The sequence below is a fragment of the Lolium perenne genome, chromosome 2, assembly GCF_019359855.2.
Source record: "Lolium perenne isolate Kyuss_39 chromosome 2, Kyuss_2.0, whole genome shotgun sequence".
Lineage (NCBI taxonomy): Eukaryota > Viridiplantae > Streptophyta > Magnoliopsida > Poales > Poaceae > Lolium > Lolium perenne.
The window spans coordinates 313337216-313407498 of NC_067245.2; the positions used below are offsets into that span (position 1 = coordinate 313337216).

Genomic DNA, 70283 nt, shown 5'->3' on the forward strand with positions numbered 1-70283 from the left:
GCGCCACGGCCTGTTCAGGCGCCACAACTCGCGCCACTCCGGCAGGAGCTGGAACCAGGCCTACAGCTTCGGGTACCATCACGGGACGGGGCAGTACAAGGTGGTGCACGTCCCCTGCTTCTACAAGACCAAGGACACGCTCCAGGTGTTCACCCTCGGGGAGGCCTCCTGGAGGGAGGTCCCGGCCCCTGCTTACGCCAGATGCAATCTGGATGCCGGTGTCGTCAGCGCCAACGGTGCGACATACTGGGTTACGGAGGGATCGGAGGACAGGATCATGTCTTTCGACCTCGACAACGAGCAGGTTTCGTGCACGCAGCCATTGCCGGTGTCGGCCAGACCCATCAGCCACCTGACTCAGGTGAACCGTAGGCTTAGCACTACAACGACTACCCACCGCCCACCGCATTATGGGTACGGGTGCATCCAGGTAACACTCTGCAAATTTCCCTACATGTCGCAGATTCAATGATAGCACTAATTTGGCTAAATGTGCGACAAGTAATTAACATTGGAGGGAGTAGTAAATTGATTACTATTTGATCAGCAAATGTGTTTGCTTTAAAAATAAATTGTCATGCCTGTAGGTGTGGGTTCTAGAGGGTAGGAGGAATGAGCAGGCCTGGATCCATCTGTATCGCTTAGGTTGGTATCAGTCCGGGCCGGAGAGACAGATGGCGCGACCATGCTTCATTCACGGCGACCATGTCCTCCTAACGAATGGGAGCGAGAAAATGGTCGTGTACAAGCATAAGCCGGCCAACTACTATTATTGCAGAAGCTCCGAGTGCACTGTGGTCCATGACAACAGTTGTTACCAAAAGGCAGTTGTTTCCAATATGAGAGGTCATATTAGCCGGACATTCGCATACATCAAGACTGAGGAGGCATTGAGTGTTCACAGGCGTTGGTGACTGGACCGACTATGGATTGTTACAGGTCATAAGAAAGACCTACTAGTTGCATGTTCAAAGAAATTCTCTATGGGATTTACAATTGGTGAATGCTAGACTAGGCCAAAAATCTCGAATCAGAACTCGTTTTACTATGCAAGGTTGAGTGGCCCTTTTCGACAATCATAATTTTTTGCTTGTGTAGTGATCAACCACTGTTGATATTATTATGTGTTTATGAATGGTCCGTATCATTCTGTGCTTGTCATTTTTCTTGCATAGATTTTAAAAATTAGGTTCATGGAATTACTATTGCCATTGATAGGAACTCTCTCTTTCTCTAGATCTATTTTTTTGCTTTATTTTTATTTGAAACGGGTAGGAGCTGTACCTGTTCGCTGATTAAGGAGGAGCGAAAAGATAGTTAGAGAGACAAGCCAAAAAGCAAAAAATGCCACAAAACAAGGAAATGACATGAAATTTGCTAAAGTCTAAACTCTTTGCACCTGCCAAGATCCAAGAATGACCTTTGTTTTAAATCTTTGCGATTACTGAGGGAATGTAAGAGAGGTTGTTGAAAATCCTGGTGTTTCTCTCATTCGAAAACTTCCAACAAACATACCCCGCAAAAAAAAGAAAACTTCCAGCAAACAAGCATGGCTACTGAGACCTTTAGGGTTAAGCGAGACGGTCTGCTGTCTACATACGGTTTTGGAGCGATAACCATGTGAAAATTCTGCACTTGGGAGGAGCACAGATATTCCAGATAACCTACCCGGGATCTAGAAAATGGAACCACAGCAGCAAACTGGTCGATGTAGGCAGAATTTGTAGTGTATAGTCCATCAGACTGAAGCATCGAAAGCGTGATGAATTCAACAAATTGGTGCTCCGTGAAGAGTTGTAGCTTCAGGCCAAGCATTGAAACACGATTTGAGCTTAGATGCAGCGTGTAACACAACTCAGTCAGTGGGGAAGTGACATGAGTAGTTTTACTTGTACCCTATGGATCTTGCATTTGTGTTATCAGTTTCGTGGCAATGAAATTGGGAGCACGGAGCTCCTCAATTCGAAAAAGAAGCAGTAGTCTGGCACAGCCACGCCCCGTTCGTCACCGACCACACTAGACACGGCAAACATATTGGCATTGAGAAGTTTTTTCTTTCAAAAAGGGGAAAGCCACATCAAAGCGATGCACAGGGCCTACTTTATTGCATAGTTTCATAGTGCCCCAATAAAATGGTCCCACAACACTTACACTATTTGTTTCAATCAGCAAAAACATTCACCGTGTAAAGTTACAGGTTTATTTCTAAGTAACATGTACATGAAGCAGTACAAGGCAACAAGCAATTCCACAGTTTCACTCCCCGGGCAGGTACATGGCTCGCTGCTTTATGTAGACTTAGTTACCTTTAGTTCCACACAAAGTTCCAAAATTAAGGGAATAAAGAAATTCCATGTGAATTTCCTTAGAATTTGTTGTGCCAATAAGTCAGCGTACATAGCAAATAGACAATCCGGACAGATGATAAAAATCGACAACTAGAACTCCACATTTCAATCTGAATTCTGGAAGTACACACTTCTCATACTTATGGCAACTTGTCTAAAATGTCCATTATAATCCATGGACAACTTGTTGCGAGGTGCTTGAATCCGTCAGTCTCCTTGACAGCTCGAAGCACATCCTGTGAAGATAGGTACCCAAGACAAGCGTTTTTGAGGTGCATGGTGTGGTGCTGGTCAGCTAAAGCTAGGGTGGTTGCAACTGTTTGCATATCAATTCTCTGGCACAACATCCCTTCACAAATAGCCTTTAGCCTGTCCAGCCCATACCGATCTGCAGCAACCAACAAGTGTTGCAATGCCGCATCTTGATCAACACCGCAATTGCTTGGCAGTGAATCCGTGTAAATGAAGTGAAGAAGTGCCTCAAAGATGGCGGGCTCCATGTCATGGATCTCGATGCATTTCATGGTGGTCTCCTTCATTTGGCCAAAGAGCTCAGCCTTCAAGACTGAGGATCGTGCAGCTAACACATATCTATGTGCACCGAAGAGCTGGCCATCGACACTAAATGTCGTCCACGCCTTCCCCATCCTCCAACATGTTTGCAAAGTGTGTGAACAGATTCGACTCTGGGACTGGGACTTTGATACTGCTTGCACCTTCTATACGAGTCTTCTTTATGACGGTCAAAACACACCTGACTGTGAAGCTATCGTCGCTATGGGATAGCAGTTCTTGCAGCTTGGACTTTTCAATGAACTTGCTCCAGCCCCAAGAACTAGCTAAGGGCTCAAATGTCCTTGTTGCGATACGTAGAGTACTAAACCCCTCCATCTTTCTCCAGTAAACTGAAAGTGTACTTCGCCCTCACGCCAGTTGCCCCGCCACAGACAGCGAAGAAGACCGACACATAGCAGGCCTTGTCCTCCTCCTCCATGCCATCAGGATAGATCATGATATTCCAATCGTAGTCGCCTACGCTGAATGTGCTCGAGGTAACGAACTCGCCAGCACCCATACCCTCTAGCAGCGAGTACCCAATCACCTCGAAGTTGTGGGCGGTGGTGACGCCGTCTGTCACGCACCTCGACGAGGTCTCGGAGGTGGGCTTGTGAAGTGAAGAAGATGGATTGTTTGCCATGGCTGGGAAGGAATGGAATGGAATGCCTCTGTAACCCTGCTAGGTGCATATATATAAATATATACTTATATGCTTTTATTGGGATGCCCATGGATGGAAGGCGCAGTCGAAGTTCATAAACTCATTTCATATTGCCATATTGCCTTGCACGTAACGGTGTCGCGTCACAAAAAATAAGGACCATTGCTTGTGGAAAACGAAAAGGTTGCTACCTACAAGGGAAAATCTACTTAATTTTTTGTCGCCTAATGCCATGTATTTTCCGAACAACCTAAAGAACGGTGGTTGGAAATCACGTCATACACGTCACACACACGTAGGCATCTCAGCATCGGAAGCACCAAGGCTAGCAGCACGTTCTCCCTCCGTTTTCATTTAGTACGCGTTCTGGTTTAGTTGAAGTCAAACATTGTCAAATTTAACCGAGAATACAGACAAAATTATCAAGTATTATAATATCAAATGCTTATAATATGAAAATAGAGTTTATAGAGATTCTAATAATATAGATTATACATTGTAGATGTTAATATTTTTTTTCTAAATATGTAGTCAATTTTTACCAACTTTAACTTTAACTAATCCCATCACCACAACCCTCGCCCGCCGCTCTCGTCGCAGATCTGGCCGGCCCTCGCCTCCTCTTACTCCAGCCGCCTCATCGGAAGAGGAAGGCTTTTACGGACGAGAATCTCTCCGACGACGAGCGTTGGATGGACATGTTCGAGTCGACGGTGGAAGACACCAACAACAACAACGACCTCTCCGACTGGGAGTAGTTTAGTTTTAGTTCAGTGTGTTCTTCATGTTCTAGTTCGTGTGTGCGTTTGTTCTGGGTGGACGGACCCATGGTTGGGCTCGTGCATATGTGTGCACTTTGGTTGTAGCGAGCAAGTCCTAGGTGGTAGCAATGTACCGGTGCGACTACCTTGGCGGCATGGGTAGCAGTCTGCAGGGGATCCCATATTGCATCGTCTTGGAAGCACAAAGGCACCCGATGAATATTCGCTAACAACTACGGTGGATGCCCCTTCCGACTTGCAAGTGTTGTGGTGATGCTGGCGGTGCAACATTCAGGACGCCGATGGCGGTTCGAAGATTTGAGATGAGCCTTGCCATCTGTAGCGAGGCCATTGACTCTCCAAAGTGGGATTGCTCCGGTTTTACCCTTCTTTCGTAGAAATCGGATTCTCTCTTTTCCTCTTGGCGCACGCTTTGGAGGTTGTGGTGCCCTGCGTGTATGTTTGGTTGGCACCTAGGACGATGATGGTTGAGCGGTGTTGGCGTGTCACCCGTTGCTCTTGGTGTTCTCGTCTCGAGTGATTCGGTGATATAATCTTAGGGTTGCAATCAACTTTCTTTTCTTTCGATTCATCCAGACTGAATACTTTTTAAGTTGAAAGAATTGCATTCCGAGTGACTTTGACGTGTGATTCTGTGAATATTCAAGCACAGTGGGAGTGGGGAAGCCGGCTTGGCCCATCCCATCCACCACCAAATCGGCCGTAAACGCGTCACGCCCCCACGTGGCTCTCTCTGGTTGAACTCGCCCGGTACAGACGGACCCCGGCCCAAGAGCCTGCCCAGCCGCCGCCCCAGATAAGCAGAAATGCTGCCGGTGGAGGATGCGCTGGCGGCCGTGCTGTCCGCCGCCGCCCGCGCCCGCGCCGCCGTGTCGGCCGTGCCGCTGCTCGACGCCCTCGGCCTCGTCCTCGCCCAGGACGCCCGCGCGCCCGACCCCCTCCCCCCCTTCCGCGCCTCCGTCAAGGTCTCCCTCTCTCTCTCTCTCTCCCTCAGTCAACCCCCTCCACGCTGCTGTCCCTGGCTAGCTCCGACGCGAATTAACCACCGTCTCTTATTCAGGATGGGTACGCCGTGGTGGCCTCCGACGGGCCCGGCGACTATCCGGTCATCGCGGAGGCGCGGGCCGGCGACGACGCGCTCGGCGTGCTCCTGACCCCCGGCACCGTCGCCTACGTCACCACCGGAGGTTTCTCCCCTCTCCCCGCCTCTGCCCAGTGTTGCGCTCGTGCGGTTCCCGGTGAGCTGACGCCGGCTGTTGTATTATTGGGCACAGGGCCGATCCCGGACGGCGCGGACGCCGTCGTGCAGGTGGAGGACACCCAGCAGCTCGCCGCCGCCCCCGATGGGGCCAAGAGGGTCAGGATCTCCGCCAGGGTAGCTCAGGGGCACGATGTGCGCAGCGTGGTATGCAAACTTTTCGATGCTCTTGCTAGTGTGCTTGTCTTGCTGGTTTTATGTGCTCCCAATGTCGCGCTGGTTGTGAGACTATGGGTTCGATGTGATTGCTAGAATAGACGCTTCCAGGTTCTGCTGCTATGTCAGCTGCATCTAGGTAGACTAGATGGTTCCTTTATTTATTCTTCTGTCTCAGTTTTTGGGGGATCTTGTTCTTGCTTATAATCTGTAATGCATTTAGTGCTGCTTATAATCTGTAGTGTACGCAGCGTGCTATGCAAACTTTTCGATACCGTCTTGCTTGTCTTACTAGTCAACAACGCTGGCTGTGAGACTATGTATTGATAGCTACAGTAGATGGTTCCAGGCTATGTCAGCCGCATCTAGGTAGAGTTTACGGTTCCTTTATTGTTCTGTCTCATTTTTTGGGGATCTTGTTCTTGCTGATAGTTTGTAATGCATTTACTGTTGCACAAAATTATGGTGATTGCCACTATTGTTTCTGCACAATACCCGTCCCACAGAAATACGAAGTGCAATTGGGCATTGTCTATTTAGTTGACTAATGCTTTCTTTTATAAAAAAAATGATCGCACTCATTTGTGGTGAAGTAGTTTTTAGTAAGTGGTTTATCTAGTTTTCTAAATATGTAATTTACAGGGATGTGACATAGAGAAAGATTCACTAGTGCTCAAGTCCGGTGAGATTATAGGTCCTGCTGAAGTTGGCCTGCTTGCAACCGTGGGAATAACTACTGTCAAGGTGAATATCTGCTGATTACTGTTACCAAGTATGCTAGAGAAATGTATAATGCAGCATTCTGCGGTTGCACGTGCGTGCAGGCGTATCGTCGACCAACCATCGCTGTATTTTCTACGGGGGACGAGTTGGTTCAGCCAGCCACTGCCACTCTCAATCGTGGTCAGGTTATTTCTGCTATTCCACAACAGTTGCATCCCTCGCCTTCCTTTGCATTCAGTATTCACCAGAATGCATGACTCTCTGCTTGAAACTAAAATTTCAGATTCGTGACTCCAACCGGGCCATGCTACTTGCTGCTGCTATCCAGCAGAAGTGTAAAGTGGTTGACTTGGGTATTGCAAAAGATACCGAGGAGAGTCTTATGGAGCTTATGGATGCAGCTCTACGTTCTGATGCTGATATAATCATTACTTCTGGCGGTGTGTCCATGGGTGATAGAGATCTTGTCAAACCGTGCTTGGCAAGGATGGGCAAAATTCACTTTGAAAAGGTAACATAGAAATGCTTCCATGGGTATTGTGTTGCAAAGTGCTGTTTTTTTTTTCCCGAAATGGGAGCAACGCCCAGCCTCTGCATCGACTGATGCATAGGGCCTTTTATTAACCTTATTAAGATTCAAATATTCATTACAACTCACGGGTCACATAAGGTTGAGACATGGATCAACCATCTAAACAAGAATGAAAACATGCGTCGCCTATGCATCAACATGTCAACACGTGATCAAAATGCCAGTTGAACTGGCTGTATAAACCCCCCGCAAACCTGTTCCAGCCGGTTGCACCCAATATCCATATCCTGCCGCTTCTCCATTGGTTGTAGGTAAGACCACATACGGATCCAATGAGTAGCCAGTGGGATAACCTGCATAAAAGTAGTAGCCTTTGCATTGTTAAAAATAACGTTATTGCGCACATTCCATATAGCCCATAATAAAGCGCACGTTCCAACTCGAATGTTAGCTTTATCAGTTTTAGAGACACCCGTCAACCAATTCCCGAAAAAAATAGTGGTGCTCGTAGGGGGTGAAATATTAAAAGAGATACGCATAATACGCCAAATGATCTTCGCAAGAGGACATGAAATAAAAAGATGCTGAATTTGATTCATCTTGGTCACAGAAACAACACTTCTTACTCCTGCTCCAATCCTTTTTAGCCAAATTACCCATGGTAGAAGAACCTTTCTATGTAAGAACCACATGAAAATCTTGATTTTAAGTGGTACTTTCATCTTCCGAATATGTTTCCGCAAAAAAGGTGTATGTCCATTTAGAAGATCAAGATAGATGGACTTCACCGAAGAAGAACCTAACTAGTTAGACCCCACTGAAACTGATCTTGACCTTTGGTAAGACTAACTGAAATTAATAGCTGCAAGCGATGAATCCATCTTTCCGATTTGTTATGATTCAAGGCCCTCCGAAAACTTATATTCAAGATGCTGTTAAGCAGCATCAACCTTATGATTAGATTTTTTCCCTCTTTGCTGTTGGATAACGATTGCGAGCGGTTATTTTTGCAAAAGAATCCTTCTAAACTTGACACCAGTTCCTCAAGTAAATTTTAGTTATTTTCTGTATGCGAATGTACAGATTAGAATGAAACCAGGGAAGCCCTTGACATTTGCTGAGATCACATCCAATGACACGTCAAAGCCATCCAAAACAGCTCTTGCTTTTGGCTTGCCTGGAAACCCTGTGAGCTGCATGGTTTGCTTCAATCTCTTTGTTGTTCCTGCAATACGTCTTGTCTCCGGTTGGTCGAATCCTCATCTGCAAAGGTACTTATTCTTATGCTTGTTTTTAGTTTTTCTATCATCATTTTGTTCTTTCTGTTTTCCACTGATAAGACTTGTTTATAGAGTGCATGCACGTATATCACATCCTCTAAGAGCAGACCCACATCGTCCGGAGTTTCATCGTGCAGTGATCAGATGGGTTCTTGATGATGGATCTGGTAGGCCAGGGTAAGAGCTATATTTTAACATGGCAGCCTGATGCTTCATAATACCTTACTTGACACAAGCTAAGTAAATATCCGTTTCCTTATTTCTTGCAGTTATGTTGCTGAGAGCACTGGCCAACAAGCTAGTAGCCGCCTCCTAAGTATGAAATCTGCAAATGCTTTGCTGGAAGTGCAATCATCTGGGCAGATATTGGCAGCTGGAACATCTGTCCAAGCTATACTTATTTCTGATATAACTAGCCCTCCTCTGGATAAGCTACCTGCTGCTTCCGCACCCCTATCACATTTTGGTTCTTCCACCAAAAGTGCTTTGGCAGATGTGCCGCAGGTTGGAGCCTTTCACAATGCTGAAGTCAAAGTAGCAATTCTGACTGTTAGTGACACCGTTTCTTCTGGAGCAGGCCCCGATAGGAGGTATTTCCAAAAGTGCAATACCTTTTTCTTCATTGCTTGTGATTTGTTTCTTACTCTCAAAGGAAATTAGAGAGAATAAATCTGTATGGTACTACTTGCAAAGTACACACATTCTGATACACCTCTTTGCCTCGAGCTGCAAATGGGTCACTCTTCATGCAAAATGAATGAGTCAAATTACTATTTATTCTTCACCTAAGATGATGACACGTTTCAGTAAGCACTCCACATTTCACAAATTTATTATTGTTTCCAGACCTCAAAATTTGTACTCTTTGCAAAGTATGTGCATCCTGATACACCTCTTTACCTCAAGTTAGAAATGGGTCACTCTTGATGCAAAATGAACTGAGTCAAATTACTGTTTATTCTTCACATAAGATGATGATGCGTTTCAGTAAGGACTCCACATTTCACAAATTTATTATTGTTTTTAGGCCTCAAAATTTGTACTCTTTGTAAAGTATGCGCATCTTGATACACCTCTTTACCTTGAGTTGGAAATGGGTCACTCTTGATGCAAAATAAACGAGTCAATCACTGTTTATTCATCACATAAGATGGTGGTGCATTTCAGTAATGACTCAACATTTTAGAAAGTTATTTATTGTTTCCCGACCTCAAATTAGTGGATTATGCATATCTTGCAGTTGTTTTGGATGTGAACCATGGTTCCGTGAAAAGTGACTTATGCCATTGTTATTTCCTCTCTTGTCATCCCATCTGCAGTGGGCCAAGGGCTGTATCTGTAGTGAACTCATCATCAGAGAAACTAGGGGGAGCAACAGTTGTTGCTACCGCTGTAGTTCCAGATGAAGTGGACAAAATAAAGGAGATTCTCGTGAAGTGGAGTGACATAGACCGCGTCAACCTTATCTTGACCTTAGGTTACATTTTTGTTTCTGAATAGATCACTTACATGGCATGATCTCAAGTTTCAAGTTACTGGATTGCATAACCCTTTTTCCTATATCCTGGTAATAACGTATATGCAGGTGGCACTGGCTTCACACCTAGAGATGTTACACCAGAGGCAACTAAATGTGTAATAGAGAGAGAAGCGCCTGGCCTCTCCTTTGTCATGATTCAGGAGAGTTTGAAGGTAATGGCAACTTTTATTACAGCCACTGGGTTTTCTAGAGCTCACAGCCAACCGTACAGCTGACACAAAAGGAGGCATCATTCCTCGATAGCATTCAGTGTCTTAGACTTGACAGGATTCAGATTCTTTTTTTTTCCAACTGGGACTTCACTCCCCTTTCCATTACTTTTCATAACGGATTCAGATTCTTTTGATCTGTACTGATGGTGCTTGCACTGTTCTATTTGGTACAGGTGACACCATTCGCGATGCTGTCCCGAGCTGCATGTGGGATAAGAGGCTCGACACTTGTACAGACCGGAACCCAAAAATTGCTTCTTAGTTCCAGACGTGTAGATTCTGAGACACTCACAAGAGTTCTTCTTTTCAGATCATCAACATGCCAGGCAACCCGAATGCCGTCGCGGAGTGCATGGAGGCCCTTCTGCCGGCGCTGAAGCACGCCATGAAGCAGCTGAAAGGCGACAAGCGGGAGAAGAATCCCAACCACATCCCTCACGCAGAAGCGGCACCCATAGACCAGTGGGAGCGCAGTTTCAAGGCCGCATCGTCGGGTGGTGGCTGCTCATGTGACCCTTGATCGGCGCTCATCCACAGGGTAGTGCCATGCTCTCCTTTGGAACCTGCAAGATCAGATTTGTTCTGGTGGAGATCAAGAAGCTACTTTCTGTGGCCATGTCGCGTCCAGCTCTAGGCGCAAGCGATACCGGTTCTATGTTTTACTCTCTATGGCTGTTTCGTGACTCCTTTCAGCAGTGTATTAGAGTTTATACAATAAAGCAGGGGAGGGGTTTGGTTTGTGTCATCGAATCATTTCTTGTCATGAAGGACTGTGGTGACGTGTTTTTCTGATCTTGTTAAACACTGGCCTTGTCATTTTTTTTGTATTAATGAAACAACGGTACCAAAGATAAGTTCTTCATGATAGCAACTGATCAAAAGATACAGAAGCCAGTTGAGAAGAAGCAATGTTGCCCAGCAATTTTACTGCATGCGTTCTCGCCATGGAAGAAAGTACAAGGACCTTTGCCAAGAGGAAAACAGAAAATAGACGGAGAGATGAGTGGTACTACAGTCATAGCAGCACCGATCGGCTCAACTATTCCACTGCGAGTACATTCAGTTAAACAGAGGTGCGCCGACAGCCACAACGAGGGGGTAGCAAGACACCATCATTCATCAATGACATGGAGACACAAGCACAGCTTGCACCTTTGCTTTCATGTCAACCCGGCCTTGCTGGTATGCTGCTACCCCTGCCTAAATCAGTTTGCATGCCATCACTGCCATGTTGGAGAAGAGAACGCCCCATTCCCATTCACTCTGGTTAAGATGATGAGACCAAAGATCCCAATTCCATCTCAGTTCACATCATTCATTCTTACCAGCGATGCATTGTGTCCTACTGCTTGCTGTTTCATTGTTTGAGCATGCTGGGATCGGGTTACATGTCCAGTACCTTCAGTGGATCTATTTCTTCAGGCCAAAGTTTGGGGACCAGATCGATCAATGCATGCTGTTGCTACGGCATTTGTTGCTGCTCAACGTGGAGCATTCATTCAGCCCCGAACATACAGCTTGGAACCTGAAACCTCTCTCGGGATTATTCATTCCATCAGAGATCATATCCTCCGCCATACCAACTGTCCTCCCTCTTTTCGATTCCTCACCGGATTCATCTGTTAGAGCAGCATCGTGAGTCATGAGCAACAGGTATGTAACACCGGAGGAGCAGAGCATTCGGTTGGCCGGAAACGCAGTGAAGTACCGGTGCAAACACAAGGACAGATAACAGACCGGATATCGCCATCACAGGCTTCACAAGTATGTTAGAGTGGCATCATGATTCATAAGCATTCCGATGTTTGGAACATGCAAATGCACCGGAAATGCAGCGAAAAACGCTCCCATGTGGTACAAACACAAGGGCGGATTACAAACTGAACATTGCAATAGCCGATGGTTCCGACAAGAGAACGGAACATCAAAGGTGAAGCTGGTGCTCAATAGATTTATTTCTCACCGACCTGACAAAACGTTCGATAGTGTAGCATCATGGTTCATGCGATGAAGAACTACAGATATTCAGAGCATTCGGACGGCGCTGAGAACTGCGGCAAAGTACAAGCCCGAGCACACATATGGTAAACGGTTCAGAATTTGAGCATGCAAACACAACAGTAGACTTAACATCAGCACTCCTTGTTTCAGTTTCCACCGAGATGTCAGATAAACCATTCAGGAGTAGTATCTTGTTGTGGTACGATCCTAGTTTTTTTTCAGTTGACACCACCACCATCATCATCTGGCAATAAAGGCACAGACACACTTAGGGGGCCAATAGGACACCGGGCGACGAATCAATGAGCAACACTTCTCGCCTGCTGCTCCGGGGCGTTTTCTTGACAGCGGGAGGCAGGGGAGGTTGAGGAATGGCGAACTTTGGGGGAGGCTTCTTCCATATATGCAGTAACCATTATCAAAAAGGGCAAAGGAAAATAATGTAACCATATTGTCAAAAAAGCTTATCTTCATGTAGTAGCTTTAGCTTCTATGTTTTTCTTGGGGTGTTTTTTTTTTCTGTTGTCGGCGGCGTGCTAGCAGGAGGATCCCTTGCGGCACGACAGGACTCCCGCGCCAGAGGTAATGGTCCCGACCATGGATGAGGACTTGGCACCGAGGCTGGACGCACGCGAGTAGCTTGATGAGGCGCCTGCTCCTGACGGGATAAAGTAGGCGCCGTTGAGCAGGAGATCACCCTCCGACCTCCAGTTCCAGGCGTTCCAGGTGGTCTGATCGGCCTCGATTCTCTTTGTCACCTAAGGTTTGTACACATCAGAAGTTAGTTAGGAAATGAACTGAACAAATGAACTGTAATGAACTAATGATACATTGAGAAGAAGAATAGTATACCTCCTTGGCAAATGGGTTGGTTGGGGCAAGGAAGCGGTTCCCCTGGCTGTTGATTGTTGGCTCGGCGCTCCCTCCGATGGCGTACATCTCCCAGTGGGTGTAGTCGTTGTTCACCACATGGAAGTAGCCATGCCTGCACCTGAAACAATGGCAATTTAGACAGTGACAGGATATGTTATGCAATGCAATGCAATGCTGGTCGACAGGCACAAACATAGTTTTGCATAACTGTACACTGAGGAGATCCGGTGCTTTAAAACCGAAGATCCCAGTTGAGATACTGAATTTACCTTGGCATTCTCTGAATGAGTCCTTCCCCAAAATGGTTGAAAGCTATTGTGACCTGCATTGCCTTGTCCTTGAGATAGGAGTCACGGTGACCCAGGAGCATCACCTGCACAAAATCATTTACCATCTCTCAGTGGAAAAAATCCAAGCAAAACCATTTGCAATGCCAAAAGAATATCATCAGCACGTGAGATAGAAGATAAAAATCCATATTAGAGCCAACTGACACATGCTGGTTAGATTTTTTTTGTTTTGCGAAACTACATTTCTACTGACACATCCTGGTTAGATTTACAACAGCAATTCACATGGAACCAATGATGCTAAACTACATTTCTACTGCACATATTTAAATAGCATGAGGACAGAGAATTATTGCAGGCTAAGTGAGAAACACCTGAGTGGAGTGGAATAGGAGCTAGGATATGATGTCAGATGTGGGTACCTCATTGTGGTGGGTGAAGTAGTTGTTGGACACAGTGATGGCCGTGGATCCCTCGACAGCGTCGATGAGTCCGTCGGCGCAGTTGGAGAGGGAGCAGTGGTCGACCCAGACGTGGCTGGACGCGAAGATGGACACGGCGTCGCCGTCGGCCATGGTGCGCCACCCGTAGTGCCTTGGCGAGCTGCGCACCATGGCGTTGCCCGTGGGCCTGCAGTCGTGGATGTGCAGGCCGTGGATGATGACGTTGGTGATGAACTGGAGGGTGAGGCATGCGCCGTTGGCGATGTGCACGTTGGCGCCCCGGCCGTCGATGGTCTTGAAGCTGTTCATGATGAGCTCCTGCTTGAGCGTGATGACCATGTCGCGCTCGAAGATGATCCACAGCGGCTCGTTCCGGATGACGGCGTGGCGCAGGGTGCCTCTCCTGGGGGTGACGGGGTCGTCGTCGCCCGGGTCGGTGACCACGTAGATCTTGCCGTCGCGGCCGCCGATGGCGTTGCGGCCGAAGCCGATGCCGCAGTCGGCGAGCCGCTGCCGGTTGCTGTGCCACTCCGGGTCGCAGCGCCAGCAGTCGTCGATCGGGTTCCCCGTCCCGCACGACAGGTACCCGCCCAGGTTCCGGCGGGCGGTGCTGTTCCTGATCGACCTGTTGATTATCCAAACAAGAACATCACTTGATGCAGTGAGAGCTTGAGGCAAGCAGCTTATCATCAGTCATTTGATTTAGTCAGAGTCAGGCAAACAGCTCATCATCAGCCACTTGATTTAGCCAGAGTTTCAAACAAGCAACTCTTTGCAGTTAGAGCATGTCTAGCAGGCCCCTTATATTTCTGCCCCGTATCTCGCTGCTTTTTCGCCCCGTATCGAAAAGTTGCCAACGGAAGAGCCATTCCGTCTAGCAGAACCCGTATTTCGCCCCGTATTTTCAAAAATAAAAACCCCGGGAAGTTCGATTTCATTGATCATACTACGGATCATACATACGGATCAACGATTCTACATCCAGAATGCACGATCCTACTCGGGGAGGTCGACTAGGTACGAGTCCGCCTCCGCCTCCCGCAACTCCGCCTCCTTCGCGGCGGCGATGGCCGCCGCCACCTCTTCCTCCTCTGCCCTCTTCCTCTTGGCGTCGTCCTTGAGGAACTGCCGTAGCTCCTTCAACAAGTTGGGGGCCTCCTCGTCATCGCCGGCGAGCGGAGCTCCTCTAGCGCTGGTGCTCCCGCTGCTCCAAGCCTCCTTCGCCCAGCGGCGGCGCTCCCAGTCGGCGCGCCACTCGTCGAACTTGGGCCCGCTCATCGGCTTCATCGGCGGATCCTCGTTGTACCAGCGCCCGCCCCGCGCGAAGTCGATGAGCTTGTCCGGGACGTACGCGGCGCCGTCGTACTTGCAGGCCGCGCGACGACTGCCGGCGGCGGATCTCTTGCATTGCCGCCGCCACGCTTCCTCCACGGTGTCCGGCGAGCGGGATCGCTTCGATCTGCTCGCCAGCGAGGCGCTACTGCGGCGGCGGGAGTCCATGCAGGATCTGGGGTGGAATGCGGCGTGGGGGAGCGACTAATTGCTCGCCGGAGCAGGAGGAGGAGGCGGCGGCGCACGGCGGAGCTAGGGTTGCGAGTGAGGGGTTAACCCCTCACTCGCACCTGCGCCCACTATAAGTACGGGGCGACGGGGCCGATTTCCTGGGCCCCGTATTCCGCCGAAACGGGGCGGCCCGAATACGGGGCCTGCTAGACGGCCCAAACCGCGCCTGCCCCGTATCTCGCCGGAATTTTACGGGGTGGGCGGGTTATACGGGGCCTGTTAGACATGCTCTTACAAGATTGCAATTCAAAAGGTGCAAAAATCAGGTAAAATAAAATGCACCGTTTGATGATAAAATGCAGAGGTTCTAATCAGATAGCATGTTGGTGTAAAATTCAGGTGGTAACAAACAACGGTGCTCATGTTTTATGATCAATGCACGAAATTTACTCAGTCATGCACAGATTTACAGTTGGCAAAGTTTGCAATTCACTAGGTGTATATCATGTTGGTGAAAGGTTCAGGTAAAAATGTAAAATGCAGAGAATCTAATCATATGCTAGCATATTGGTGTAAAATTCAGGTAACAGCAGTGTTCTTGTTATATAATTCATTAATGCATACACAGATTTACAGTTGGCAAGGTGCATGCTACTGCTACACATCTCAGAGCTAATTCCTTCCTCGTCCAACCAATATCCTATTCACCAAATCTCACCAGTATGTCGTTGCATTCCTCCAGATTCTCCAATAAACAGAAGAGTTTTTTTTTGAGAAAAACAGAAGAGTTGTTTGTACCACTTGAAGAAGAACGTGACTGAAATGTTGAATCACCTGACACCTGCCGCTACTACCAGCAGATCGCGGCTGTTAAATGATCTTGTTAGGTTGGAGGGAAGGCTAAGGTTTTCTGGTGAGCGCCATGAATGTTGGGCCATGGTAGCAGGACAAGGCATGAGAACGTGGCCTGTCACCTCTGCCGCTCTATACTGCCCGTGCTGAGTGAGAGAGCTCCAAGATATCCGGGGATGGCTATCGAAGCTGAGGCAGAAGAAGCAATTAAAGTGGAAAGCGAGATGCGACATACATGTGCACTTGCGTGGCCACCGACTCCGGATCATCCACCGCGCCAGCCACGGCCCCCGTCGCGGACCCGTCAGCGTCGGCGTCGGCGACGTTGCTCCTGCAGTAATAAGCAGCGGCATGATTACAGGTGAGATGATGATGGATCAAACATGTAGGACGAAGAACAGAGCACACATTCAACTGACAGCAACAGGGAGCTGAAGAAAACTGTGCTATACTAACTATTCCAAGAAGAAAAAAAGTTCATTACTGCCATGGCCAGCTGAAGAAAAAGGGCTTTGAAATGAAAAAAAAAAACTGGGAAATTGTTCCGTTGAGACGCCGAAAGAAATGACGGTTCCTTTTGGGGCTAGGACGCGACGCGCTCACCTGGCAGTGGCCGCCGCGAGCCGTGAGGTGGAGTCCCGCAGCCACCGCCTCGCGCCGATCGCCGCCGCCGTCACCGTCGTCGCCGCGGCTGCGCTCCCGGCCCTGCGAAAAAGGAAGGAAGCGCCCAGAATTAGATACCGGAGCGGCGAGCGACGCCGCCAATCTGAAACAGTCAGTGCGAGAAAACACGGAGCGAGGCAAACGTTGGACCGCACTAACTCGAAAACCCTCCAATGAAACGAGCGCTCGGGAGAGCGCGGAAATTTCGAAACGCCGCCCGGCGGCGGCGGCCGAGCTCGCGGGGGGAGTTGGAGGCTTAGCGAATTACCGGAGCCGCCCGCCGTAGGACGCCACGCAGCCGCTGCCGACGGCCACGAGGAGGAGCAGGGAGACGGCCCCGAGCGCCGCCCACCACCTCCTCCTCCTTCTGCTCGCCGCCGCGGCCGAACACGATTCTCCCACCATTGCTCGCCGCCGCGGCCGAACACGAGCTCCTCTCCCTCTCGCCTCGCTCACGAAAATCGGCGGGGAGAGACCGACAAAGTGGGAGAGCGGAACGGAAAATTTTGGGGCGGGGAGGAGGGGCTCGCCGATTTATACCCCACCTCCGCACTGCTGCTCTATGCTCTCTTTACTTTATCAATTGATGATTTGCCCTTCTAAATTCTTTTCTTTCATTTTGAGGATTTGGAACATAACTCCAAGACAGAACTGCCCCTGCACTGCACGAGGAATAGAATCAGATCGGGGAAAAAACTCAATACGAGCTCGCTGTAGCATCTCTCCGCTGAGCTCAACTGCTGCAGGCGCCGCCGCACCTCTCGCACAGCGTTCGTCATTGATTGCCACCAGGTACTGGGGCACATGACCCCGCTCAACCTCGCTACCCACCTCGTCATCGCGCGAAGAGGTCGAGAACCCGCAGTGCCGACGCGCCGGCGCGCCGACGCAGAGCTCGGGCCGATCGAAGCCGACGAAAGAGTCTCCCAGGATGGTCCGTCACGCAGCCCGGCGTCGTCGCAGCCCACGCCCTCCCATCCGCAGTAGGAGTCCACGCCGGACCAGACGGCGCGTCCCCGCCGGCGGCGAAATTCCCCGCGAAGGCCCGCAGTGCGAGGAGGTTGTCGAGGTGGCACACCGCCGCCGCCCTTGGGGAAGAGAACCGCGGACTACATCGCCAAGAAGAGGAGTAGCGGCGGCCTGTGCCAGCAATTCCCCATGGAATTTGCTCGAGTGGATTGACCTCACCTAGGCCACACAGATACGGGGGCATTTTTGGTCTTTAGACGTGGGCCTGGCATGTCAGGGGCAAATCATAGATTGACAAAGTAAAAAGGGGCAAAAAAGAGAGGCTAATGTAAATGAGGGCAAATCATATACTTCCCAAATAAATAGGGGCAAAAAGTAAAATTCCCCTAGGAATTAGTGGTTTCGCAGATCGGTCCCCAGGATTGGCCGTGCAGGGGCGCGCACGTGAATATCGAAGATGGTGGAGGGTGCGCTTTTTGGTTGTTATCTCGGCCAACGTATCTACACGGCATTCTGCAGATTTTATTTTTTGAACAGGGGGAGCTCCATTCATTCAGCGGTGGCAACAAAGTTTTACAGAAAGGGCCCTAGAGAAACTAGAAGTTACAGTCAAACCCTTACATTTTACACAAAGGACCTCAGAAAGATGACTGAAAAAGCGATCAGGTCCAGCTCCTTCTCCACCGCGAGCAAGCACGACACAGCCAACCTCAGCGCCGCCGGGGACATAACCACTTGATGAGGGGAGGCGGGAGCCAACTGCGTCGTCGCTGGAGGGCCTCCGTAGCGGCAACTTGTCCTCGAGGTTGTTGGATTCCATCAGGCGTTGGCCGGAGATCACCGTCACCAACGCAAGAGGTGGGAGAGGTCGCCATTCGACTCTGAAGAACGATGGCGAGCTCGCCGCCGTGATGAATCTCCCAAGTGAACCAGAGGTTCTGCAGATTACTTACGGACTTACACTGTACTAGGTGGATTAAGTAAGGTGGATTAAGTAAGCTAGCTTAATAAGCTAATCCAGTGTCTCTGAAAAGTGACTACCTGCATTTGGGCAAAGCTGCGATACTTATTTTGAAACGGAGTGAGTATTTGCTATATCATTTGCTAAAGGTTAACAATTTTTTTATCCTAATTACACAATTTAGGAATTTTTTTGCCAAATTTTACCCTCTATAAAGAATTAGAGTGTTTTGACAAGTGGGTCCGCACCATCTGATCCATGTGGCGACATTTATGCGGTATTTGGCCAGATAAGGTTCAAACTCCTCTAACATCGTCGTCGCACATGAATCATCTATTAGCTAAACCATGGAGTTTTCATTGGCCCCTTTCTTCTGATAATACACGGTGTGCGAAAGGTTGTAACCCAATTCTTTCTTGGTTGAAAGAGATCTCAAGCCTTTGATATTTGTATTGGTTGAAACCCAAAGGTATTTGCGTCCTTGACATTATATTTCTTGGTTGTTATTTGCATCTTATTTATCGACGATTTGATATTGTGGTTATCATCATGAGAAGCTCTAGTTTATCAAAAACGGATTTTGCATGGAAAAATTGTTGTGTTTTTGTTGTTGGAGGTTTTACCAGTTTGTCTTTTATAGAGAGGTCAAATATTTCATCATTTGGTTTTATCTTCCTTTACTAGATTATGATAGTTCTCTACATGATCTTGTAGAGCTTGTTGCTAGCATCAAAACGAGCACAAGTTCACCAGAATCGGAGTGTGTATGAGAAAATGACATGTTTTCAGTTTGTGGTGTATGTGAGGCAAGAATGGTTCGACCAAACTAGCCAGTCCGACCCGTCAGACTGGCCCGACCTAGTCCAGGCTAGGTCTGGTTGCGCCGATTTATTCTCTAGTTTTTAAATAGCACTTTGCCAACCCAAGGGGGGCGGACTAGTCCGGCCTAGGCCAGTCGAGTTGGCTCGGCAAGTTTTCTCCCATAACTTGGGTTTCATGGGGGCTATTTAAGGGGGTCTTAGCTTTCTATCTCTCTAATCTCTCCATGATTCTTGCACCTATTTGAGAACAAGAGAGAGGAGATCTAGATCTACATCTTTGCCGATCAAATCCCTCTCTTTGTGAGGGGAACCCACTAGATATAGATCTTGGAGAAATTTAGTATTCTCCTTCGTTCTTTCTCTTTTAATCCCCCCCCTACTCCATAGATTTTGTATATTTGGTGGAATTTGTGAGTGAACGACTTGCCATTGCATTTGGTGCACCATGTCCGAGTTCTCCACGGTGATTCGTGGAAGTGACATTTCGTGATCTATTACTCTCATTCGTGGAAGTGACATTTCGTGATCTATTACTCTCTGGTGCGTGAACCTGGAGCTTGTTCCTCTTTGGTCCTTGGACCCTAGATGGCATGTGACTTCAATGGTGATTACTTGGGACCTCCAATTAAGTTGCGTAGATTCGTCAAGCTTGAAGCCTTTTGTGGCGGATTACGTTGGATCCTCCAATTAAGTTATGGAGATTGCCCCAAGGTTGTACGGGTTTGGTGACCACCCTCAAGGGTCCCTTAGTGGATCGTGGAATCTTGAATTGGGCAAGAGCGCGATGACATTATGTTGAGCCATTTTGGTGATTGGAAGAGCATTGTGCTTTCATACCGTTTCAACGGATACTAGCTTCATTTAGGAAGTGAACTTTGGGATACATCGCCGTCTCCGTGTCCCCTCGTTTTTTGCTATTCCCAAGCTCTTTACTTATGCACTTTACTTTGTGATAGCTTTCGTGCTTGATGTTACATATCTTGCTATCACATAGTTGATTATAAGTTGTTGGTGCACATAGGTGAACTATAGTCGATATGGGTTTTGTACTTAACAAATTAAGCGCTAGTTTTATTCTGCATTTGTTAAGCCCATCTCGTAAAAAATTAGACCGTCTATTCCCCCGCCTATAGACGACATATGGATTGCCGAACCTCGGGTGGAGTCAGTTGTTTGGATTGTCAAACCTCTGGATTTCATAGATCACAATGTCAGAGCTGATTGTAATCATGATGATATTTGAATGAGGTAGATTTCTAATAAAATGATATATTCATATCGGTTGGTGACTTGGTCCGGTGTTGGTTTCATATGCATGTTTTTTTTGTTATCCCAATAATTTTTGTCATGTGACATTTCAACTTTTTCTAATGTTTTCAGCATCCCGGTCGTTGCAGCGGATAGATAGCCGGATAGGTCTGACCAGGGTGGAAGGGTGTGCCCTAGCCTTCTAATCGACTATTACACCCTTCATCATCGAGACAGACTGTGTTGAAGCGGTGGTGATGATCAAGAGGACCGAGGAGGTTGGTGGCTGATAGGGTAGAGTCTAAGGTAGAGGTTATTAGGCGGGAGCAAAACTCGGTGAGCCATGCTCTCGCCAATACGGGTCTCTCAAATCATATTGCTGAATTTTGGGTGCGAGCGGCTCCACGTGATATACCTAGACTATGTAATGTGGATTGTAACCCATATGTTTGAGTACTACCTCCGATTCATATTACTTGACACTAATATAGATGTATTTAGACACATTTTAGTTGTAGATATATCTATTTTATCATTAAGTAATACAAATCGGAGGGAGTAATATAGACACTTTTTCGCAAGATAAAAAAAAGGACTGGCCGGGGACAGGTTTCTTCTTACCCTTCTCCAACCATGAGCCAAAATTGAGATAATATTTATGGTCATTCCCTGTCCGAGTGGATACCAAGATTAATCCGTAGACGGGAGAAAACATGATTTAAATGCCACAGGCTGACTAAGCAACAAATTTCACCTTTCAGTACGACATGATGCACCGGCAAAACGGACAGTCGACGTGTATATCGTTCATATCAAACGACCATCACCACAGCAAACGGGATGGTCGCCATCATGACACATGAATGACACGGTGCCCACACTGAAATTCACCTTGCCATGCATGTCGACTACTTCATCAAACCCTACTACGTAAAATAGAGGAATCAAACGCCGACCGTTAATTATCCAAGCACCTCCGTAACGTTCCGTACGTGGCTCATGATCCAGGATTGCGTAATGTGCACTACACACTTACGCCCCCCCCCCCCCCCCCCTTTTTTTTTGTCTTTGCCGAGTGTATTGCTTTATAACCCTAAGTGCTTTCTAACATCACTTTTTAGCCAATTCAGCGCATTATACTCAAACATGTCTCATTTAAACATCTTTGGTGTAGTTCGTACACGTTTTCTCTATTATGTCAGTTCAGACCCTCTACTATCAACTTGTTGAGCTAAGCCAATTGAACTTGTTGTTTGGGAACTAAGCCGAGCTGGCTGGTTCGAGATGAACGGGGCAGCCCGAAATAGTTAAGAGCAAGTATAATAAAATCGCTATAAGAGATAAAATACTATATATTTTTACTTAGTTGGAGGAGAGAGATTAGGAGAGAGATTAGGAGAGAGAAGTGAAGTGGCTCTCGTGCAAGACCTAGCTCTAGCACGTGCTCCTAAACACTTTGTGAGAATAAAATGTGGATCATATATTGTAAAATTACTATATTTTTATAGTTAATTATTGTATATACCCTAGCTATAGGTTAACTATAGATGAAGTAGCAAATTGCTATGTGCGGTTGCCGACTACACTATTATTCTTACTCTAAGCCCAACCAACAACATCAGTTTTACCTTGCCCAATCTCGTTGAAACGTACGCCACATAAATTGGACACGCGCACCATGCATGCAAAATGCATGTGGTGGGAGCATGTCATGTCAAGTCGAAATTAGTGGATGCATGTATGCTTTCGATTTCGAAATATGGCCATGTACATTCTTGTCACGCATCACCATACGTGATATTATGACAAGTGCAACTACCTTTCATGGCCAATTGGCCATTTGTGATATTTGACAAGTATAGATATATAGCAAATTTGGGTCATTCAGTAGAAATATAAAGAGTCAACTAACTGAACACACATCATTACTTGAGAAAAACCCAGATCGTTGGCTTGCCTGATCTGTGAAGTGAAAAGAAAGGTCAGGTAGCCGTGTTTATATCTCTCTGGGTCAGGTTCATCCTCGGGACTTCTCGATTTTGTTGTGGAGGATTCGAAAACAATGGATTCTTTTTTGCTATGTGTACACACACATCGTGCTGCTCCCAAGTGCCAATTGACATTCTTACTGAGCTTTATTTAGTTTTGAACATCCCAGGGAATATCGATGAGATAAAGCTAGTGTGCTTTCTCACACAGGATAGCCCAAATCCTATCTAAAATCTTAAATTTGAAACCCATCAGCCCGTCAAGATCACTCTCGCAAACGGGCCAGCCTGACAAGAAGAAATTTAACCGAGATAGAACACATGTCAGTTTCAACAAACAGAAATATCCAAACGAGACAGAGATCCATACCAGGTATAAAGTATAAACAGTTAGACCTTGACAAGTTACTCATATAATTACATCATATAATTACAGTTAGACCTTGACAAGTTACTCATATAATTACAACAAACCCACGGCACAATTGTGAGTAGGTAAGAGGAAAAAATGAATTGCACGTCAAAGGAGAACCCTTATATGACAGAAGAAAAAAAAAGTTATTACATCAGCAGAACATGTCCTTTCTGCAATGTTTACATGAGCACTGAGCACATCTTACTTAGCTCTACAGATTTCTTCAGGCATCTCAGTTCTACCACTACCGCTGCAAGGGAGCCTGCTTCGACGAACCGTTTGGAGGAGATTTCCCCAGAACATTCAAAGACTTCATCCGTTGCAGCTCCTTACCTGCGATATAGTGTTAAGAGTGTGCCACACAATGCACTTTCCTGAAATGGATACAGAGCAACTGATTTTGGTAACAACATGTCTCTGCCCTAAATACATGCCAAATGGGTACAAAGCAACTGATTTTTGTAACATGTTCCCTACCCTAAATACATGCCAAATTGTCGCTATCCTAATGCACTAGATGGTAAATGCATGTCACATATTCAGATGCTGGATATCACTCAGGACTTCTTGCATCGAGATTTAAGTAAACTATGAGGCGTTTATTAAAGCTGCAGCTTGTAGAAGGCTCTTAGTGATGATTCCCCTGACACACTAATACTGTAACTCAAGAGTTGTGGTTTTATATCTTGCTTAGCATAGGCCATGAGGAGGTGTTTCAGAGGAGGTTAGGCAATACAGTGGTGTGCACATTGCACTGCAATGGACAAAACATACATGAGATACAGTGCATCAGATACTACACCTAGCAACAAGGTTACCACCATATCAAACAATTTAAATTTTGCAGCATAAATATGCAACAAGATAAGAGTCATAAGACCGTCTAACTGAACTATAAGCTCGAGAGAATGATATTATAGATATGGCAAGTGGTGTATCACCTTCCCCCACTAGGAGGTGGATTGCCCTTTTCTCCAGCTCAATTGCATGCAAGCTCCGACCAGCTGCTGAGAGTGACCTAAGCACTATAATTAAGGGAAAGAAGTCAATACTCTGAGACTGAGAAAAAAATACAAAATACAAATTACTATGGTGCCAACCAAATGGCTTACTTTGCATATAACCCTCCTGGGGTGACCGGTCACAGTTCTCCAAATATGTCTGTAACCGAATATATCTCTCGCTCCAGTATGGATTTTGGTTGCCTGACATATGGATATCACCTTCAACAGTGGTACCAGGAGTAACCAGTGGCTCATTAGCAGGAATAACTGCAGGTTCATTTTCTTCGGGTGCAGTTTCTGCATTTGTTTTTTCAGGGGATTCAGATGGCACTGGCCCTAGAGGTTCAGCAATGGGAGATGCCATTTCAGATGGCACTAGCCCTACAGGTTCAGTAATAGGAGGTGGCAGTTCTGGCCTATTGATCTGGTCATGTTGCACCGTTTGACATTCCTCCTTCTCTTTTATTCCAGATTCAGCAATAGGAGGTGGCAGTTCTGGCTTATTGACCTGCTCATTTTGCACACCTTGCCGTTCTTCCTGCTGTTTTGTTCCAGATTCAGCAATATGAGGTGCCACTTCTGGCCTATTGAGCTGACCATGTTGCACCATTTGCCGCTCCTCCTCCTCTTTTATTCCAGATTCAGCAATAGGAGGTGGAACTTCAGGCTTATTGATATGATCATGTTGCACCCGCCGTTCATCCTGCTCTTTTGTTTTCCCGCTTCCATTATACTTCAACTCTTGACAAGAGTTCACTTGACTATGCTCAGTTTCCTTCTGCTCTTTTGTTTTGTCTCTCTCATTACCCTTCAACTCCTGAGAAGAGCTCACTTTACTATGTTCAGTTTCCACATTTTGCTGTTCTTCATGCTCTTTTGTTTTGTCTCTTCCATTACCCTTCAACTCCTGAGAGGAGTTCACTTTACTATGTTCAGTTTCCACCTTTTTTTGTTCTTCATGCTCTTTTGTTTTCTCGCTTCCATTATCCTTCAACTCTTGACAAGAGTTCACTTGACTATGTCCAGTTTCCTTCTGCTCTCTTCCATTAACCTTCAACTCCTGAGAAGAGCTCACTTTACTATGTTCAGTTTCCACATTTTGCTGTTCTTCATGCTCTTTTGTTTTGTCTCTTCCATTACCCTTCAATTCCTGAGAAGAGTTCACTTTACTATGTTCAGTTTCCACATTTCGCTGTTCTTCATGCTCTTTTGTTTTGCCTCTTCCATTACCCTTCAACTCCTGAGAAGAGTTCACTTTACTATGTTCAGTTTCTACTTTTCGTCTTACATAAACATTATGATAAACGGGGCTTGAAGAAGCATCAGTATGCAGCCGTTTTGTGCCCACGGCCTTTAAATTATCTTCAGAAGGTCCTTTGTCCTTTGGCACCAGAGAAGTGCCTTGAGACATATTTACGACTTTTATACCTTTATTTAGCAGCTCACGTGAAGATGCTATTTTCGCCGAGAATGCTAATTGCTTGTCACTAGATTATATGGCTCCTCCAAGAATTTTCTACATTATACTCATCAGTGTTGATAGAACCTGAAATACATGGAAGAGCTTTCAATCAGCAAGATGATTAGCAAAAAAACCCTTATTGTTCAAATAATGGCAAGAAAAGAAGAACACTTTAACATTATAGTTGACTGGTGAGTTCAGACTTTTGTCTCTCTTTTATTGCAGGTTCATAAGATTGAAACATGCATTTTGATTGGGACTTTAATTTTGAAAAGAAAGTGACAAATGCTTGATGGCTAAATAGAACAGTGTTCTAACATTTATTTGAAAAAAAAATCTACATTATAAAGTACACAGCAATGATTTAAGCATCAGCAAGTTATTGACTAACCATAGCATCTAATGCATCGATTGCATGGTTTAGTTTCACCAAATTCCAAACAATATCACTGTAGTGTTTAACCAAGCTCATGCTGCCAATTTTTCAAAGAACGTGCAAAAAGCATTTGCAAACCATTTTATTAGGAGAAGCAGGAGAGATACAAGAGAAACATGGCAACAAGTGATCACGGTATCAGCACGCATACAATACGTGCATGCAAAAAGAGCAACACACGATACAACTACTAGACATTACTCCTCACGGTAGCTCAACCCCTGTCTCCACCGCTCCACCTCTACTTTGATACCTCATGCTACAGCTAGAAGATCATGGCTCTCGTCTTCGAACAGCCTGCTGTTTCTTGCATTCCCATGATACATGTAGCACAACCATGGAGTCAAAGTCCTTCTGGCTTTTCTCTGGCATTTGCTTCTGGCTTTTTTTTTTCTTTTTTTTTTGGATTTGGCTGTTTCTTGCTATCCTCTAGCGACAGGTCCACTATGAAGTTGTACGTCAAGGCGATGATGTAAATGTGCCCATTCCACGTAATGCGGGCAGCCAGAGGGCAAGTCAAAGGAAGAACATGCACCCAAACGGAGCCCTAGCTCTAGCACACTCCTGATTTAGCAGTTTTCCTCGAGATTACTAAAAAGCTGTTTCTCCTGCTATCCTCTAGCGACCGGTCCACTATGAAGTACGTCAAGGCGATGCTGTAAACGTGCCCATTCCACTGTAAGGCGGGCAGCCAGAGGGCAAGCAAGTCAAAGGAAGAACATGCACCCCAACAGAGCCCTAGCTTTAGCACACTCCTGATTTAGCAGTTTTCCTCGAGATTACAAAAAAGGACAGACTCAGACTTAGTGCTAGAAGCTTCCACACTAGGTGGGGTCATAGAGGCAAGCCTTACCCCTGCAAAGTGCAATGCAAAGAGGCTGCGTCGAACCCAGGACCTCTTGGCACATGTGGGGAGTACTTCGGCACTGCGCCAGGCCTGCCCTTCGAGATTACAATGGAATGTTTTTTCTGTTTAGCACCCCAGCGGAGCCCTAGCTTCAGTACGCTCCTGATTTAGCACTTTTCCTCAAGATTACTATTGAATGTTTTTTCTGTTTAGAAAAGAACTAGATACTTTTCTAGCAATAATTTATATAAACCTTCTCTGAGTTCTCTACAATGAAAGAAGGAACATATCGACATGTTTAACCTAGGTAGTCAACTAAGGAAACAAATCATTAGATATAAAACTAACTGCCAAAAAACAGCCTGAATAATCCATGGTTTAAAACTAAACTCAGCTCCAATACTCCAATACTATCGTAACAATAAACATATACTATCTAATGCTAGATCTACCACTAATAATTTGCATACGAGAAAACAATGATTACATGAGAAGATTCATTTTCATGTGGGCCAAGCTTGTAAATGCTGAAATACATGTAGATGTGCAAGATTGATAATTTCCAGGATACTCCTAATGACAACAATGATAATAGACGAATAATTCCCAGACATGGAACATCAGACTTGGCCAGCAATAATGTAAGAAGGGGCTTTGGGTGACAGTGAAGTAAGGAAAATGTAGGAGCACGGCAAAAACAATGTAGGACGATGTCATATACAGTGAACAGGTAGTTTAGGTGCCAGGGGGGAAACTATTAAGAATCGAAGTATATCTCTGTATAACCATGAAAACTATAATCAGGATTGCACAAGAACTCTTGTTAAATCATGAAATCGCATCGACCTAAAAATGATCCAGACATTCATGTTTTAATACTTAGTGTAAATTCAATTATCAGCTCATTTATACATGAACAGCATGTCCAAAATGACAACAGAAAACATGTTAACTGAATGGTAATGCATGAACTTCCCCACCGGACTAGATTTTGAAATGATGGCTCATTAGTTGCTGCACATATAGTCATGAGTTACCTGTCATATTATGCAGTTTATTCAATAAGGTATTGCAAATTAAAGTCGAACTTTGACGGTTAACTTTTATCGGTACATCATTAGTAGCTACATAATATGACATGTAACTCACCTTATTGAATAAAAGAACTTCCAAATACAGTATAGTAGCATGATATGCCACCTTAGTGTCACTAAACAGCAAGTGTTTCACATACAGTATGGTAATACTAAGTATTAGATCTAATGAAACTGAGCAACCATGTATGTAGTGCAGACGGCAGTAAACTATGCAAAACTAATCATAGTATTTTTTGTTAACACTAGACAGTAAGCATTTTAGTCTAATTTTTTTTTATGTTGAAATGCCAAGCTGTATGATTTTCAAGTATAAAGCATGGAAGCTTATAAGCCAGAATTTGATCATCATAACTTCACCAGTTTTTTACCAAAAGCTGAGTTATCCTTTATTTTCCAATGATAGCAAAAGCACCAAAGAAGGACCACATGCGGTACTAATACAGAAGTACAATTTTGAAGTCTCCATTCTAATCATAACCTTTCTCTTGAATCGAAGGTCTTTTCATGATATTCAGAGACCAAGAAAAACATTAAATTACTTTTCTCGACACATGAAAGGTGTACGCGCAATGAATTACCTTCACTGTAAATCACATACCGAGTGGTGGTAGAAGTGCAAAAAAATCCCATTCCACTTAATTATTTATGCCAGTAACTACCAAAAATAGCGCACATTCACATCCATAGATGATTAGATCAACACACGGAAACAGACCACGTGCATCATAATGATTGAATAATAAAATGGAGATAGGCGGGAAAATCCCGGATTTTTTGTAACTAAGCTGATCATATCATATCCTGCCGACTCATCCCATATTTCTGGTGGCAGCTTCTTCCCATTCACAAACAATAAAATTGGATAATCAAAGTGGGGCAAACACCAAGGTACCGACTGAGTAGCTAATTTGTTGGTCACATGGATATGTTTCTTTAACAAACACTTACTGCTAGCTCGCAAGTGATGAAATCTAGAGTTAACCTAACTTTCCCTCATTTACTTATTTCCATTAGCAGCTACGCATTCAAGACTTCACTTCTAGGTAACCAACCAGAGGGGAAAATGATAAAGCTCGGTCACAATGTGAACTGGCACTTGGAGGAACAGCTAAACGTTTCATCATACACTAAAAACCTAACCAGATGATCAATTACTATCCGAATTATAAAGTCGACTAATAGAGCCGGGCGCGCGCTCGGATGCTGCGACCCCTGCTGATTCCCTCGAACGTAATTTTAACCCTTTTTAAACACCAACCCTGCTACTACCAGCACGCCCAAATCGATCGGGCGCGGGGCGAAAGGAAGACTCACCCAATGCCGGCGATGGCAGTGGCGGTGGTGGTGGGGTGCCGCCGGTCCGGCCGTTGGAAGAGCCCCCGCACTGGCGCGTGCTGTACTGGAGACGCTCGCGCGCGCGAGGGAGCGACACGGAGGAGTGGGGGGACTGAACGCCGGTGAGGAGGCGGAGCGCGGTTGGGCGATCGGCGATGGGAGTGGAGGGGACGAGGATTCGAGGGAGAGATTAAGCGAGATTATGGTGTTGATTTGATTTGGGGGGAATGGAAGGGAAGGAATCCAACGGAAAAATTGTGGCGCTGCCTCAGACGTCGGATCGGGGAGGGGGCAATGGACGGTCAGGGTGGTTTCCCCGGCCAGCGACATGGGAAAAGTGTGGCGCGGATGATGCATGTGGTATTTTTTTCTCTTGATGACAAATCCCACTTCCAATAGAACTAATGCCTTTTCTGATCTCTCGGTAAAACAATTTTCCAATTTGATCCCTAAGTTTGACGTTACAAAGACTGGTCGAAATTGTGCAAGTAGGCGCCAAGCTTTTTCGGCCTAGAGTGGCTTCAAGTAGTTCGGTGCCAAAGCCATTGCAACCGACCTAGCTTCGGCGCCAGTATGGCGAGTTTCAGCGATGAAAACAACGGAGATCCCTCTATGAAGCCGAATCTAGGTTAGATTTCAAAATAGTTTTGTCAAGGATTCATATGCAGTATTATTTTTATCAAAGCGTCATATTTTTGGCTATATGTTTACCGTAGACCCATTTGCAAGCCTTAAAACACTAACAAGTGATACGGAGTACATAGCTAATACAGTACTCCCTCCGTTCCTTTCTATAATGCCTATTGTTTTTTAGCATTTGTTTCAGAATATAAGAGTAAAGCTATGTTTTTTTTTGCAAAAAACCCCTTCCACCGATCAGGTCAAGTCTAGAAAATCTGGAAACCGATCTGGTCATGTATTTCTGAGATCTGTTTTCAGTTTCCTATTTTGTCTGTGATATCGTTAGGGGGTTTTGTGTGAAAAAATGGCTTGCGCTAATTTCCGTGCCAAAAAACAATAGGCACTATAGAAAGGAACAGAGGGAGTATTATCCTAGATTTATCTAGATTAACATGTATCTATACACTAAAATGCGTCTATATCCATACGATATCTTAACAAATCTGTTACATTTATTATAAACAGGGACAACAGGTGATGCATTACGTTGTTTCTACTCTGAAATTAGTGATGCTTTAGATTTTGATCCCTAGATTTTTCAGAATCTGCAACTGAATAATCTGAATACATTTCCGACACGAATTCACACCTAGGTCGTGGCTGGCTCATCGTGAGAAACAAGTTGTGCGCCGTACGCCGGTCTTGCTTCGAAACGGCAAGTTCGTCAGGTGCTCCGTTCGATCTTCAGGTTCAGAAGGAGAGCAACGCCTCCAAGCGGAAGAAGTGCGGAACGCCTCTCCGGCCACCCTCTGCTGGATCGCGACTCCTCCTCCTCCTCTCGGTAAGGAAGCCCCTCGCTCTGCCTAGATCGCTCGTCGCCACGACCTTCTGCCATGATAGATTTGATCCAATCCAGCCCGGTCTCATCTTCTTCGAGACCGGTCTCGCTTCCGGTACATAGGTAGGGCTGTCATGGCGAGGGGGGTTGTGTTGAAAGGCCTCAGGCCGATCTTTATTAAGAAGAAAGAAGTGTGTTACAGCAAGCTGCTGTCAGCTCCGAGGCAGAGCAATGCAGCGAATATTCAGCAACCAGATAGGCCTGGGCTGCAGAAAGAGTAGCAAACAGCTACTGAAACTACAGAGCTACAGCATAAGAGAGAAACACGACACAGCCATAGGCAACAAGGAAGAAGACTGCAGTACAACTACTCAATGGCAACGATCAGGCCAGCAGATCTCCAGATAGCGATGTCGTCCCTGATGCCATCAAAAACCTCCTCAGCTGAGTGTTGTGCACCCTCAAAAATTCTTGCGTTTCTTTCCTTCCAAATCTTCCAATGTACCAGGATGACAACGGTGTCAAAGTCACGTCGCAGCAGCTTGGGGACCTGCTTCCTCGCTTTAAGCCACCAGTCCTCTGTGGTGTGGAAGCTCGGACCGGGGGCACGGAAGGTTGCCGCCGACCAGGTTCTAAGTTTGCGCCAGACCGTAGAGGTGAACCTGCAATGGTCGAACAAATGAGCACAAGTTTCAGCACCCGACCAACACAACTGGCATGAGCCAGCGTTAGGCCACCCGCGGCGCTGGAGATTGTCCGCCGTCAGACACCTCTGGTGCACCACCAGCCACATAAAAAACTTGCAACGAGGCGGGGCCTTGGATTTCCAGATCGGTCTCGCGCAGGGGAAGCTTCTATTAGCCGCAAAGAACAGGCTGTAAGCGCTGCTCGTTGAAAAGCAGCCATCCTTGGAGTGGCACCAGATCAAAGTATCTGCAGCACCCTGGCGTAATTGAACTTGCTGCAGCTCATCCCAAAGGCTAAGGTACTGGTCTAGTGCAGCCGTGGATACGCCACCCTTAATATCTTTAATCCACCTGTTTCGAGCCATCGTCTGCGCCACCGTCAGGTCTGAGTTTTTAACGAAGGAGGCCAGCAAGGGATAAGCATCAACAATAGCGCGCTTGCCCGGTAGCCACTTGTCTGTCCAAAACTTGGCTCGTTTGCCGTCACCAAGGTGCACAAAAGAGGCAGCTCTGACCATTGCCGTTGCATCTTTGTCGTCGGGCAAAGGAATGAAGCACCAGGGTTTGGGCGAGCGATCCCATCTCAGCCAAGGCCATCGGCAACGGAGGGCACAGCCAAAGTAACGAAGATTAAGCACTCCCAGACCCCCATATTGCACTGGCATGCATACCTTGGACCATGAAAGCAGACAGTGACCGCCATTGACTTCTTGTTGACCTTTCCAAATGAAGCCGCGGCATCGCTTGTACAGAATCTTCAGTGCCCAGTCCGGAAGCTCCAACACAGCTAGAAAGTGAAGGGGGATGGCCATGAGCACCGATTTGGTAAGCACCAGCCTCCCTCCCGGATTCAGCAACTTAGGAATCCATCCTGGGAGCTTAGCGGAGGGGGGTTGTGATGTTCCATTCAGCGGCGCATCCATCCACCCCTGCATTTTTGCCCGTTTCGGGAATCGATTTCAGATGGGATTTTTTGGGGGAACGGATTGGGCAACTAGTCTAAGTTAACTGTAGTGTCTGATTCTTGCGAAATCGGATAATAGATAGTAGTAGAAGTGATCTCCCTGAAAGCGCCTGGATTAGAGACATATCTGGCGCCCTCACTGCTGAAGGCATTGGCCAGTTCCTGAACTTGGTCGAAACCCTCTCAGAACAGCATACACTTCCTGATTCTGAAGACTAGGTAACATGGTGCTTGTCTGCTTCAGGAGATTACAGCGCCAAATCTGCCTACATGGCACTCTTTGAAGGCACCACAGAATCTCCTCATCACGATTCCATATGAGATTACAGCGTCAAATTTGCTTTGTAGCCTGGCTTACTACCTGTCTTCTGATCTTGTTTGATCATGAACATCCAACAACTTCGTTTTCAGATATAGTTTCTGCGAGCCTACACAAAAACAAATTTTATAATCCCCTAATGATAGAATTGTCTTTGAGTATGTAACCACGGAACTGTTCCGGTAATCAGCGCTATGATCAATTGCATCAGCTGTCCTTCAAAAACTTCAGGAGAGCACTGCACACAGTTTTTTTTTCTTTTTCAACAGACATGTCATCTAATGAAACTCTGTTCTCATACAAACTACAAAGCTCTTATTTGGCAGGAAATACTAAGCTGGGTTGCTGCATCTTTTTATCAAAAGTTTACCCCTGAGATCTTATGTCACACATGGCTGCATGATAGCTTTGCAACAGCATTTGTCTCATTTCCACTTTATTAGCTTTAATGGATCTATTTGGACTCCAATGTTGCTGACACGTCCAAGCACTTGGGTTAGCATACTAACATTTTTCCTATGTGTATCTTCTACAGTACCCCAAGTCCCCAAAAATGCCGCGATTTGGCGCCCTGGCGCCCAAGACTAACCTGGTGGTGGCCGGCGGCCTGACCGGGTTCGTCTTCGGCGTCTACTACTACACCATGCGGGCGGTGGGTGGCACGGACGAGCTCCAAGTCGCCATCGACAAGTTTGAGGACCTGAAGATGAAGGATGACGTTGCTGCCGTGAACCCGTCTGCCCCAGGATCATCATAGGAAAAACATGCTACAATTTCCCGCCCTGTCCCGGGCTTTCTATCTAGTAGTAGTTACTGCCCCCATAAGCTGCACAGGAACCAATAACCCATTGTGTGTACATATAATAACTTGAAGCTTTGTGCGCCGCCTCACCGTTCCTTTGCATACCAATCTCAGCGCCATCATGGCACCCGCAGAGTGGTCCTACAGTGTTCTTTCTTTTTAGTGTCATCAAGTTGACTGTACAGGAACATTGATCTAATATGGACAACATGGCTGAAATTGCACAATTTCAGGTGAATTTTAGAAGCTATTTGTTTGTGTGAAAGCCAGTTTTTCATACAAGCTAATTTCAGAAAAGAGGACTTACCACAGAATAGAGGTCAGACAACATTGCAGGCTACTCCTCGATTTAACACGATGCGTTCGTAAGAATGCAAATCTGCCAGTGATCTCAGTAGCCTGGCATGGGTTTAAATATTTGGACAATGCGGATTTAGCCGTTATCCTTTTCTGAAGTTGGGATGTTACTGTATACTGTCTATAATGAGTGCTGTGTACCTGAATATATTGTGAATGCAGGTCATGTTCTTACGTACTGAATTCACATGTCATGCAGTTTTTTCATACTGGGTTCATTGGTCGTGCTGCCTGTGCTGAATATGATGACTATTTCAAAATTTGCAGAACTTGAGCAATCGAAGTGCACAGCTTGTTTCTTCATATGATATGACCCAGTTAACGGGCGTTAGATCTTCGGTTCACTTTTGTTTATGGATAATCCATGGCCGGACAGCTGCTTACGGTGGAGATGCTTGAGTGGATCTTTACAAACTGCTAATTTATCTATGGATAATCCATTTTATCCATGGGAAAATAGGAAAAACCACATCTGTACTAATTATATCCAGACAATAAGTTATATAAAAACGACAGGAGAAAGAGGTGTACATCACTAACAAGTAAAACATTATTATTTATCAATAAGTGATGCATTATATCCTCTCTATTCTTAAATATAAGTGATGCTTTTAGATTCTCCGGTATTTCTGCAACTGAATATACATTTCCAGCAGGGAATAGACCATATGCATAATAACAAATTAACAATACAAATTACACTGCAGCATGTCGTTACGAAATTGGGCCTAGATAGCTTACTTTACGAGTATCCTTGCATAAGTACATGCCCTCAAAAAGCAATACAGGTTAATGGGACGCTAGTGCTACAAATAATGTCCATCGCTTGTCTCTACAAAATAGTACATATCCTAGATTTGGATGACATTCCATTTTGTGTGGTACTTTAGTTGATTCTCCGTACACAAACTGCTGGATACCATGCATCATCCTTCAAACATCTATCAGAGCAAACCTCGTCTTCTTTGTTGAAAGCTACATCACCAGTACCTTCTTCCGTGGGTCTCAGTCTCGTAGCCGTGTGAACGATGTTCTTCAACAGAAGGACAAGGGGCAACAAACCAGGCATCTCTAGTTCGGACCAAAACCAAATCACCTAATGTCTTCTATCTCCTTTTGACTGGAGTTCTGGATCTGGAGCGCTTCTTCCTGCAATGATTAGAAACAGTTCAATAAATGGAATTGTCTTACTGTACAGGTGCTGTAGCACACACATGGCTCCAGATTAACTGAGTATGCATTCCCAACAATGTCCAAGACGAAGCAAGGATGGAATGGAGACCCTGCCATTGGGGACTCCCGAACAAAATACAATTCAAAAGGTTTTGGACTAGTAAATCTTAGTACGTAGTTTTATGCTTAAGTGCTTGTTCTATGATATTGGCTAGATTCTTCAAATTTCTCAAGTTGACGCAACACACGGGCATTACAAAAAAACCATGCAAAATGTACATTCTAATAAAAAGGTATCTTACAGCATCCAAAACCCAATTTTTCATGAGAAAGCTATATCTTCACCTTTAGTATCCTAAAAATCCCTAGTATATCCGGAAACTCCAAATGTAGCCAAGCTACATGGTCTTTTTTTTCCCCAAAATTCGAATTCGATATTTTAAAGTTTCAAAAAAAAATCTGAAAAAATTCTAGATGTAGTCAATGATGTACTCTACCACTGTGCAAAATACTTTGTATTCTAGGCTACAAAAGAATGACAAATTCTGACAAATGTTGGAGGTTTCAAAATCTGTACTGTTCACTACTTCAGATCCACAAATTTGTGAGTTTCGCACAGCCCAAAATAATAAGTCTTTCGTATTGCTTCTTTGCAAAGTGGTAGAGTACTTCATTACCTACCTCTAGAATTTTTGCTCATAATTTTTTGAAACTTTGAAATGTCATTTTCGATTTTTGAAAAAGGGCCCCATGTAGCCTGAGCTCCAAAACGCCACACTCCTAGCATATCCTCTATTTTTTGTACTGTTTGAACTAACCCATTTCCCAGATAGCAGCTAGAACAAAGCTTTAAAAGATTACAACTTCAATCTATAAATTGCTGAAAGTTCACATCAAAATATCACCTGGAGCAATGTAATGACAAAGAAAGAACCGATTAATCGCTTACCTCTCGGCAGATGAATAAGGTGAATGCCTGCGGTGATGCTTGCTATGTGGAGACCGCGAAACTCGTCTAGAGATGAAACATAATGCTAAATGGGTAAGTTTAAAGAGAAGCAATATATGAACCTGTTGTTTCTTCAATCAGAAGAGTCCTGTTCACTGCTTATTAATATCAAATTGACAAAGAATAAGAGTAAACAATTCCTACATTATTCAGCTTTTGAGATACTGCTTACAGAGAACATGATTATGAAGAGATACAGAGCAACACAGTTCTAGTAAACATAACACCGAATCCCACTGCTGTTTCAGAGCCTACCCAGGCGAGAAATGGGATTGATGTCTATAGCATGATTCTGGTTATTATGACAAAAACGTATCGATGTACTATGTATCTTATTGCACAAGTGTTGGCTAAGATCAGAAAAACATCGATGCCAACCTTAGTTTATATGAACTTGTTGGAAATAACCGGCAAATTTCTACCATCATTAATAGGTACTGCAGAGAAGGGAGCTATATTGATATACCTGTTCCTAGATTTTGGAGGTGAGGGAGACATGCTATTTTTACGTGAATGACTCTTTCTGCAGCAGAAAATAGAGAAGTGAAGTAATCAATACACAAGAGAAAGGGAAACGCATAAACTGATACAGGCTAAACATCAGCATTTTAGAGTAACAGCATTACCTTTTCGCATTATCAGAAGGCTCGTCACTGGAAACACTCCCTCGACCATGTGAAGAACTCTCATTCCTAGTACGACTTCTCCCACTTGGTGATCGTGACCTTCTACTGCTGTGGCTAGCTGAGCTCCTTGTAATTTGCCTTGACCTATCGTCATTCCCATCATTTCCTTTCTCTCCTCTTCTATCAGCGGCATCTTTCTTTCCCACTCTGGCGTCTTTCCGATATTCTTTGGCATCATCCCACCTATCCGATCCATGTTTAGTATACCTGCCTGAGCCTTTTTCCTCTTTGTAACTACCTTTTTTATCAATACTTCCATGCACGCCATGTTTGTCACTATCACCAAACTTGTCAGATCTAGAAGATTCAGAGTCTTTTCCATTGCCAACCTTCACCTCTTTTTTAAAATCTTCCTCATGGCTGTTCCTTTCTAAGTGCCTGTGAGTGCTCTCCACATTATTATTGTTTTCAGAATGATGGCCGGAAGACGGCTTTCCATTCTTCAAATCTATCTCCGTGCGTCCATGTGCCTTTTCACTTGTTTTATGAATCACACCCATCGGCTGAATAGAAGTTGTGGCTTCTCCATTCTGTGTGTCATGAATGCTTCGCTCTTTTCCGGATTCTGCGTTTGGCCTTCCTCGAGATCCTGCATCACTGGATTTATGATTGTCACCTGAAACACTTTGGACTGAAGCAATACTTTCAGTATTGCCTGTGGGTTGTTCACCATCAAATTTTTTCTCGCCTACAGTGTGATTATTCATCAAAGTCAATAAAGTATTCATAATTTAGAAACTTAATAAATTCCGGGAAACCATGTCCTGTGAGTGTTTGTCAAGAACTTACTTTCTTCAGGATGAGCTGCACCAACTTTAATTTCAGACGATAAATTTGAAATTAAACTCTTACCATCACCTTCACCATCATCATCTTCATCATCTGAATCATAACTAGCAAGACCAAGAAGAGCACCTTTAGGAGAGCTTAACCCAGCACCATCAGAACGATTAGTAGAGCTAACACTGGTTGGCTTAGCAGCAACAACAACTTTAGCTGTGGTCTTGACTTTTGATTCTCTCAGATCAGGATCCTTTGAGCTAGAGAAACCAGTGGTCTCATTCACTGCAAACAGATGCAATTATCAGTAATGTAAGATATCTATTTACTTTATAATTTAATACAATTCACTCACTTTTATCTGATGAATCATCTTCATTCATAACTTTCGTCGCAATCTCATCAAAAAGATCATCCGTAACCTGGAAATGACAAAAAAAAAACAGAAGTAAGAAAATGGTATTATTGTTGTGTTTCTTAGATTAGAAGTAAATGGCCTATTAAACCTAGTTGAATAACATCCATGCAAATAAATAACCTTTAGAAGAACTTCTGTCAACACACGCTTAATTTCATGGTTGATTGCTGCTGTCCGGGCCTTTTCGATTTCATCCTGCAAATGTTTCAAGTCCAGTATGTCAATTTCAAAGAGGGGCATGTTAATATCCAAGTTGAATTTGGAAAGGAAAAAAGAAGAATAAAGATCAGCTCATTGTTCAACTATGTTTTCTGTTTATCCCGTGAGAAAAATACTCCCTCCATCCCTAGACACTAAATAGCATCTAGAATTCTAGATACATCCAATTACTATCCAAAGTTAGATTTCCTTTAATTGATGTTGCTCCAAGGACAATACTCCCTCTGTTCTGATTTCGTCCATATTCTAGACCAAATTTTTGTTCCATATCAATAGACATTCTAGCTTTTAGTCAGCAAAAACACAGAAAACGAAGCAATCTTGCTCTCTCTTTTGGAAGGCACTGTTTTCAATGTAGCTTGGATTGGTTAAAGTAGTACTAATAATAAATGCAGTACTGGTTGGTCTGATTTTTTTTCTAGGATGTATACTAAATCAGAACAGAGGGAATAGCTTTCAGTAACTAGCACAAGGTCTAATGTTTCCACCAGATCCAAAAGAACCAAACAAGTTACAGACAGAAAAAAAAATACACTCTACTTTGGAAAATTAATTATAGGAAATAAGAGATTTGCCAATACAGTATGACAAGGAGCCTCGAGTCTCGAAGACTAGTAAAACTATCCAGGTTGATTCACTGACAAAACCAAACTAGGAAAGACTTGCCACATGGCGTGCCATTTCTCTCACCATTATGAGATCCACTTGTTCTTCAGAAATCACTATATAACTAAACTGATAAAACTCAAATAAATATTTACGATGAATTGTTTTGCTTCTCAAAGCCGCTAGGCACCTCCACTCAATCTAACAGCCCAACCATTAATCTAGGTCACTTTGATTTACAGATGTTGAACCAATAATTATTCTGCATTTGAAGTCGTTGCGCTACTAATTTAGCTTTGAACTGCTAACATGCACATGGTACTAGGCGTACTGAAATAAATCATTAGGGAGGAATTTTGCATGCAAATGAATCACATTAGAGCAGATTAATAGCATGATAGGTACTGCACTAATGAGTAATAATAAATGGAGAAGAGCACCTCATCATCTTCATCATCTTCGATTGATTTAGCTGAACCAATGCTTCTGCTATCAGTTTCATTAGCTATTTTTGGTGGTTCTGCAGCATCTTCAGATTCCATTGAATCTGAATTTGTCGAGTGTTGCACTGAAGCACTCATTGGAGTAGATTTTTTCTTTAGAAGTTCTTCTCGGAGCCAGTTCGGTACTGGAGGCTGGTACATAGTCAAACACGAGAGTCAGTTGAGTTTAAAGGATATGATGATTAGGAAGGGAAATGCATTGCCAGACACAACAAAAACCTACTTTCTTTGACCGTTCAGCGAATAAAGGGTTTGCATCTGTGGGGAATGCTTCAGTTAGACTACCAACACCAAATACTGCAGGTGGAACATAGTTTGAACCAGAGAGTGCTCCAAAGAGTGGCCCAGTATGCAAAGAAGGATCCATCTGTAACAGATAAAACATAAGCACCACTGTATCGATGATTTGAGAGATTATTACAGAGTAATAAACTACAGATATATAAACCTGTGGTGCTTGTGGTGGTACTGGAGCTTGAGGGTAAAATCCAAGTGAAGCAGATGGGCCCCATGATTGAGTTGATGTTGCAGCTGTACCATGTTCAGACATTGCTGCTGGAACAGTAGAACTGATATTTATCGTTTGATGCACTGCCATATCAGGAGCTTTTCTACTATCAAACTCCAAAGGTTGGTCACTGGGATCAGCCATCATCCTGTAAGACTGTACACCATGAGCAGGCACACTAGGAGGCCCTCGAGGAAATCCATCTTGAACTGATGGGGCAGTTAGAGATGGCTGAGCTTGTGGGCTTGGATATTGATGCATAGCATTCCCATTACCTGTTATTACATGGCATAGTCAAAATCTTTTAATATCAAACCCTGAGCAGAATACATATCAGAATCAACCAAATGTAAAACAACCCCCATCTAGTAATTAAGGATTTCAGCATGAATGTTTGCAGGAGACAAATATTCCATCTCTTCAACATGTCAATGGTTGATGGATCAAATACATTTGTTTACCAATTTGAGCTGCAAGGAATTAAGAGCAACCTAGAAAAGCTACGCATGCTATACCACTGCATTCACCGAAAACTTGATATAATAAGTCATTGGGAAAAGAAACACGAGCATCATGGTGCATGCAACCACCAATTAAGGATTTCAGCATGAATGTTTGCAGGAGACAAATATTCCATCTCTTCAACATGTCAATGGATGATGGATCAAATACATTTGTTTACCAATTTGAGCTGCAAGGAATTAAGAGCAACCTAGAAAAGCTAGGTATTCTATACCACTGCATTCACTGAAAACTTGATATAATAAGTCATTGGGAAAAGAAACACGAGCATCATGATGCATGCAACCACCAATTTGTTTGGCACCTGCCTTATCCTGCTCCGTTTAAGACCAGCAAAAACAGATACATCCAACACACTACCTCGAAATACAACATAAGTGGCTACAAGATCATGAGATAGAAAGTCCAACACTCTGCCTCTAAAAACAGTGATGCTTTAGACTTTTCAGTCTTTCTGCAACTGAACCGAATACATATCCAGCAGGGATACACCTAATTATGACTCAGGCCGCACAAGCAAATTAAATTGCCAAGCAAGGCATACCTGGAGCAGAAGAATAATTATAAGATACCTCCTGCTCATAGGTGGATGGAAATGGACCAAAATTCTTCAGTGGTGGCGCCATTGGACCTCTATCTGCAATTTCATCTTCAGATCCATTCTGAAACTTACATATCCATCTGTAAAATATATTGAGCAAGAGCAACAAGACAATGTTACCTTGCAAATAGTTCGTTTCCCTCTGTTGGCCTGTCATTTGAAACGGCAACTGGTCGTTACTTGATTGAGGGATTGGTGGGTGACCAGCTGGTTGCTGATACTGATCATTCTGACCATAATGGTGGGGTATTGCATGCTGCTGAATCTGGTGATTCTCTGTAACAACAGATTTAGCAGCAGCCCATTCCTTCGCCTTTGTGGCCCAATCATCCTCATTGGCAAGCCCTTCGAGTTGATTTGTTTTTAGAAATTTAACCATCATAATAAACTAGCAAATTTATTACTGCAAGTGACTTTTCTGACCCAGTGAGCTTGTTTAAGCTGACATACTATTGTAGATAACTAAAATTCCATTGTAAGTCGATCAACTAACAAAGTACAACTACATTAGAAACCAGTAATCACGACACAGCTTGGCAAGGACTGATTGTGTACTCAAGTAGATCAGAAGCAAGGGATATGTAGGAAGGCACAATCATTAATAGGAACATACAAGAAAAAAAAGAGTGAAACCAACTAACCAACCCGAATAACATTGACACACAGGATAACTGAATAAATGTAGTTCAAAACTTCTAAGGCATGCACACTTCACAGTTATTTGACAACTATCCCTATTCATTTTTGACACAAATGCTGCGTCACGCATATCATAAATGATCCACAACACTATCAGCACAAGCTATGGAAGCCTAGTTTGAAACACCTTGCCATATTCTCTATCTGAAAATTATATATATGTAAAATAACATAGGCTTGGATTATATTGACAAACCTGGGTATCCATGGTTTTGAGCCCATGAATGACTCGGCCATGCCTACAAAATAAGAAATGTCCAGTTGTCAAGTAACAAAACTTCATGTGCAACGGAAGAACCCAACAAATAAGCAAATGAAACAAGAAGTCGCAGGTAAATTGCTGGGCCAGCTGTACGGAGCAAAGGAGACAAGATGTTTAGCTGTTTTGTCTAAGCCATTAATGATTTCCCAAACATTTACAGAGCCAACCCCATAGATCACAACTTTGCCAAAACAGTTCCTCGGTGATCTCCTATCAGCAAGAGACAGCAACTAAGCCACACAGTGGACAATGTCACAAACCCACCCCCTTATATAAGTAACCCACCCTCCGTCCACCATGGTACCGACACCGGACTACACCAAGCACAAGCCTCGATAAAACGAGTGGGGTCACAAAACCACCAATAGTAAGTTTATAGCACGCTTCCCCTAAACCCTAGGACCAACGATGAGGCGTACGCTCCGAATCCTAACACAGCAATCAGCTGCAGATGCTCCTTCCTAATGGTTCGCTGGCCATCAATCATCTGTTCCAGAAACGGAGGGCGGGTAATGCCAACAACATACCTGTCCCGGCGGCGGGGGCTGGGCCGCAGCGTGGTGAGGAGGCCAGGGGTTCCCGGGCGCGGGGGGCGGCGGGGGAGGGGGCTGGTAAGCGTACGGCGGCGGCGGCTGAGGGTGCTGCTGGTGCTGGTGGTCGGGGGGCGGCGGGCCCCACTGGTGGTGCTGGGGAGGGTAGGGGTGGGGAGGGTGGTACGGCGGCGCGGGCCCCGGGTGCCAGTGGGAGGGAGGAGCGGGCTGCTGCTGCGGCGGCGGCGGCGGAGGCGCGTCGCCGGAGCCGGCGAAGCGGTGCTGGTGGTGGTACGCGTCCATGGTCGGAGGCGGTCGGTCAGGCGGAGCGGAGAGGAAGGGGGCCGGCTGAGCTCCGTGTTGGTCCAAGTCTGGTGGGGTGGCTCGCGTTTTGTTTTTGCCGTGTAGAGCCTGGATGGGCTGGGCCCGACAGGTCAAATCAGCCCAATTAGGTCTTGTTTCGTATCCCAGAAAATCTCCACTAGTCCGTTTACTTCTCCGATTTTGGACGATATAATCCCGAGATATCCCCTTCCATCCTCTCTCATCCTCACATTTTTTTCCTAAATCAAAAACTCTTTATCATACTAGTGTATTTTTTGGAAAGGGTATTTGAGAGGATTGGCTGAAGTCCAAATCCCATCTCATCCCCATACCCATTAGGCCTTGTTCGTTTATTCCCTAACAGGCATGGATCCGCCTGGATTGGTTTGGATTGCGGCCCAATCCCGACTGTCCAGCCCAGCGGGGTAAATTTTCCAGCCCAGAAAATCTAAGCTCTTCGTTTATCCCCGGACGGTATTGTAGCCCAGCCCATCCCGTGAAATTTTCTCTATCTGGGCCTGGAAAAATTATCTCCCCACGCGAGGCGTGGAATTTTTTCCACGAGAGCGAGACAAAGATGACCCTCCGTTTGTGTTGTTTCCATGTGGGGGTTTGCTGCGGGGTCTGGGATAATCGAATGAAAAAAGTAATGCATGGATTAGGAGAACTGATCCCCAAAGGGATTGGGTGGAGCACAGGGATCAACCAAATCCCCGTCAGGCTCAGATCCAAGTTTGGATTCGTTCCATTACAACCGAACGAGCCCTTAGGAAGAAAAATATGAGAGAAGTAAACAGGCCTTACAAATGAAAGAGGGTTTGGGCCTTTGGGGGAAAGACCAGTGCGAGCATGAATATGATTTGCGTCTCTCGACTCGCCGGTAGCTAAGACTCCATAAACGGAGCCCAACAAAAATATCAAGCATACTGGCGCAAGGTTGGACAAGATTACAACGAGAGGAAGCGGCACAAGCCCTTCTTCATCGTCACCAATCGCAATGAGGGATCCTCAAAAATAAAGATGGGCCTATATCAAGCAAGAGACGCACATGTTATGCGCCGCGATCGAGCATCTCGTTCTCCACCCAGAGAGTGGCTCAGGCATCATCGCGGTGGTAAAGGGGACGGCATCGCTATTCCATACATTTACTTGTCAAAATCTAAAACTGTGACTTTGCAGGTGCGCCGGGCCTTGCAGTATTTCAATGTAAAATGTAGCAAGGGATTCCACATGTTCCATTGTTGGAACAGGTTGAAGGAGACGCCCAAGTGGAAGATAGGCTACGTGGCCTACTGATGTCTACGTGTGCTTCTATTCTTGTAGACAGTGTTGGGCCTCCAAAAACAGAGGTTTGTAGAACAGCAGCAAGTTTCCCTTAAGTGGATCACCCAAGGTTTATCGAACTCAGGGAGGAAGAGGTCAAAGATATCCCTCTCAAGCAACCCTGCAATCACAATACAAGAAGTCTCTTGTGTCCCCAACACACCTAATACACTTGTCAGATGTATAGGTGCACTAGTTCGGCGAAGAGATAGTGAAATACAAGTGGTATGAATGAATATGAGCAGTAGTAACGGCGCCAGAAAAGTGCTTGCTGGCGTGCGATTGATGGTGGTAATATTGGCAGAAGTAAACATGCGACGAAACGATAAACAAGCGGTGTTTGCAGTATTGGAAACAAAGCCTAGGGATCCTACTTTCACTAGTGGACACTCTCAACATTGATCACATAATAAATAAGTTCTCTTCCTTTGTGCTACATATACTCTTGTTTGATAATGAACACCATTCGTTGCGTAGGGCTACTAGAGCACCTCAATGCCGGAGTTAACAAGCTCCACAACATTCGATATTCATGTTTAAGTAACCTTAGAGCATAATAGATCTTTGCAATTTAAACCAAGTACTAACATAGCATACACACTGTCACCTTTACACTATGAAGGGGGAATAAATCACATCAATACTATCATAGTAATAATTAACTCCATAACCTACAAGAGATTATGATCATAACCTACGCCAAGAACAACACGATGCACACACTGTCACCATTACACCGTGAAGGAGGAATAGAGTACTTTAATAACATCACTAGAGTAGCATATAGATGAATAGTGATACAAAACACATTGCAATCATAAAGGGATATAAATAAGCACCTCACTATGCTATTCATAACAGTGAATAAGTATTCTGTGAAATATAGCCTAAGAGACCCACACGGTGCACACACTGTCACCTTTACACACGTGGGACAAGGAGTCTCCGGAGATCACATAAGTAAAATCCACTTGACTAGCATAATGACATCTAGATTACAAGCATCATCATATGAATCTCAATCATGTAAGGCAGCTCATGAGATTATTGTATTGAAGTACATAGGAGAGAGATTAACCACATAGCTACCGGTACAGCCCTTAGCCTCGATGAAGAACTACTCCCTCCTCATGGGAGACAGCAGCGGTGATGAAGATGGCGGTGGAGTCGATGGAGAAGCCTTCCGGGGGCACTTCCCCGTCCCGGCGGCGTGCCGGAACAGAGACTCCTGTCCCCCAGATCTTGGCTTCGCGATGGCGGCGGCTCTGGAACTTTTCCCGTACCGTGGCTTTTTCGTATCGAAGATTTAGGTCAGGAACCTTCTTATAGGCGAAGAGGCGTAGTCGGAGGGCTGACGAGGCGGTGACACAATAGGGGGGCGCGGCCCAGGCCCTGGCCGCGCCACCCTGTCATCTGGTGGCCCTGTGGCCCCCCTCTGCTGGCTCTCGGGTGTTCTGGAAGCTTCATGGAAAAATAGGATGCTGGGCATTAATTTCGTCCAATTCCGAGAATATTTCCTTACTAGGATTTCTGAAACCAAAAACAGCAGAAAACAGGAACTGGCACTTCGGCATCTCGTTAATAGGTTAGTTCCGGAAAATGCATAAAAACGATATAAAGTGTGAACAAAACATGTAGGTATTGTCATAAAACAAGCATGGAACATAAGAAATTATAGATACATTTGAGACGTATCAAGCATCCCCAAGCTTAGTTCCTACTCGCCCTCGAGTAGGTAAACGATAACAAGAATAATTTCTAAAGTGACATGCTACCAACATAATCTTGATCCAATAATGATGTAAAGCATGTGAACTGAGATCAAATCACTCAAAGAAAATGTCTATATTGATATAAGAGATAATAATGCAAGAGTTAAACAAGCTAGAAGTTTTCATGAACTATTGCTTCAAAGACATGAAACCGTACAAAGTTCATTAAAGATGTGTTAAGTATTCAGCGTAGAAGTTCTATCCTTCATTCCAAGCATCAAGTAAATTTTCACAACATAAGAAGGATTCAGTCAAGTAAACATAAACATGAACGTCATAAATCAACTGTTTTGAAGTCTACTCAACCGGTGAGCGCAAGCATTTGGTATTAGCACCAGGATGTTATGGCATAAAGAACGTTAATGGGGGTTTGGAAGGCCAAATGGAAGAAAGTCTCACAAAGCTATAAGTGATTATTAGACAAGAGGAAGTCTTATAATCGAAGCTATGCAAGGAGTAGTGATTGCCATGCAACGGATGCACATAGAGCTATATGTGTATGAAAGCTCTCCAATGGAACTAGTGGGGGTGCATCCAACTTGGTTGCTCACGGAGACCTAGAGCACTTTTGAGGAGGCTCATCATTGGAATATACAACCCAAGTTCTATAGTGTAAATTCCCCACATAGTTATACTAATAAAACATGAAAACTCTCTCATATGGAGTGTAGGTGCTAAACATGAGCACAAATGATGACTATGAATATGCAGGTGCTAAAACATGAGCACAAGTGTGGATAAAAGATAGTAATGCTGCCCCCTTTTTCTTTATTCTCTCTCTTTTTTTCTTTTTCTTTTTTCTTTTCTATTTTTTTTTCTTTGTTTTCTTTTTCTCTTTTTCTTTTTGATGGCCTCCATGGCTCTTTTCACTTTTAGGGGCAACATCCTAATATGACAACACACTTTTTGGTACAAATAACTCATAATGAATAAAACATGATGTATGAAACTGTATGCCTCTGCCAGTGTAGCAGGATGTGCAATGATCTAGCGTAACATGGGTAAACCTCACATCAGCTGTATAGAATCATGCAAAGCAATATACAAATGATAAATGACAACATGGCATGTAATGTAAAATGGAAGTTGCATGGCAATATATCTCGGAACAGCTATGGAAATGTTGTGGTAGGTAGGTATGGTGGCTGTTTTGAGGAGATGTATGGGCTTATGTGTAGGAGAACAAGAGAAAGTCCTCCCACGGGTTTGGATGTACCGGCGAAGTATGCACAATTCTCAATGTGAGCAAAAGGCAATGCACAGTACCGAAGAGGCTAGCAAATTTGGATGGTGGAAGTGCCAAAAACCGTAGCTTAACATTAGTCAAAAAGAACTCACAAGCTTATTGCAAACATCTAGCAGGTTCAACATTAAGAGCATGATTAAAATTTCACTGACCTTCGGCACAACTTAGTTATTACGATGAACCTTTAGACATGGAAAGCTATCAAGTCCAACTACACCTTCAACTTTTTAAATAGAGTTTGTAGTACGGCACAAGCTTAAAGACAACAATCCACTACTAATTTTAACTTATTCAAACAACAAGCTTTACCATCTAAATACCTCAAAACGTTTGCAAAGAATCAAGTTATCAAAGTTCAATGATCTACAAGATTATGCAAGTGTTTCATTATACCACTACCACATGCAACATTTCCTTAACCAACCGAATAACAATGAACGAAGCAGTTTCAACCTTCGCCATGAACATTAAAAGCTAAGAACACATGTGTTCATACGAACCAGCAGAGCGTGTCTCTCTCCCACACAAGGATGAACTTATTTAAACAAAACAAAAATAAAAACAAACAGACGCTCCAAGTAAAATACATAAGATGTGACGGAATAAAAATATAGTTTCACTAGAAATGACCTGATAAGTTGTCGATGAAGAAGGGGATGCATTGGGCATCCCCAAGCTTAGATGCTTGAGTCTTCTTGAAATATGCAGGGATGAACCACGGGGGCATCCCCAAGCTTAGACCTTTCACTCTTCTTGATCATAGTATATCATCCTCTCCTATTGACCCTTGAAAACTTCCTCCACACCAAACTTTAAGCAAACTCATTAGAGGGTTAGTGCATAATCAAAAATTCACATGTTCAGAGGTGACAAAATCATTCTTAACACTTCTGGACATTGCACAAAGCTTCTGAAAGTTAATGAAACAAAGAAACTCATTCAACATAGCAAAAGCGGCAATGCGAAATAAAAGGCAGAATCTGTCAAAAACAGAACAGTCCGTAAAGATGAATTTTGCAGGGGCACTTAACTTGCTCAGATGGAAAAACTCAAAACTAATGAAAGTTGCGTACATATCTGAGGATCACGCACGTAAATTTGCAGATTTTTCTGAGTTACCTACAGAGACTTCTGCGCGAATTCGTGACAGACAACAAATCTGTTTCTGCGCAGTAATCCAAATCTAGCATCAACTTTACCATAGAGACTTTACTTGGCACAACAATGCAATAAAATAAAGATAAGGAGAGGTTGCTACAGTAGTAACAACTTCCAAGACTCAAATATAAAACAAAAGTACTGTAGTAAAATAAACACATGGGTTATCTCCCAAGAAGTTCTTTCTTTATAGCCATTAAGATGGGCTCAGCAGTTTTAATGATGCACTCGCAAGAAATAAGAGTTGAAGCAAAAGAGGGCATCAAGAAGCAAATTCAAAACACATTTAAGCCTAACATGCTTCCTATGCATAGGAATCTTGTAAATAAACAAATTCATGAAGCATAATGCAACAAGCATAGAAAGATAAAACAAGTGTAACTTCAAAAATTTCAGCATATAGAGAGGTGTTTTAGTAACATGAAAACTTCTACAACCATATTTTCCTCTCTCATAATAACTTTCAGTAGCATCATGAACAAACTCAACAATATAATTATCACATGAAGCATTCTTATTCACATGCATAAAAGTATCATTACTCTCCACATAAGCATAATCAATTTTATTAGTTGTAGTGGGAGCAAATTCAACAAAGTAGCTATCATTATTATTCTCATCAAGTGTAGGAGGCATAGTATAATCATAATAAAATTTATCCTCCATAGTAGGCGGCACCAAAAGACCACTATCATTATAATCATCATAAATAGGAGGCATATCATAATCAACATAAACTTTCTCCTCAATACCCGGAGGACTAAAGAGATCATTTTCATCAAAACCGACCTCCCCAAGCTTAAATTCTTCCATAGCATTAGCAACAATGGTGTTCAAAGCATTCATACTAATAACATTCCCATTAGCATTCATAAGTTCCATGGGTTTTTTAACTTTCTCTTCAAACACATCATGTCCTAATTCAAGATAAAGTTCATAAAGATCTCTCATTTTGTTGTTGTCTTCCATTAAGCCTTACTAGTGTATAACAAGAAACAAAAAGATGCAATTGCAGGATCTAAAGGAAATAGCTTCGAGCACTTACAACGGCAACAAAAAATAACTTAGTTACCTGGGACCGGAGTGTGAGTGCCTTTTAGCTTTCCTCCCCGGCAACGACGCCAGAAAAGTGCTTGATGTCTACGTGTGCTTCTATTCTTGTAGACAGTGTTGGGCCTCCAAGAGCAGAGGTTTGTAGAACAGCAGCAAGTTTTCCTTAAGTGGATCACCCAAGGTTTATCGAACTCAGGGAGGAAGAGGTCAAAGATATCCCTCTCAAGCAACCCTGCAATCACAATACAAGAAGTCTCTTGTGTCCCCAACACACCTAATACACTTGTCAGATGTATAGGTGCACTAGTTCGGCGAAGAGATAGTGAAATACAAGTGGTATGAATGAATATGAGCAGTAGTAACGGCGCCAGAAAAGTGCTTGTTGGCGTGCAGTTGATGGTGGTAATATTGCAGGAAGTAAACATGCAGCAGAACAGTAAACAAGCGGTGTTTGCAGTATTGGAAACAAGGCCTAGGGATCCTACTTTCACTAGTGGACACTCTCAACATTGATCACATAATAAATAAGTTCTCTTCCTTTGTGCTACATATACTCTTGTTTGATAATGAACACCATTCGTTGCGTAGGGCTACTAGAGCACCTCAATGCCGGAGTTAACAAGCTCCACAACATTCGATATTCATGTTTAAGTAACCTTAGAGCATAATAGATCTTTGCAATTTAAACCGAGTATTAACATAGCATACACACTGTCACCTTTACACTATGAAGGGGGAATAAATCACATCAATACTATCATAGTAATAATTAACTCCATAACCTACAAGAGATTATGATCATAACCTACGCCAAGAACAACACGATGCACACACTGTCACCATTACACCGTGAAGGAGGAATAGAGTACTTTAATAACATCACTAGAGTAGCACATAGATGAATAGTGATACAAAACACATTGCAATCATAAAGGGATATAAATAAGCACCTCACTATGCTATTCATAACAGTGAATAAGTATTCTGTGAAATATAGCCTAAGAGACCCACACGGTGCACACACTGTCACCTTTACACACGTGGGACAAGGAGTCTCCGGAGATCACATAAGTAAAATCCACTTGACTAGCATAATGACATCTAGATTACAAGCATCATCATATGAATCTCAATCATGTAAGGCAGCTCATGAGATTATTGTATTGAAGTACATAGGAGAGAGATTAACCACATAGCTACCGGTACAGCCCTTAGCCTCGATGAAGAACTACTCCCTCCTCATGGGAGACAGCAGCGGTGATGAAGATGGCGGTGGAGTCGATGGAGAAGCCTTCCGGGGGCACTTCCCCGTCCCGGCGGCATGCCGGAACAGAGACTCCTGTCCCCCAAATCTTGGCTTCGCGATGGCGGTGGCTCTGGAACTTTTCCCGTACCGTGGCTTTTTCGTATCGAAGATTTAGGTCAGGGACCTTCTTATAGGCGAAGAGGCATAGTCGGAGGGCTGACGAGGCGGTGACACAATAGGGGGGCGCGGCCCAGGCCCTGGCCGTGCCACCCTGTCATCTGGTGGCCCTGTGGCCCCCCTCTGCTGGCTCTCGGGTGTTCTGGAAGCTTCGTGGAAAAATAGGATGCTGGGCATTAATTTCGTCCAATTCCGAGAATATTTCCTTACTAGGATTTCTGAAACCAAAAACAGCAGAAAACAGGAACTGGCACTTCGGCATCTCGTTAATAGGTTAGTTCCGGAAAATGCATAAAAACGATATAAAGTGTGAACAAAACATGTAGGTATTGTCATAAAACAAGCATGGAACATAAGAAATTATAGATACGTTTGAGACGTATCACCTACAAGGAATACCTCAAAATGGCACACCCCTTCGATGACGAAGACTATGCCCAGAATGCGGTTCCATCACGTCCCAAGGGCCACAAATACGTTGAGGACGACCTCGTTCGCGAATTGGCAGTCGTTGCCTTGAGCGAGAGGTTGCGGAAGATGATGGCCGCCTCTCATGGCCGAGAGGGACGAGAAGAAGCGCCTGGAGAAGGAGGCCTCTACATGATGCCTTCTACCTCCCGCTCACCAAAGAAGCCATATAGGTGCAAAGTTTTGACGAGGCAGCCAAGTGTCACACGGAGGACAATCGGATCATGCTCGCTGACTTGAGCATCATGGATGCCATCCAACGTGCTTCGTTCGAGAAGAAGCGAGCCAAGATCTGCCAACAGGACGTCTCATCGCTTGTTTCTGCCAAAAACATGCCAGCTCATAATTTCACCCGTTGTCAAGGTAATTATCCATATCAAAACGTATGGGCAGCGTTACCCTAACAAGGGCCGCATCTTGGCATTATATATGAGTAGACATACAGGGGGCCGGTCCACCTATACAGGGTGTATACCGGATACAATGCACAGAATAGAGACATATACATATACAGCTAGACAACTACTTTAACACTCCCCCTCAATCATAACTTATCTAAGTTAAGATTGTGAAAGTTCAGAGATGGTAAACCTAGAGGGGGTGAATAGGTTTCTACAAATTTTAATTCTTTCTCTGCAATATTAGGCTTTGCGGAATATAAAGGTGAGCCTAATGCAAACTAGGTGAGGCATCCTATATGATGATACAAGTAACTCAAGCATGAAGGTTCTCACAGGCAGTTATATCACAAGTAAGGAGTTCGGTTAGAGATAACCGATAGCACGTGGAGATGAGGGTTTATTCCTGTGTTCCCTTCATTTGCAAGAAGGTATGTCACGTGTGGAGGGGTGGAGGTCCCACGAAGGATTCTCCAACACCACGAAGGCTCACCCTATTCTCCGGAGCCAATCCCACGAAGGAATAGCTCACTCACTTGTGGTAGACTTTGAGGCAGCCCTCCAAACCTTCACAATCTTGTTAGGAGCAAATCCACAGCCCGGATGCTTCCAGACCTCTTTTGCCCACCTAGGGTTTCCAAGGAACTCTAGAGAGCAAGTATCTCGATGAATACAAGGGGAACAAGATTTGGCTCGGTGGAACTATAGATCAGGGCCTCCTCTATCTTTCCCCCGGAGGGATTTGAGTTTGGGTGGAGGAGGAGGGAGAAGCTTTTGGTGTTTCTATCAATGGAGTGTGAGAGAGAGAGCTCTAGAACAGTTTGTAATGTAGTGCCTAAGTGTTTTGAGGTAGGTGAAGGGGTATTTATATGGTCCGACGAAATATGGCCATTGCAACTTGTCCAACTCAGCAAATCTTCGGGGAGCCCCAGTCAACCGGGCTTGGGGCCGGGCCATCCGGCGCAGGGGCCGGTCAGACCGGGCCTGGGTCCGAATCGTCCTGTCCAAACCGGACCTGGCAGCGGGCTGTGACCGGGGCTGGTCTTTGTCTTACAGTACATGCTCCTGGTTGTCACCGGAGCAGGAGTCGGTGCGCGCCGGGGGGGGGGGGGGGTCCACAGCCCGGTCCGATCGGGCACGAGACCGAACTTGTCCGGTCCAGACCGGACACCAGGCCGAGCCAGCATCGGGCAAGGCTGAAAACCTTACTGGATTGTGCCCGGTGTGCACCGGTCCTGGGGCCGGTCGGCGCCGGGCCACCCGGTGCCACGGCCGGTCCAACCGGGCCTGAGACGGACCTGAGGCTGAAAGGCTATTCTTCATTTTGTCAAAGTGGGGGGTCTCCCTTTACCTTCTTGTTCCATTGATACATCATTATGCCTATTTGGCTAATACCTGGGAATAATATCATAGACATGTATTAGTCCAATTACTCTAGCAACGGTGTCATTGTTACCAAAATAATGTATAAGGGTAAAGTACCCTTACAATCTCCCCCGTTTTGGTATACGATGACAAACCGAGCTAGAGTCACATATAAATATTATGATAAGCTCAAATCTTGATTCCATATAAGATATTAAGATAGCTCCCCCATAATGTGTGCACTTGGAGAATTTGCGTTTGAATGCAAAGTGCACCATTTGTGGAATATGAGAAGCTCCCCCAGTATCTTTAGGAAACAAGCATGGTATGGACATGTATATATCAAGATATAAGCATAAAGCATAATCATCTTAACATGGAGATTAAGCATACAAATACTTGTCCATACACGAATTATTCAAAGTAGCAAATGGTTCCGGAAATGAAAAACAAGCAAATAGCACAAGCCAAATAAGAAGCAAATAAAGCAATGGCATGGCTTGTGCAACCAAGGAACCCGTGATCCTAGACTCTACTCTCTTCTCCCCACTTGGCATCGAAACACCAAAAAGGCGAAGAAAAGAGTAGGAATGCTATCGCTCCCGTCAATAGAACTCTGTCTCAGTGGGTGGAGAGCCGTCTTCACCCTCCTCATCATCATCTTCTTCATAATCTTCATACTCTTCATCATCATAATCTCCATTTCCAGCAGCCTCAGGAGCATGAGCAGATCTAGTGCTAGGAGGAAGACCACCATGAGCATATAGGGAGAGATCAAAGTTCTGGAGCATCTCATCATAAATGGGAGGCATCTCCCAAGTTGGTGCAACCACAGACTCCATCTCAGGTCCAGAAGGAGGAACATGATGGTTTCTTGCAGCCATGAACTCATTTTGGCGCCTTCTAGTCTCCTGGTTCAGGGCAAGGCTTTCATGAGCAACATCATTGGTATTCCTGCACATCTGCCACAGGCTAGCCAAGAAGCAAGAGGCACCCCGCTTGGGGCGCATAGAATAGCTGGAGCTAGCTGCAGGATCATGCATTTCCTTGGACCGGCGCTCAGAAGTCATCATAGATGGGACTTCTGGTCTATCTCCTTGCTGAGGAATCTTGTAAGGTTCCATCTTGATTAGTTGATCTTTCTTGTTGTTGGGAGTTGGCACAAGTGTGTTGATGAGCTGATGAACATACTGAGCATAGTTTGGAGTCATACGTTGGCAAATAGAGCGCCTCAGCTCACAGTAGAGAAAGTCGCAGCCATCAATCGTCCTAATGTTCTCAGGACGGCAGTAGTGCATGAGGTTAAGATGATAGGCTCGGCATTCACTTGTATCTCCGGACTTGCTGATGAGACTCTCACGGAATAGCTTGGCAAGCAGAAAATAAGAGTAGTACATCCCGGAGATGGTTGGAGGACCAGCTGTAGGCTCTGGAGGATAGCAGAAAGCAATGTCCCCATGAGTGAGTTGGTCCTCAGAGTGAATCTTAAACCCATGAGCACGGCCACTACCAAATCCCATGGCTTCACAAAAGTCAAGGTAGTTGCAAGTGTACTTCTCCTTTCCAGTCATCCACGTCATAGTGCGAGCAACATCATCATGAAAGAACACAGTGCAGTGGAATTGACGGACAAGTATTGGGCAATATAACCCAACACCCTTTGTATTAGCAGGCTTCAGGCACACAAGATCAAACAGGCCCATCTTCTGCAAGGTATCAACCACAAAGCGGTACTTCGTGGCTTGGTGCATGGTAAGTACTTCCTTGTTGATGGCCTTGGGCTGCACAATGACACCATTCTTCATACACTATGAGGAGTTATAGAACTCATCTCATATGCTCAACTGAGTGTTGGTCCAAAATTCCCTATCTCCACCAAGGTAAGTTCTTTCCTCGAACCGATAAGGATTCTTCTCTCTGAGTCTTCTCCACTCAGCAAGATTTACTGTGCCCACATTGTATGTTGGCAATTTCTCAACAAGATCATCATCTTGAGCTGCATGTTTGTCTTTCCTTCTCTTGCATGTTGTCTTGGTTCGACCCCCAGCTGAACTACCTGGACCATTGCCCTGAGCTGCTCTGCTAGGCATACGAGTGCTTGTACGATACCCTAGAGGCCTCTCATGCCTACCTCTCTTGGAAACAGTACCACGTGTGTCATCACTTGAATAACCTGTGAATGAGCAAATAGAGCAAGGATAGCAGTGGGATAAGTGTACATGTCATCAGAAATAAGGAGGCCAAAGATTATAACATATGTACAAGTGTTTTGACGAGGTTGCGCGAAAAACTGGGCGAGCCGGCGCACTGGGCGGTCAAACCGGGCGTGAGATCGGACTGGCCGGTCTGTCAGCCGGTCGATCGGGTGGCACGCCGGACCGGCCGGTGTGAGGGCTGGTTGACCGGGCCATAGGCCGGGCACTGTCGAATTTAGATGTTGCCCAGATTTTCAATCACAAAATAATGCAAAAACTCATATATGTGTACATATATTACGACTATGTAGAGTGAAACATGTGCATAGTGGTGAGAGACACTCTAATGGCATGAGGACTTTGACAAACCCTAACCCTAACTTCTCAAATCCTCAACAAATGTGTAATGTATGAGGGAATCAAGATGTAGGAAGGAGAGGAGGGGGATTACCCGAAGACATTGCTCTTCCTTGCCCAAGAGAGCAAGAAGAACACCAAGAAGAGGCTTGAGGGGAAAAAGCCAAAGAACTCCAAATAGGGCTTGAAGGGGACCAAATCCCTTGGTGAAGATCTTCCAATGTGCATGATCTATGGTGGAGTGGAGTTTGAGGAGGTTCTAGTGGTGGGAATGCCCTAGGGAGTGGAGGAGAGGAAGGGTGGCGCCAATGGAGGTTGGGGGAAAAGGGGGAAGTGAGGAAGAAGGTCCCCAAAGGGTAACCCCCAGCCCCACTTAAGTTGGCGTCGACCGGCGCACCGCCCGGCTGACCGGGCTGGGGACCGAGCGGGCCGGCACTAGGGCCGGTCCAACCGGGCCAGGGACCGGACAGCGTGTTTTGCCTCTTTTTGCCCTATTCTTTGTGCAGTTGTGTGTGTATGATCACAAGATGACATGTACATATAGATAGATAGATGTATGATGAGAAGAGCACATACATGGGGTAGGAAACGCAAGGTTTTCTAGGCATACCTGTAACAACCCAAAATTTTCAAAACAAACAAAATGAATTTCCCTAGTCCAAATTTTTGGACCAACAAAAACTTTTATTAAAATGAGATTGATACAAGTAGATCTTGTTCAAATCTTGTGTTTGCCATGATGAGTGTTATTATGCTTATGTGCTAAACCCTAAAACCCCAAAGTGATCAAGTGAAGATCACCAATCAAATAAAATACAAGAGAAAGAAATCAAATAAGAAAAACCTTAAACCCTAATCTTCTCCAGAAATCCTTCTGGATCTATTTTGAGAAACCCAAAATAAAATAAAAGGCATATGTGGGCATCTAGCCCTAATAGGTAAATCTTGAACCCTACCTTTATTAATTATGCTAAATGGTGGTGAACCATTGTGAACCCCACAAAACCCTAAACCTCACCCCTCTTTTCACCCCTACTAGTTAAATAAGAAAGAGGCATATGTGCCTATGGCTATAATTATAAAACTTTACCCTAAGCCTTATACTTTGCTTAGAGGTTTGGAAAATCTTCATACACCTTACCTAGTACCTACTAAACCAAATCCAAGTGTTTTCCCAAGAAAATAAAAAGAAACTAAAAATGCCATAGAGGCATATGAGAGAAAAATGCAAATTTGTGAATTTAAGATTCTTGACCCTAGGACTTGTGGTGAATGGATGGATCACTTCCATATACCATTTCAACACTCAACACTATCAAATGGGCCAAGAACACTCAAATCAAAAATCAAATGCCACATATGCATAGAGGCATATGTGACACATAGCCATTTTGCCCCAAATCTTGACCTATGCACTTCTACCTTGATCAAATGATGGGAAACCATCTCTCAACCTATTATAACCCTAAATTGACCCTAACCCATGCCCAAGTGAAGCAAGGGGAACAATTTGCAAAAATAATAAAATTTGAACCTCACCTCTTATGTGTTATGGCCAATTTTGCAAATCTTTGATCAAGACCTTTTGAAATGGATTCAATGGTTTGAAAATGTTTCTAAACTATTAGGAATCACTTTAGAGTCAACAAAAGTCAAAACAAATGGAGAGAAATCACATAGTGAGAAAATCCCATTTTTACTCAAATACACATAGAGCCAAACTTTGCAAATCTTCAACCAAGGCCACCATTGCTTGATCTCTTGCTTGTAGAATACTTATATTTGATAAACAAACACAATTGCATCAAAGAAACAAGAATCAAATCAAAGGAAATCTCAAAACCATCTCACATATGATAATGGTCATATGTCACTTTTATTTTATCTTCACCACTTTGCACCCCTGGTTTGGACTTTTCCTAAACCAAACTTGGTCAACTATGACCATGTCATCCAAGACCATGTCAAGGTCAACAACTTCCTTGTTGACCATCCCTGCTGAAGTTGACCAGGTTGACCAGAAATAATTTGACAAGAGGAGACCTTGAATTAAAGAGGAGATGATCCACTTTTTGAAACTTTGCAATTCTTTTCCAAATTGAACCCCACCACCACCATTTCCATCTCTAGGAATATATGATTGAGACCCACCAAAGGTTTTTCCAAAATTTGAAACTTTTTCTCTTTCGGCCATATCAACAAACACCTTGTGGGCAGCACTTAGATTTGTGCCCATGCTGCAATTTTGGTTGGACTTGGTCCAACTCTGGCCACCCCTGCACTTCTGGAGACCCTCCCTACCCTGCAGCACCAGAGCCACCACTTGCCAGCCCTTGCTTTGGACCAACATGACCAATGCCAAGCCATGCCGGCCACTTGACACACACCCATGCCAAATCCCTCTCTGGTCAATTCTACCATGCCCACCCATGTCCTGGAGACTCTCCACGTCCCACTGGACTCGCTCGTGTCAGCCCTTGCTCGAGGAAACGTCGCCACCGGCCAGGAACTGACGTGACCGAGACGCGCCTGCAGACGCCCACGCGCGACAGGACGCGCATGGTGACGCCCCGGAGCACGTCAGTGCACCTCCTCGCCTCGTCGCCTCAGACCACCTCACGACTTCTCCTTTCACCCACCTGCTCCCCTCGACACCAGCAGCCGCCCAGACATCGCCATTGGCTCGCCAGAGCCCTGTCACCGTCGCCAAGGACGACGACCATCCGCCACGGGCACAGGAACGCGAGGACGGTGACGATCGCCACAGGCCCCCATTTCCTGCGCCATCAAGTCCCACGCACTCGCCTGGAAGTCGCCGACCCCTCTGCCTCATCGCCAGTGCCCAGAAACCACCGTAACGCCATCGTCATCGACGACCTGCTCCGCACCCCTCGGCCTCGACCGCCAGCTATAAAAGGAGGGCGCCCCTGCCTCAATATTCCACACCATCTCGCTCCCCTACCTCTCCTTGCTCTCCCTGCACCCCTTCCCCTGCACATTAGCCACCACACCGCCCCAATTTCACCACCAGAGCTCGCCGGAGACGCGGAAGACGAAGCCGTCGAATTCATCCACCTCAGGAGCCGCCGCGACCCTCCCTCGACTCGCCGACGTCGCCTCGGTCGTTTGCCCGCCTCGCTGACCTCGCTGGACGCCGGTAAGAACCTCCTCTGGACCCTCCTGGCCGCCGGCTAGGGTTAGAGCTCGTCGGAGCTCGTCCCCGACGAGGATGAACCCTGGACCGTGGATCTTCCTTTTAATCGGACGGCTGTAGTTGCGTACCGTTTCGGTGTTGGTTATGAGCCACTGACAGCCTTGCCCCATCTGCCAGGCGGCCCGTCGCGTGCGTGGCGCGCTAGTTGGGCCAGCCCGGTCGATTAACCCCTCTACAGCCCATTAGTCTTTCCCGCCAGCCCACGCAGTTTGAATTCAAATTTTCCAGTAGAATTAATTTGCAATCTGATACTAGCTTCAAAATTTAATGGCGACAAATCTACTGAGCCAAATTTTACAAATTTTATATTTCTGGAAAGCTCATGAAAGGCCCCATCCAACCACACTGGATTCAAATCAAAATGTGTTGTAGAATTTGAATAGTAAAAATAACAAGGCAGGTACTTTTCTGCCTTAGAATAATTATTAAAAATCAGCCCTTTTGAATTTTGAAGTGTTTCCACCTCTCAAAATTCACTTTTCAAATACTCTATTTGATTATGTAAAAATATGATATGGGTACTGTATATGATCATGGGTTAGAATCAAATAATGGCTATGTAGCCATTACTAGCCCATTTAAATTTTTCCAAAATTAAGATTTTAAATCTATGAGGTGTAGCACCTCATTTAAATCATCTTCTCAAGTTGTATGAAGTAATGTGATGACCCTGGTTGCTTGGTCTCATAATTGCTCATTTTAAGAAATTAAATGTTTGCCTTAGTAGCTTTTTAAATTGTTCCAACCAATTTATTAAATCTTATGGGAGTGTTTCTCTCATTTAAATCTTGTCATGAACAATTCAAAATGAGGTAGAGACTCTGGTCATTTAGGTCTCATATGAATTGTTGATGATATTAAATCTTTACCATGTTAGGATTAAAAGGTATGAGGTGTTCACCTCATTTAAATCATTTTCTTGAATGATAAGTGTGAAGAGGTTGACTTTGGTCAACCTAGGTCACATATTATGCATAAGAGAAAATTAAATCTTAATAAGATAATGAGAGGAATTTATTTCTCTAAGTAATTAAATGTAACACCTCATTTAGTATGAGAGGAAATTATTTTCCTAAATAAGAAAACAACACATTTACCCACTTAATAGTAATGAGTGATGCTGGTTTACTTGTGTAAATTATATGAAGTGTTTCACTTCATTTAAAGCTTGTCCCAAGTATTTTCATATGAAGTTTGAACCCCTGGTCAAATACTCTCACATGAAATACTTGGAGTTTTTAAATCATAATAGGCCTTATTAAATGGTATGAGGTATCCCTACCTCATTTAAATCATTTTCTCAAATAATGATGATGAATGGTTGACTTAGGTCAACCTAAATTCATGTGAGATGATTTGAGAAATTAAATCTTAAAGAAGATTCAATGAGAGGAAATTATTCCTCAAGAACTATATGGAAACTATCATTTACATATAAAATGTGAGGAAATTATTCTTCCTCAAAGCAATACCACCAATGCACCAAATTGTATTAATTATGTGAATAGAATAGTTTGTGTGAATATATGTGAGGTTTGGAATAGCCAATGAATTGTTTGGTGATTGTATCCTCGTATTCGTATTTTAGACGCTAGTACCGAGGAGTATCAAGAGGAGGAGGAAGTCTACTTTCAAGGAGAAGAAGACCACTTTGATCAATACACCAACCAAGGCAAGCTAGTATTTCTTGCATGCTTTTACCAATGCAAGCTAACACCCTTGCAAGCTAATCTTCTTGCAAGATATTACCCTGGCAAAGTGCAAAGCTCTACAAGAGCAAGGCACCACCACTTTTTACTTTATGCTTATGAGCCTAATTCCCAGTTTTACTCTTATAAGCTTTTGGTTTTGGTTATTTATAACTTGCTTTTATAGTTAACTTTGGTCTAGAGATAGAATACTACAAGAGTATCAAACTTAGCCTAGCAAGCTCCAAGATACTTAGCACCTCTCATAACTAGTGGCTAGTGCTCAATTTTAAAAGTGACTACTCTAGTTGGGAACTTGTGATTTGGAAGTGACTTTGAAAACCTTGGAATGATGAGTCATTCTATTGAAAGATTTTGAAGGTGAATATGACTGGTGAATGACTTGGTGAATTTTACCAAAACTGATGGTTGGGTTCGGATGCGATACCATTCCAATTTTGCCAGTACCCCCACAATACCTGATATGGGTAGGGCTTAACTAGAAGTTTATATATCTTAGTATGGGTTCCCTCTAAACAAGCGTCATCGGGGTTATGCTGGAGGCTGCCTCTACAAAAGTGAAGTGATATTGAAATGACGTGAAATGAGGTGAATGTCCGGCCCAAGCCTGTGCAGTTCCGGGTTAACAGTTGGTTTTCACCGGGAGGCCAAGCTCATGGGGAGAGATGCCTATACTAGGATATGTAAGTGAAAGGTTATGGTTGGTAGTCCGCACACGGAGTGTGGTAAATCAGGGCCAGTTAACCCTGACGGATTATTGCAAATGTTGTGGCACAAGTGTACGACCTCTGCAGAGTGTAGATCTATTCGAATAGCCGCGTCCACGGTTATGGACGGTTGGAAAGGCCATACTGTTCCGTCATCAGATTTTTTTTTCAAAAAGTGACATGTGAAGGGTGACTTGTGATTTTGAATTGAAAGGTGACTTTGACTTTGAATCACAACTGAGTTGTGGGAATGACACTAATGTTCCCACTTGAGTTAGTTGAGCAAATGAAGGTTTTTGATCATTAAAGTGTTTATGAAACAAAACTGGCTTTATGCAAATGAAACTAGAGCTTAGAACCCCTTACTATAGTTGATAGTACTTACCTTAGTATTAGTTTGCGAGTACTTTAAAGTACTCATGGCTTTGTCCCTGGCTATTCAAATGGCCAGACTATGAAGAGGAGTACCAGAACCCGGAAGAAGGACAGCAGGACGTCTACGACAACTAGGACCACTCCTGACGTCAACAGTTGCCTGTGGAATAGATGGACTACTACTACGCTACTTCGCTTCCGCTATGTGTTTTGTAGTTGATCAATAGATCAACTAGTATTGTAATAAGACTGGATCATGTGATCCCGTGTTGTAAGACAATTATGCGTTGTAATAAATGATGTGTTGTGATATTAATCTATTATGTCTCGCAAAAACAATATTCCTGGGATTGCGATGAATGGCATAATAGGCATCTGGACTTAAAAATCCGGGTGTTGACAAGTTGGTATCAGAGCCATTGTTGACCTTAGGAGACCCTAGTTAGAATGGACGTCTGTAAAACTTAGTTTCAAAACCAAAGAAGTGAATATTTGTGAAAAACTTATTCTCACTCTTAACCTTGAAATCTTTTTCAAAATGAGAAATTTATGCTCTACTTCTTTTTGTAGCACTATCTAAAATTTTGCACACTTGACTACTTCTTTAACTTACTTATCCTACTTGCTCACAGATGAAGTACCAATGGGAGTCCTATAAGCTGGGTTCCGGAGGCGACCCAAGGTTCGAAAAGGAGTTGAAGCAACTAGTGGACTATCTAGGACACCCGTATCCCGAGTTCTTCGGAATACCCCTCAAGGCTCGGTTAGGAGAACCACCTCGGTGGGACGTTTCTACTGATCTACGAAGGAAGCTTGATGCCCCGGTATGGGAAACCATATGGTTTTCTGTAACGGGAAACACTTGGAAGGAAGGACTAGACAAAGCTATGCAAGAAGCAATTTCCCGTCTGTGTGGACAAAATGAGGACAAGATCAAGAACACTCGTTTCATCTACTACCCAAGACATGACTCCATGGGAAGACCGATGACCATGCCCCCACCCCAACCAAAGATGAACCCCTATGAAGCACCTCAGGACTTCAGGCAGTACAAAACCCGCAGGGATTTGGACAATGCCCTCGCCTCTCGCCAAGCACCTCACCTGTGAAGACGAAGAAATCCCCCCCCCCTGAAGAGTAGTATCATTTAAGCACTTAAGTAGGTGTGAGTTGTATCAGGATCCCCCTTGTATCGTAGAACGATGAATGGTTCTTCAAACCAACGGTGTGTTAGCCTTGTAATGTGTGATGCTTGGTATGAATGAAAAAGTGTTGTTGGTTTTTACCCCCGCAACACTACTCAAATTTTCAATTTGTGAACTTTTTAAAAATTTAACAAAACAAACTGTAGAAATTTCCCTCTTATCTTATCATCTACCTCAATGTTCAGATGGCCCCACCAACCCGCAACACCACCCAGGATGCCATGATGCAACTGCTGCAGACGATGATAGCAGACCGAGAAGTCGAGAGAGCTGAACGCCAAGCCAACATTACCGCACTGCAACAGATAGCTCAGAACAACCAAGGCCATGGAAACCACGATCACCCTGGATCGAAGCTGAAGAACTTTCAGCACACCAACCCTCCAATGTTCAACAAGACTGAAGAGCCCCTTGATGCTGATGACTGGCTCCAGACCATGGAGAACAACCTCGAAGTTGCGGGAGTTGAAGCCGCAGAGAAAGTGCTGTTTGCCACGCACTACTTAACAGACCAGCCGAGCTTGGTGGACCAAAGACCCGTGCCCTGAATGCAGGACATATGATGACATGGGAAGACTTCAAGACTAAGTTTACCAAATACCATGTGCCCCAAGGACTGATTAAGAAGATGAGAGATGAGTTCCGTGAACTCAAACAAGGAAGGATGTCCGTGGTGGAATACCGCGACAGGTTTCTCACTCTATCGAGGTACGCCCCGGATGAGACCGACACCAACGAGAAGAGAAAGGAAAGATTTCTGAACGGACTACACGACGAGATGCAGACTGTATTGGTGAACATTCCGTTCGCTGATTTGGAAGCCCTCGTGGACTCAGCCATACAGATGGAAGGAAAGCTGCATCAGGCCAACGAGAACCGCAAGAGAAGAATGATGAACCAGAATGGACCCCACCATAATCAGAAGTATTGCAATAACTCCTCTGGAGGATTCACCCCAAGATTCAACAATCCCCCTGCCCAGAATTATCGCCCCAACTACGCCAACAACAACGGAGGACCCCCGAAGCCCGGAGGGAACAACAACAACAACAACAACCGCCCCAACAACAACAACAACAATAGAAACAACCACAACCCCAATACCGCCCCGAGGACTGGAAGCAATGCTACCCCCGTCAACCCCAAAGACAAGTCCAACGTCAACTGCTATGAATGTGGAGTTGTGGGTCATTTCTCCAAAGAGTGCCCCAAGAAGCTTGCCAGGATTGCCGCCAATACCGCAGCACCTGCTCAGCAACAGCGCCGCTTTGCCGGAAGAAAGAATCAGAACAACAACAACGGCCGTCTCTACCACATGACCGCCACTGAAGCTCAGGAAGCACCCCAGACCATGCCAAGTATGTCTTCCTGTTAATAAAATGCTCAATCTCTCTTAGGAACCTAACTTTTCTTAAAATCTCGGGACGAGATTTGTTTAAGGGGGAAGGGTTTGAAACAACCCAAAATTTTCAAAACAAACAAAATGAATTTCCCTAGTCCAAATTTTTGGACCAACAAAAACTTTTATTAAAATGAGATTGATACAAGTAGATCTTGTTCAAATCTTGTGTTTGCCATGATGAGTGTTATTATGCTTATGTGCTAAACCCTAAAACCCCAAAGTGATCAAGTGAAGATCACCAATCAAATAAAATACAAGAGAAAGAAATCAAATAAGAAAAACCTTAAACCCTAATCTTCTCCAGAAATCCTTCTGGATCTATTTTGAGAAACCCAAAATAAAATAAAAGGCATATGTGGGCATCTAGCCCTAATAGGTAAATCTTGAACCCTACCTTTATTAATTATGCTAAATGGTGGTGAACCATTGTGAACCCCACAAAACCCTAAACCTCACCCCTCTTTTCACCCCTACTAGTTAAATAAGAAAGAGGCATATGTGCCTATGGCTATAATTATAAAACTTTACCCTAAGCCTTATACTTTGCTTAGAGGTTTGGAAAATCTTCATACACCTTACCTAGTACCTACTAAACCAAATCCAAGTGTTTTCCCAAGAAAATAAAAAGAAACTAAAAATGCCATAGAGGCATATGAGAGAAAAATGCAAATTTGTGAATTTAAGATTCTTGACCCTAGGACTTGTGGTGAATGGATGGATCACTTCCATATACCATTTCAACACTCAACACTATCAAATGGGCCAAGAACACTCAAATCAAAAATCAAATGCCACATATGCATAGAGGCATATGTGACACATAGCCATTTTGCCCCAAATCTTGACCTATGCACTTCTACCTTGATCAAATGATGGGAAACCATCTCTCAACCTATTATAACCCTAAATTGACCCTAACCCATGCCCAAGTGAAGCAAGGGGAACAATTTGCAAAAATAATAAAATTTGAACCTCACCTCTTATGTGTTATGGCCAATTTTGCAAATCTTTGATCAAGACCTTTTGAAATGGATTCAATGGTTTGAAAATGTTTCTAAACTATTAGGAATCACTTTAGAGTCAACAAAAGTCAAAACAAATGGAGAGAAATCACATAGTGAGAAAATCCCATTTTTACTCAAATACACATAGAGCCAAACTTTGCAAATCTTCAACCAAGGCCACCATTGCTTGATCTCTTGCTTGTAGAATACTTATATTTGATAAACAAACACAATTGCATCAAAGAAACAAGAATCAAATCAAAGGAAATCTCAAAACCATCTCACATATGATAATGGTCATATGTCACTTTTATTTTATCTTCACCACTTTGCACCCCTGGTTTGGACTTTTCCTAAACCAAACTTGGTCAACTATGACCATGTCATCCAAGACCATGTCAAGGTCAACAACTTCCTTGTTGACCATCCCTGCTGAAGTTGACCAGGTTGACCAGAAATAATTTGACAAGAGGAGACCTTGAATTAAAGAGGAGATGATCCACTTTTTGAAACTTTGCAATTCTTTTCCAAATTGAACCCCACCACCACCATTTCCATCTCTAGGAATATATGATTGAGACCCACCAAAGGTTTTTCCAAAATTTGAAACTTTTTCTCTTTCGGCCATATCAACAAACACCTTGTGGGCAGCACTTAGATTTGTGCCCATGCTGCAATTTTGGTTGGACTTGGTCCAACTCAGCCACCCCCGCACTTCGGAGACCCTCCCTACCCTGCAGCACCAGAGCCACCACTTGCCAGCCCTTGCTTTGGACCAACATGACCAATGCCAAGCCATGCCGGCCACTTGACACACACCCCTGCCAAATCCCTCTCCGGTCAATTCTACCATGCCCACCCATGTCCTGGAGACTCTCCACGTCCCACTGGACTCGCTCGTGTCAGCCCTTGCTCGAGGAAACGTCGCCACCGGCCAGGAACTGACGTGACCAGACGCGCCCAGAGACGCCCACGCGCGACAGGACGCGCATGGTGACGCCCCGGAGCACGTCAGTGCACCTCCTCGCCTCGTCGCCTCAGACCACCTCACGACTTCTCCTTTCACCCACCTGCTCCCCTCGACACCAGCAGCCGCCGGACATCGCCATTGGCTCGCCGAGCCCTGTCACCGTCGCCAAGGACGACGACCATCCGCCACGGGCACAGGAACGCGAGGACGGTGACGATCGCCACAGGCCCCCATTTCCTGCGCCATCAAGTCCCACGCACTCGCCTGGAAGTCGCCGACCCCTCTGCCTCATCGCCAGTGCCCAGAAACCACCGTAACGCCATCGTCATCGACGACCTGCTCCGCACCCCTCGGCCTCGACCGCCAGCTATAAAAGGAGGGCGCCCCTGCCTCAATATTCCACACCATCTCGCTCCCCTACCTCTCCTTGCTCTCCCTGCACCCCTTCCCCTGCACATTAGCCACCACACCGCCCCAATTTCACCACCAGAGCTCGCCGGAGACGCGGAAGACGAAGCCGTCGAATTCATCCACCTCAGGAGCCGCCGCGACCCTCCCTCGACTCGCCGACGTCGCCTCGGTCGTTTGCCCGCCTCGCTGACCTCGCTGGACGCCGGTAAGAACCTCCTCTGGACCCTCCTGGCCGCCGGCTAGGGTTAGAGCTCGTCGGAGCTCGTCCCCGACGAGGATGAACCCTGGACCGTGGATCTTCCTTTTAATCGGACGGCTGTAGTTGCGTACCGTTTCGGTGTTGGTTATGAGCCACTGACAGCCTTGCCCCATCTGCCAGGCGGCCCGTCGCGTGCGTGGCGCTAGTTGGGCCAGCCCAGTCAGTTAACCCCTCTGCAGCCCATTAGTCTTTCCCGCCAGCCCACGCAGTTTGAATTCAAATTTTCCAGTAGAATTAATTTGCAATCTGATACTAGCTTCAAAATTTAATGGCGACAAATCTACTGAGCCAAATTTTACAAATTTTATATTTCTGGAAAGCTCATGAAAGGCCCCATCCAACCACACTGGATTCAAATCAAAATGTGTTGTAGAATTTGAATAGTAAAAATAACAAGGCAGGTACTTTTCTGCCTTAGAATAATTATTAAAAATCAACCCTTTTGAATTTTGAAGTGTTTCCACCTCTCAAAATTCACTTTTCAAATACTCTATTTGATTATGTAAAAATATGATATGGGTACTGTATATGATCATGGGTTAGAATCAAATAATGGCTATGTAGCCATTACTAGCCCATTTAAATTTTTCCAAAATTAAGATTTTAAATCTATGAGGTGTAGCACCTCATTTAAATCATCTTCTCAAGTTGTATGAAGTAATGTGATGACCCTGGTTGCTTGGTCTCATAATTGCTCATTTTAAGAAATTAAATGTTTGCCTTAGTAGCTTTTTAAATTGTTCCAACCAATTTATTAAATCTTATGGGAGTGTTTCTCTCATTTAAATCTTGTCATGAACAATTCAAAATGAGGTAGAGACTCTGGTCATTTAGGTCTCATATGAATTGTTGATGATATTAAATCTTTACCATGTTAGGATTAAAAGGTATGAGGTGTTCACCTCATTTAAATCATTTTCTTGAATGATAAGTGTGAAGAGGTTGACTTTGGTCAACCTAGGTCACATATTATGCATAAGAGAAAATTAAATCTTAATAAGATAATGAGAGGAATTTATTTCTCTAAGTAATTAAATGTAACACCTCATTTAGTATGAGAGGAAATTATTTTCCTAAATAAGAAAACAACACATTTACCCACTTAATAGTAATGAGTGATGCTGGTTTACTTGTGTAAATTATATGAAGTGTTTCACTTCATTTAAAGCTTGTCCCAAGTATTTTCATATGAAGTTTGAACCCCTGGTCAAATACTCTCACATGAAATACTTGGAGTTTTTAAATCATAATAGGCCTTATTAAATGGTATGAGGTATCCCTACCTCATTTAAATCATTTTCTCAAATAATGATGATGAATGGTTGACTTAGGTCAACCTAAATTCATGTGAGATGATTTGAGAAATTAAATCTTAAAGAAGATTCAATGAGAGGAAATTATTCCTCAAGAACTATATGGAAACTATCATTTACATATAAAATGTGAGGAAATTATTCTTCCTCAAAGCAATACCACCAATGCACCAAATTGTATTAATTATGTGAATAGAATAGTTTGTGTGAATATATGTGAGGTTTGGAATAGCCAATGAATTGTTTGGTGATTGTATCCTCGTATTCGTATTTTAGACGCTAGTACCGAGGAGTATCAAGAGGAGGAGGAAGTCTACTTTCAAGGAGAAGAAGACCACTTTGATCAATACACCAACCAAGGCAAGCTAGTATTTCTTGCATGCTTTTACCAATGCAAGCTAACACCCTTGCAAGCTAATCTTCTTGCAAGATATTACCCTGGCAAAGTGCAAAGCTCTACAAGAGCAAGGCACCACCACTTTTTACTTTATGCTTATGAGCCTAATTCCCAGTTTTACTCTTATAAGCTTTTGGTTTTGGTTATTTATAACTTGCTTTTATAGTTAACTTTGGTCTAGAGATAGAATACTACAAGAGTATCAAACTTAGCCTAGCAAGCTCCAAGATACTTAGCACCTCTCATAACTAGTGGCTAGTGCTCAATTTTAAAAGTGACTACTCTAGTTGGGAACTTGTGATTTGGAAGTGACTTTGAAAACCTTGGAATGATGAGTCATTCTATTGAAAGATTTTGAAGGTGAATATGACTGGTGAATGACTTGGTGAATTTTACCAAAACTGATGGTTGGGTTCGGATGCGATACCATTCCAATTTTGCCAGTACCCCCACAATACCTGATATGGGTAGGGCTTAACTAGAAGTTTATATATCTTAGTATGGGTTCCCTCTAAACAAGCGTCATCGGGGTTATGCTGGAGGCTGCCTCTACAAAAGTGAAGTGATATTGAAATGACGTGAAATGAGGTGAATGTCCGGCCCAAGCCCTGTGCGATTCCGGGTTAACAGTTGGTTTTCACCGGGAGGCCAAGCTCATGGGGAGAGATGCCTATACTAGGATATGTAAGTGAAAGGTTATGGTTGGTAGTCCGCACACGGAGTGTGGTAAATCAGGGCCAGTTAACCCTGACGGATTATTGCAAATGTTGTGGCACAAGTGTACGACCTCTGCAGAGTGTAGATCTATTCGAATAGCCGCGTCCACGGTTATGGACGGTTGGAAAGGCCATACTGTTCCGTCATCAGATTTTTTTTTCAAAAAGTGACATGTGAAGGGTGACTTGTGATTTTGAATTGAAAGGTGACTTTGACTTTGAATCACAACTGAGTTGTGGGAATGACACTAATGTTCCCACTTGAGTTAGTTGAGCAAATGAAGGTTTTTGATCATTAAAGTGTTTATGAAACAAAACTGGCTTTATGCAAATGAAACTAGAGCTTAGAACCCCTTACTATAGTTGATAGTACTTACCTTAGTATTAGTTTGCGAGTACTTTAAAGTACTCATGGCTTTGTCCCTGGCTATTCAAATGGCCAGACTATGAAGAGGAGTACCAGAACCCGGAAGAAGGACAGCAGGACGTCTACGACAACTAGGACCACTCCTGACGTCAACGATTGCTGTGGAATAGATGGACTACTACTACGCTACTTCGCTTCCGCTATGTGTTTTGTAGTTGATCAATAGATCAACTAGTATTGTAATAAGACTGGATCATGTGATCCCGTGTTGTAAGACAATTATGCGTTGTAATAAATGATGTGTTGTGATATTAATCTATTATGTCTCGCAAAAAAAATATTCCTGGGATTGCGATGAATGGCATAATAGGCATCTGGACTTAAAAATCCGGGTGTTGACAATACCCATTGGAGTGAAATCCAAACAAGATGTAAATAGCAACAATGGGCATGATTCAAAATATATCAAGAATCATAAGTCATTTTAGAATTGTTTTGCAATAAGACCATTTAGCCTCATAGAGTGAAGACATTTTGCAAGTGAGGATAATGAGGGGCGGGGGATTACTCCCCCTATGTTAAAGCACAAATGTCATGAGGCCTCGAAGAGACATGCTTGGGTCCATATAATGACATTGGGTCTATTTATGTTGCACACATAGGTATGCATCATACCAAGACATGGTAAGATGACTATCCCCATATGTGCTGCTCAACTAAGCTAGATAGCAAGATAAATGCAAGAATATAGTGCAAGAAGTTGTTCAATCTAAGTTGTTAGGATCAAGAAT

The 70283-nt window shown here is 44.4% G+C and overlaps 6 protein-coding genes and 1 pseudogene across 11 annotated transcripts in view; 3 read left to right on the forward strand and 4 right to left on the reverse strand.

Moving 5' to 3' along the window:
- Positions 1 to 914, forward strand: part of LOC127329586 (F-box protein At3g07870-like) — a 1303-nt gene extending 389 nt beyond the window's left edge. Inside the window, exons 1-2 of the mRNA XM_051356081.1 lie at positions 1 to 430; positions 588 to 914. The exon at positions 1 to 430 is cut by the window's left edge and continues 389 nt beyond it. Coding sequence (XP_051212041.1) covers positions 1 to 430; positions 588 to 914 — 757 coding nt within the window. The remainder of the gene's footprint in view (positions 431 to 587) is intronic.
- Positions 915 to 2488: 1574 nt separating this feature from the next.
- LOC127329585 (BTB/POZ and MATH domain-containing protein 2-like) lies at positions 2489 to 3546 on the reverse strand (annotated as a pseudogene).
- Positions 3547 to 5117: 1571 nt separating this feature from the next.
- On the forward strand, positions 5118 to 10917 carry LOC127336799 (molybdopterin biosynthesis protein CNX1). The gene is made up of 13 exons (XM_051363646.2): positions 5118 to 5314; positions 5410 to 5536; positions 5624 to 5754; positions 6406 to 6507; positions 6588 to 6671; positions 6770 to 6997; positions 8102 to 8289; positions 8371 to 8475; positions 8568 to 8888; positions 9618 to 9775; positions 9884 to 9990; positions 10224 to 10280; positions 10361 to 10917. The coding sequence occupies exons 1-13, from the start codon at positions 5156 to 5158 to the stop codon at positions 10568 to 10570; spliced, it is 1977 nt and encodes a 658-aa protein (XP_051219606.1). The 5' UTR covers positions 5118 to 5155; the 3' UTR covers positions 10571 to 10917.
- A 1081-nt stretch (positions 10918 to 11998) lies between these two features.
- LOC127336797 (probable pectate lyase 8) lies at positions 11999 to 17911 on the reverse strand. 3 transcript variants are annotated; one of them, XM_051363644.2, is made up of 8 exons: positions 17507 to 17911; positions 16944 to 17332; positions 16616 to 16717; positions 16248 to 16343; positions 13637 to 14282; positions 13194 to 13297; positions 12904 to 13042; positions 11999 to 12809 (listed from the first exon to the last, which is right to left on the reverse strand). In XM_051363644.2, exons 2-8 carry the CDS (start codon positions 17078 to 17080, stop codon positions 12588 to 12590), a joined length of 1446 nt encoding a protein of 481 aa, XP_051219604.1. In that variant the 5' UTR covers positions 17081 to 17332; positions 17507 to 17911; the 3' UTR covers positions 11999 to 12587. The 3 variants fall into 3 exon arrangements, with proteins under 3 accessions (XP_051219604.1, XP_051219603.1, XP_051219605.1); XM_051363643.2 differs by having other exon boundaries at positions 16944 to 17337; XM_051363645.2 differs by lacking the exon at positions 16944 to 17332 and having other exon boundaries at positions 12000 to 12809; positions 17507 to 17910.
- A 5079-nt stretch (positions 17912 to 22990) lies between these two features.
- LOC127336796 (uncharacterized) lies at positions 22991 to 29480 on the reverse strand. Of its 2 annotated transcripts, none has more exons than XM_051363638.2 (4): positions 29238 to 29480; positions 24190 to 25627; positions 24019 to 24102; positions 22991 to 23410 (listed from the first exon to the last, which is right to left on the reverse strand). In XM_051363638.2, exons 2-4 carry the CDS (start codon positions 25490 to 25492, stop codon positions 23322 to 23324), a joined length of 1476 nt encoding a protein of 491 aa, XP_051219598.1. In that variant the 5' UTR covers positions 25493 to 25627; positions 29238 to 29480; the 3' UTR covers positions 22991 to 23321. The 2 variants fall into 2 exon arrangements, with proteins under 2 accessions (XP_051219598.1, XP_051219599.1); XM_051363639.1 differs by having other exon boundaries at positions 22991 to 23451.
- A 2143-nt stretch (positions 29481 to 31623) lies between these two features.
- LOC127336795 (uncharacterized) lies at positions 31624 to 33738 on the forward strand. Its single transcript, XM_051363637.2, has 2 exons — positions 31624 to 32228; positions 33222 to 33738. Exons 1-2 carry the CDS (start codon positions 32208 to 32210, stop codon positions 33441 to 33443), a joined length of 243 nt encoding a protein of 80 aa, XP_051219597.1. The 5' UTR covers positions 31624 to 32207; the 3' UTR covers positions 33444 to 33738.
- Positions 33739 to 34471: 733 nt separating this feature from the next.
- Positions 34472 to 42738, reverse strand: LOC127336793 (uncharacterized). Of its 3 annotated transcripts, none has more exons than XM_051363635.2 (14): positions 42359 to 42738; positions 41766 to 41808; positions 40991 to 41215; positions 40814 to 40906; positions 39688 to 40022; positions 39463 to 39606; positions 39177 to 39371; positions 38032 to 38106; positions 37849 to 37915; positions 37503 to 37778; positions 36654 to 37401; positions 36494 to 36550; positions 35968 to 36033; positions 34472 to 34994 (listed from the first exon to the last, which is right to left on the reverse strand). In XM_051363635.2, exons 1-14 carry the CDS (start codon positions 42662 to 42664, stop codon positions 34952 to 34954), a joined length of 2673 nt encoding a protein of 890 aa, XP_051219595.1. In that variant the 5' UTR covers positions 42665 to 42738; the 3' UTR covers positions 34472 to 34951. The 3 variants fall into 3 exon arrangements, with proteins under 3 accessions (XP_051219595.1, XP_051219596.1, XP_051219593.1); XM_051363636.2 differs by having other exon boundaries at positions 37566 to 37778; positions 40814 to 40918; XM_051363633.2 differs by having other exon boundaries at positions 40814 to 40918.
- Positions 42739 to 70283: the final 27545 nt, after the last annotated feature.

Bases quoted from the DNA above. Each gene is read 5' to 3' on its own strand.
- LOC127336793 (XM_051363633.2), bottom strand. From the start codon at position 42,664: ATGGACGCGTACCACCACCAGCACCGCTTCGCCGGCTCCGGCGACGCG. The intron at 40,919-40,990 runs GTAACATTGTCT...ATGGATCTGAAG, and splicing joins GGAAACGAACTATTTGCAAG to ATGAAATTGCAGATAGAGGT. The intron at 36,034-36,493 runs GTATATCAATAT...TTTCATCTCTAG, and splicing joins CCTCCAAAATCTAGGAACAG to ACGAGTTTCGCGGTCTCCAC.
- LOC127336797 (XM_051363644.2), bottom strand. From the start codon at position 17,080: ATGGTGGGAGAATCGTGTTCGGCCGCGGCGGCGAGCAGAAGGAGGAGG. The intron at 16,718-16,943 runs GTAATTCGCTAA...CCTTTTTCGCAG, and splicing joins TCCTACGGCGGGCGGCTCCG to GGCCGGGAGCGCAGCCGCGG. The intron at 12,810-12,903 runs GTATACTATTCT...TACAAACCTTAG, and splicing joins CCAACCCATTTGCCAAGGAG to GTGACAAAGAGAATCGAGGC.
- LOC127336795 (XM_051363637.2), top strand. From the start codon at position 32,208: ATGGCCATGAGCACCGATTTG. The intron at 32,229-33,221 runs GTAAGCACCAGC...TATCTTCTACAG, and splicing joins TGGCCATGAGCACCGATTTG to TACCCCAAGTCCCCAAAAAT.
- LOC127336799 (XM_051363646.2), top strand. From the start codon at position 5,156: ATGCTGCCGGTGGAGGATGCGCTGGCGGCCGTGCTGTCCGCCGCCGCC. The intron at 5,537-5,623 runs GTTTCTCCCCTC...TATTGGGCACAG, and splicing joins CGCCTACGTCACCACCGGAG to GGCCGATCCCGGACGGCGCG. The intron at 5,755-6,405 runs GTATGCAAACTT...TGTAATTTACAG, and splicing joins GGCACGATGTGCGCAGCGTG to GGATGTGACATAGAGAAAGA.
- LOC127336796 (XM_051363638.2), bottom strand. From the start codon at position 25,492: ATGTCTCAAGGCACTTCTCTGGTGCCAAAGGACAAAGGACCTTCTGAA. The intron at 24,103-24,189 runs GTAAGCCATTTG...CCTTAATTATAG, and splicing joins CCAGGAGGGTTATATGCAAA to TGCTTAGGTCACTCTCAGCA. The intron at 23,411-24,018 runs GTGATACACCAC...ACTATATCGCAG, and splicing joins CCACCTCCTAGTGGGGGAAG to GTAAGGAGCTGCAACGGATG.